The following is a 72,089-nucleotide window of genomic DNA, read 5'->3' as shown; positions in this document are numbered from 1 at the left end:
TTATCCCATTAGTTCCCCCAAACTTAGGTATGTTATGTTAAGCTAAGAAATCTGCTAAGAAAAGCATATTATTTATTATTTTATTTCATTGGGTTTTTAGCCCTAGTTGCACTTTTGTTGCAACCCCAGTTATCCCATTAGTTCCCCCAAACTTAGGTCTGTTATGTTAAGCTAAGAAGTCTGCTAAGAAGCATAATTATTTATTATTATTTTATTTGATTGGGTTTTTAGCCCTAGTTGCACTTTTGTTTCAACCCCAGTTATCCCATTAGTTTCCCCAAACTTAGGTCTGTTATGTTAAGCTAAGAAATCTGCTAAGAAGCATATATTATTTATTATTATTTTATTTCATTATATTCATTTTTAGCCCTAGTTGCACTTTTGTTGCACTTTTCTGTGTTTATTTCATGTTTTTAACAGTGCATGAAAGATTGCGTATTACTGCAAATTTTCTTTTTTTAAATAAATCATGGTGGTTAAAAAATTTGGGTCACGACTTAATGACTAAGAAAAATGTTGGGTCCCGAGGCTGGACCAGTTGAGAACCACTGCACTACACGACTAAGGTACCCATGTACATGTCAAAATACTTCCCAAAGGTCAGTGAATACCACGACCACAACACCAGAGGGAGCTCTACAAATCATGTTAAACCCAGATTTGGCTCAAACAAGGGACTAAACACGTTTCGCAATTATGCCACATCAATGTGGAACGCCCTACCCACAGCTGTAAAGGAATGTGAATCACTACACCACTTTTAAAACCACTCTCAAGGAGCACCTACGGGAGACTGCAATTCGAAACTGGCCCCTGTAAATGTCCTAACCCAACCCCCTCCAATGTACAGTAAATGTCCTAACCCAGTAATACACGAGACCCTCTTCTTGGACCAAGTAAGGTTTCGTCGATAATCCAAGGTTGAAGGTTGAAGGTTTTTATTTAGACACAAAACATATACAGATTTTACTCCATTTACACTTTTGTCAAGGATAGGAACGAAAAAGGCGCAGTGACTTATTTACATCGTTGTCCTTGGATGTCAAGAATGCTAGAAACAGACACATACAACTCATTACAAAATTAGTCACAATTAATATATTTGCATAGTGATAATGGTACAACCCTAAATTTATACAAACAAAGCACATTTGTTGTTACAATGTTCCTCTATGCCGAAAGTCTGTCACCTCCAATGTACAGTTACCCCCACCCCACCTACCCACCCCCCCCCCCCCCCCCACCACCTCCGATGTACAGTCCCCCCCCCCCCCCCCCCACTCTGGAGAAGACAGTAAGCGCATTTCCCACAATGTTGGTGTTCCTTTTACCAGATAAGTGCAATAGGAGTAAAATAAAATATTCCTTGGTGCTTAATTTAAACCATGCTTGATTTGCACATGTGATTTAGAACTTTAGGAGATTGCTAGTTGTGAAATTGGGTTCTGTATATTGTATGTCCAGGGAAATATTTTTGTACTTATGAAGTGACTGAACTGAACTGACCTGAACTATGTGGCATAATGGTTGAGCTTAAGATCCCATTTGATAAGATGTTGTATCAGGGACCCCCATATGATAGACATATAGTATTGTTTGATATGGTTAAGCTCTGAATTCTATAGCCAACACACCAGTGAAGAAAGTGAAACCGATCAGAGTAGTCACTCGTATATTTTCTCATTGGCCTAACTTCTAATGAAATTGTTAAATTAATCTATTCCCAATTTTTCAGGGGAACCCCCTCAAGGGCATCTAGGGTACCCGTACCCCCATATTGAACATTAGGCAGTGTCTCTGATGTCATGGGAACATTTGTGCTGTTACATGGTAGCCTACTGTATGAATCATTGCACTGTGGCTGAAGTTTATCTACAACCAGGGTGCGAATCATGGGGGAGCTGGGCGAGCCATGGCTCCCCTAGATCAGTGGTTCCCAAAGTTCAACGAACATTTCAAACTAAATAACAGATTATGCACATAAAACGCTGAAAACAACCGAAGCAACAATAGTATTTTAATGAGGCTATTATTATTATCATTATTATTTTGCAACAAGTTAGCCCTCTCATAAATAGCACATATAAATTAATAACTAACTTGAACTAACTTAATAGGATTGAAGTGATATATCGGTCGCCTGGCAAAAAAAAAAAAAAAAAAGCCTGACGATGTGCATTGGCTCTCTGACGCCTTATTTTCTGGGTCCCGGCCTGAAAAGTTTGGGAACCCCTGCCCTAGATCAGACATCAGCTCCCCTGAAAACATGATTTGTGAATTTTTGGGGGGTCTCTAAAATACTGACAATAAATGCTATTTTTGCCATGCATTTCTCATTTTTCTGTAATTTTCTGTATCGTCATCATCGTGTATAATAATAAAATTAGGCTATTTTGATGTATGATTAATGATTTGCGCACTAATTCACCGTAATAGACAATAGCATAAACTACTCGTAATATGCATGCAACATGCATGCTATTCTTGCGTTTACCATTCGGAGCGTGGCGGCGCTGCACTGCAGTCTGCAGGCACAAATCAAACTTCACCCGCCGTTTAAAATAAATAAATACAGGTATCCAGGATAATGTCGAAAGTTAAACGAAATATCAAAGAAGTAAGCCTTCTAACCAATTTTGGTTTTACAAAGAATGCGAAGCAGCCTGCTGCGGGGACTACTTCTGTGACATGCAGATTTTGAGAATTGGGCAGATCTTCACCATCAGGATAGGTGGGTGGCGATAATGTTGCATTTCTTTGCCTACTATAATAATGTTAGACTCGATGTGTTTGGTCGTGGACTTATTGTTCGGTATTGGTTCATCCGTGTGTTTATGTGTAAATAGGACTGTTGTGTGTGAATTGTAGTGTTGGATCAGAGGGGCTAATCTGAGCATGTGTATTTAGACACCTGTGTGGTGTGGACTATGTGTGGTTCTGTAATACTCATACCTATAGCCCGTGTCGCGCTCCTTTTCCCAGCGCCGCGCCTCGCGTTTTAGCGCTCTCTGCGGCAGCGTTTTTGGGCAGAGCGCTCCTAGCGCCTAAAGTTGAAACTAGTTCAACTTTTGGAGAGCTCGCTCATCAAGGTAACTCTTTTCGACCGACCAATCAACATCGAGGAAGTGGCTGAGCCGCGGCAGTCGCGAGACTCAGGAAAACGCTCTGAGCTTCCCCCCCCCCCCCTCACTTTTGAGTTACTTATCTCTGGGATAACCAGAGAGCTAATGCTCTCTTTTTTATATAGTGTTAGGGGAAGGGCTATGTTAAGGATGGCTTCAATGTCACCAAGCCATGATTTCAGGCCCACTCAAAGAATCCTGAACACAAAAGTGGTGAACAACTGTTTAATGGTACTACAGTCTTTTCACATTTTTCAACTATTCTCTAACATGTATAATGTCTAAACAAATGTCATCATTTTATTTACCCAGACTTTAACAATTTCAAGTATGAGATCATCATTTCATATAGCACTTTACAATTTCTGTTCCTCACATTCACCCATTCACTCACACACAGACGGCGGACTCGCACATTTACACACAGACGGTGGAGGCGACCATGCAAGGTGTCGACCTGCTCAATTAGGGGTTAAGTGTCTTGCTCAAGGACACTTCGACATGCTGCCCGGGAGGAGCAGGAATCGAACCGGGAACCTTCCAATTACCAGACGGCCGCTCTACCTCCTGAGCCACTGTCGCCATGATTGAATGATAAAACAATGCTCAGTAAATGCAATGAAAATAATTGAAAATAATAGTATCAACAACAAAACCTTGGTGTGTTTACCTTGGAGTTTCCTTGGAATACACCTTTAAGGCCATCAATGGAAAAAAATAAGCAAGTCAAATAGTTGGGAGGTTTGACCTACTGCCCCATAGGTTCATAACGTCACAGACATAGTTTTCAGAAGACAGGCATTCCATTTTCACAAACCCCCAATAATAGGTGGTACTTGACCTCATGGGTGGGTCCCCAGCCTGCATGGGGTCTACTTAACATTCATGTATAATTTATTATCATATATGACAACAACTATGGGGTTGCACAAGGGAGTTGCCTAGGTCCTTTACTCTTTCCCCTTTACATGTTACCACTGGGTGATATCATGAGAGAGAAAAATGTAGGTTTCCACAGCTATGCAGATGATACACAAATGTACATATCTGCTGAACCAAATTATAGTTATTAACTCCATTACCGACTGCATATTGACAATAAACAAACAACAAAACTGAAATTTGAATTATCCCAAAACAAAAAAAGAACGTTCTGTTTCATAGTGGATCCGCTCGGCATCACTCTAGCACTGTCCTCGCACACGTGCACGCGCACTGAATAAAGACCACAATGTACCTTTAATCCCAATATTTGTCTGACCACACCCCTATCAGCTCACCTACATAAGCAGGTGTGTGGTCACCTGCTCTCCTCCTTCCTTTCTCGCTTTCACCACAAGGAAGTGCCTCGGTAGATCCCCACTTGACGTGAATGTGATAGTAGGAGAAGAGTTGGAAAACAAGAGATACGTTGACATCATATCTTTATTTTCTCTCACTATATTCAAGAAAATACGGCGATATTGTCTTCGTACTGGAGTGTCTGGAAGATGATGATCATTCTAAAAATCCTCCACCGGTTTTCGTATTGGGAGTTCGCGCCGCTACATGCCTTCCAACTGCAGTCCTTGCTGTGTGCTGGTTGCGGTAAAGGCACAGCTGGACTGTAGGACGCGCCGCTGTTGTGAGAAGCGGTGGGTTCCAGGTTTGGTGAGTAATGTTTTGCTTGCGAGCTCCGCTTGTCTGTTAGTGCTATGGGGGCTAGCTGACAATGTTTATGAAAACCGGCCCCAGACTAGGGTCCTTTGTTCAGCCTCTTAGGCGACGGCGGAAGACCTTGGTCTGAAGCCCATTATAGTTAACTAGTGGGCCACGACCAATAATACTGGTGATCCCTGTGTTTTCTGGACGAGTGGATGTTTCTCTGTCACCGTGAGGCCCCTTCTTTCATATACAAATGAGAGTATTCCCTCACGAGGAAATATGGGCATGGATGTTCGTTAGCGGAAGATCTGTGTTCAAGTCAGCTACAGCCCAGTTGGGTGTTGTGCTGGCTCCGTCGGGTGTTGGTAAAATCACCGTTGTACAACTGTGTTAGCATCTTGTTTCTCTTTTCTCTTAAAAAGTGAGGAGGGTTTCAGAACGGCGGCCTGTCGGAGTGTGACTTGTTATATCGTTGTGTACGAGTTCAGGTGGTGGCTGCTTAGCTTGCGTGCTAGTTGTGACCTACTGTGTTAGCCAGTCAGCTGTTAGCTGCGGCGCTAGCTCGCTGTGTTTACCAAGCCTGTTGTGTCACTAGGCTAGGTAAACGTTAGCTTGCTGCTTTCGGCCGAGAGCGGCCGTTAGCTTAATGCTACACTGTTGAACGTGCTGTGACGTTGTTTTTAACACTCTTGACTACGACGTCATCTTTGACAGAGGATGTTCGTCGAACCTGCCCTGAGCCAGGCCGGCGAGGGCTGCGTCAACAAGGAGCACCGTAGCGGCGGGTTGGAGCAGCTGCCCGTGCCGTCAAACACAGGACGGCTGTGTTTACTTCGGTGCCATGTTAGAGACTGCAGTTTCGCTTGATCTGCGCTCAAGGTAGGCAAGGTCCTGACCAGGCCTTGAACACTTCTTCTTGCTTTCCCTTCTAAATGTTTTGTAAATAACGATGTTTTCCAAAACGAGTGTTGCTGCACTACATTTAGGATACGACGCGAGTTATGTGTGAACTGTTTTGTCACTGGTATTTAGCTTCTCCATGCAAATCGGGTTGTTTGTTACAGATGTGAAAATTATCTGGTTTGTTGTGTTGAGAAACATCATGTGTGTTTATGTACTGTGTACTCACAACTAAGGGGGTTAAACTAACCTATAAAGCTATGCTTAGTGACATATGAGTAAAGAATGGTTCTTTTCTCAGCCTGTAATGACAATGAACAGTGTGTTCACACATTAACAGGTTTACCTGTTTAACTGGCCGTATTAAGGGTAAAGTAGGAGGGTTGTGTTTCCCCCCGGTTCCCTGGGGACTTCTTCATCCTCCTCTCAGACATGTTGTTACACTATATTGTGTCACTGTGTGGTAGGGATACGATGTAACCCTTAGCTTGATTGCTGAGGTTGTGCTAAAACTGCTTGAGGAACTTTATTTTCCTAAAAGAAAAGATTGTTTGGTCGCTTTTCATGTGTGCTTAGCAAGGCCTGTGGCCGATACTAATAGAGAATTATGTATTCTCTCATTATGAAAAACGGCGTTCCTCTGTAGAGTGTTTTTGCCATTTTTTGTAGGTGATGATGGGTTGTGTGTGTCGTGTGACCTGCAACTGGGTTGGGCTGGCCACAGAAGCACATGTGTAAGTTTGGTACCGGGGCTCTTGGAGGGCCCTCTCTATTCTGTGTTTTTTCCTTAGTAAAAATCAGATAGCAGGTTAGCACATGCGCTGTGTGAAGCTGTTAGACGCTTCATGGAGCTGACTATGACTGCGTCATACTCTTTTTGTCATTACATCGTATCATGGGTGTGGGGTCGTAAAGGGGTGAACTGGTAATCTTTCCTCCCCCTTTTTTCTGTTGGTCAGGGGTAAACCCACCTGTCCTTCAAGGTTCCTGTCACGTTGCGGTTCGGCACGTTACAGGGTGGGGGGGGGGAGGGAGTTTCCTGGTCCCACGCCCTGGAATATTGGGCGTGTGCACCGCAGAAATTCCCCCGCCATAGAGTACGTCACTGTGCGCGTCTCTGTTGGTAGGACTTCCGTGTGCTGTTCAGGTCCATATGATGGATCTGTTTCGGGGGGTGGTCAGGGCTCCTCACGAAGCTCCTATTCGGGCCTTCTGTGAGTTGGGACTCTCCTTCCATGTGAGGGAGCCTCCTCAGAGTACAGAGCCTCCTCCTCAGATTGATAAGGTGAGTGGAACCTCAAGAAGGAGTCCTACTCTATTGTGTGTGTATTCGATTCAATTAGATTATTGAGTGTGTATGGGTTCAGTGCCTCCTCCCCGGAGAGCCCTAAAACCAAACTTTTACATGGCTCAAGGTGCAATGTATTCTTTTCAATCTGTACAGCTCGCGTGGGAAGTCTCTCTGGGGATTTCCGTCTCCTCTCTATGGGAGGGTGGTGGAATGTAAAAATGTGATTTTTTTTTACCCCCGGCTGTGTAGACTGGGATACATACTGTTGGTGCTTCCTTCTTTTCTTTTAAAAAGAGTTGGAGTTAGGAAGTATCACACCCCTCTTGTCGTTCCCCTGGGCGCCTTGGGGATTCAATGACAGGTCTAAATAGCCTGTTCATTGATGTGGTTGTGTCCCGACGCACGCATAGTGCTAGCTCAGGGTGTTCTGTAATCAGGCGACTGACTGGCACACCTTGGTTGCTTGGGGTTAAAACGGCGTTTTTATAAAGCAACTGGGATGGAGGTTTTTCCTCTTCCGATGACCTGTTTTGGTTGTCGACGGATTCTCGTTCATATCTGGGGGATGATGACGGAATGGATCTGAACATATGTAGAGGGGTCTCACGCCCTGGGGGTGGGCCACCGGGCGCGGTACCCTGAGGGACTTGGGCTTTTTTCAGGGGAAAAATGCCAGGTCGGTCCGGGTGTCACAGGGTTAAGCGCTATGGAGACCCTGGTTGGGTAAATTTTTTACTCAGCACTGTCGTAATGGCTTACGGCCTTGCCAACCTGTACACGCTCGATCTCGTCAGATCTCGGCCGCTACGCAGGTTGGTCCTGGTTAGTACTTGGTTGGGAGACCGCCTGGGAATACCAAGTACGGTGTGCTTGGGGCTGGTTCTCCATTCTTTTCGCTCCTCTCTCACGCATGGCGAAGAGGGGCCTGTTGGGGTGGTCTTTGACCTCCTCTGGTGACCCTGTGCTTCCCGTATCGCCGGGCCCGGTCCGAAGTAGTGTTTCGTCGACCCGTAGGCCTGGGTTAACGCTTTTTTGGAAACTGAAACACTTGTACTGCGGTATAGCCGGTGTATACCCGCAGGTGTGTTTTGGAGTTTTTTCTTGAGGGGTTATAGGAACAACCACCGCATTGGGTAACACCAAGGTGGTTGATTCCCTGGTGTGTTGGAGCAGTGTCAACTCCCGGGTTCACCGGTTGAGGGTGCCCCTGCACGTTCATGACGTCTGCCAATCGTGTCAGCCTTCTCTGCCTCAACCCCTCTGGGTGGTTTTTTTTTAAATGGAGGCTTGGTCATGCAACAACGCCAGCATGCGCCCCTTCCGCCGGGGCGGCTGTGTTCAGCTGTCCCCTCTGGCGCCTGTCTCGTCCGCAGTCTCCAGGCTCGGGTTAACAACCTGTTGCCTGGTTTTTCCCCGGTGCGCTGCCTGCTTCCGTTGGTTAACCTTTTTTGTGTGCTTACGGCCATGCTGACTGCCTGTTCTACAGAGTCAGTGTGCCAGGCGGTGTACTATTGGGGGGACAGGGCCCGCTCGGCTGAGGGGCCTTTGTCCGAATACGCTGGTGATGTGGGGAGCGGGGCCACTAAGTGCCCACCTGGTGGGGTCTTGATGCTGGCATCATGGACTTCTCTGGGCCCCCGTTCCAGGGGGTCCAGTCCCTTTGGTGGGTCTGGGTCTTCCTTCGCGCTCCGCTGCTACGGCCTTGCCACGGGGTTGGGTTTGCCCTTGACCCCGTGTTTCTGGGGGCAGTAACGAGGTTGTTCCCTCCGTTCGTTCCCGGGTGGCATGCGGGTTGTGCGTGTGTGTAGTCGTGGGGTCAGGCCACGGTCTGCTCACCCTGTGCGTTGAGTTGCTTGGGTGCCTCTTCGCACGGTCGGGTCCGTCGCCCTCCCGGGAAACTTCTAATAGGGGGGGTTCCCTCCATTAGGGGGGGTCGGGGGGGCTCGGCCCTCCCTGTTCTGATGGTTGTGGGGGGCTTTCAGCGGGGTGTATTTGTCGGCCGGTGGCTCCGCTCGGCCTCCCTTTGTGCTAGAGTGATGCCGAGCGGATCCACTATGAAACAGAACGTTAGGTTATGACTATAACCAAGTTCTGTCAATAGTGGTGACGCTCGGCATCCGACGCCGCTGCAGCCCTTGATCTCACCTTGTGGTGAAAGCTTGGGAAGGAGGAGAGCAGGTGACCACACACCTGCTTATGTAGGTGAGCTGATGTGTGGTGTGGTCAGACAAATATTGGGATTAAAGGTACATTGTGGTCTTTATTCAGTGCGCGTGCACGTGTGCGAGGACAGTGCTAGAGTGATGCCGAGCGTCACCACTATTGACAGAACTTGGTTATAGTCATAACCTAACGTTAATTAAGAACCTGGGAGGAAGGGGAGCTCCAGTAGCTCACCACGTACCGCGAGTGCTATTTCAGCGCCGTGGACAACCGCGCTCGCGCGGATCTGGGGCTGAGCGCGTTCGAATCCCGGACGGCAGCCGTGCCTTTCCCAGAGTGTCTTTCCCCCCATCTGAACCCTTTCAGCCTGCTTCTGTCGGTCGAACTTGACCAAGTATGAATGCGAAGAAAAAGCGATAAACGCTAAAAAGAACCAGCTGACTGGTCAAAGTTAAAAAAAAAAAAAAAAAAAAAGGGAACCTGGGAGGACTAATCCCTTGGATAAAATCTGAGGTCACAAGTCTTGGGGTTATGATAGATTCAGAACTGAACTTCAATTCTCATATTAACAAAGTGACCAAAACATCGTTCTTTCATCTCAGAAACATAGCAAAAGTATGATCATTTATCAATCAAAACGATGCTGAGAAGCTAATTCATGCATTCATATCTAGCCGGTTAGACTACTGTAATGCACCTTTCACAGGTCTCCCTAAGAAAACCACAGAGAGGCTTCAGCTCATCCAAAACTCTGCAGCCAGACTGCTAACCAAAGCCAAAAAGAGAGAGCACATTAGTCCAGTCTTAGCTGCTTTACACTGGCTTCCTGTAACATTTAGAATTGACTTCCTTACATACAAAGCCAGAAATGGACAGGGGCCTAGCTAGCTACATCGCATCACACTGTTCCAGTGTTGTACTTTGGACCAAGTCTCTGACGTTTTGAAGCTTCTACCTTCAATTCATAACACGTGGCTTACACATAAAGTTTATTCATAGACCTGTTCAATGGAATTGCATTGCTAGGGAACAGCTTGGGCCAAAGTCTATTTCCTGTCAGTTACTTTGGGCCCATCTAGTGTAATTTTCAGTGAGATTCACTCACAATAACTACATTTTAATTAAAGGGTTGGAGCAAATCTTGAGATCCTCTGGACATTTGAGAGTTTTAGAGCTATAGCATGAGCTGTAGCTGCCTCAGAAATAATACTATGATTAAAATGTTGCCGGAATCAGTGTTTAAAGGGGATCTATTGTGAAAATAGCCCTTTCCTGTGTTTTGCATTATCTTTACAGAATAAGGGGTTGTCCCAACACTGAGAAAATGTTGCATTGTACCTTTCTGCAGTTCAGTTGTTTGTGAAGAACCCTCCCTCTTGAAATGAGCCATCCACCTGCTCCCTTGACCCCTTACCCACAGTCCTGGTCAAAGCTGGCCTGCCTGCCGTGTGCCCTACCATAGTGGGAATAATTAATTCCTCCCTGGAATCGGGCAGGGTACCCCCCCAGCTTCAAGACAGCATCAGTCACGCCCATCCTGAAGAAGCCTGGTCTGGACCCAGATGACCTTGGGAATTACCGGCCGATCTCCAACCTTCCTTTCCTGAGCAAGATCCTGGAAAGAGCAGTGGCCGCCCAACTGCACCAACACCTGTCCAACCGTGAGCTCTATGAACCCTTTCAATCTGGCTTCAGGAAACACCACAGCACCGAGACTGCCCTCACCAAGGTCACCAACGACCTCCTCATTGCCTCCGACTCCGGTCACATCAGCCTCCTCATCCTCCTGGATCTATCTGTGGCCTTTGACACGGTCTCCCATTCCATTCTCCTCAACCGCCTCTCTGACCACCTGGGTGTTACTGGGACCGCTCTCACCTGGTTCGAGTCCTACCTCACTGACCGAAAACAGTTCATCTCCATCCAGACCAGGCTGCAGAAACAAATTAGTGGGGGGGGGGGCATGAAATGTTCTCGGGGGGCACAATGGTTTTTCAACACAGGTTCCCTTTTATACGTTTCAGCTGGGACAACGGCACTGTGGCTTGCTTGGCGCTGCCCACGGTGCTGAACTAAACAGCAGAGAGGCAATTGAAAAATCTAATTTCTCTCTATCTTAAGAACATTCACTTATACAAAAACAGACTGAACGGATATATATAACAGACCTGCTGGGGCTGAGAGCAGGGGACACAAACAGGCTGGATAAGATGGTCATGAAGGCCAGTAGCGTGGTTGGGGTGGAGCTGGACTCTAGCGAGGGTGGCGGAGAGGAGGAACCTTGCTAAGCTCCAGGCCATCAGGGAAAACCCCTCCCACCCACTATACACAGACTTGGCTGACAGGAGGAGCATGTTATAGGCTCACACTACCTAAATGCAGCACTGAACGGCACAGGAAGTCCTTCATTCCGACAGCCATCAGACTATACAATGCATCACTGTGCCTCACTGCATCACTGAGCACAGAGTGACAGTTACCATCTTCCTGGACTCTTACTTTTTAAACAGCACTGTGCAATATTACACCTACTGTAGACTTCAGTATATTTTTACTGTATTTATTTACTGTATCTTTTATTCTATTTTTATTCTATTTCATTTTATTCTATTCTTAGGCCATTTGTTTTGTTATTCTTATTCGTGACTTGTTCTGTCTAAATGTTTAATGTTGAGTGATTTGCAGTGTCAAATTTCCCTCAGGATAATACATTTCTATTCTATTCTATATCTTTTAAAAGTCTCCATTTATTCAACACTTCTGAATTCACTGACAAACTGAACTGAACTGACAAAAATAAGGTGCATAAAAAAGCAAACAAAATTCCTCCACAGGCTACTCACCATCATTAGTAGAGCGGCAAGCGGCGTTTGGGGACAGAGTGAAATCTTCTTAAAACACTGCCCCTCTCCACTCATTCCTGAACTTTTTTGTTAAGTCCTTCTCAAATGCCAACTGAATTAAATTGGCCTTGCGTCGATGAAGCATACTAAGGCGATGTTCTGTAAAGACGTTCTTGAGGGTAGAAAACAAATTCTCACAGAGTGCCGTGCTAGCTTCAGTAGTGTTGTTGTTGACATCAGTGCCTGTTGAGATCAGAGGTTCTGTGTAGGATTGTTAGTAACTGTCTAACTGTACATATGGCTGTTTACACTAGTAACTGTTTACCTGCATATATAACTGTCTCCACCAGTGACTGTTTAGTTGCATATAATCTGTTCCCACTAGAGGGCGCTCTAGGCGGAACCACCCAGGTACACCACCTTGTGGCGAGTATAAAAGCAAATGTATCCTCCCACTTCGTTCTCTCCCCCTATGTCTCTCAGTGAGAGAAGACCTGTATCTTACTGCTGCTCTTTCCATGTGAATAAAAGAAACCATGCCAGTTCAGGCTCAAGATAGAAACCATGCCTCTTGACCACATTATTGTTGCCCTATAGCCGAATTCTGTTAACAGTGCCCACTAGGGCTGTCCCCGACTAAGGATTTGGATAGTCGACTTTGATTGACAAAAAAAAACAGGGTGGGCACAGCTGACTCAGTGGGCGGGCCCGGCCCCCTATTGCCGGCCCATGGCGCCGGGTCTGTCTCCATCTGCAACTCCACCTCCACCCCTGCCCCAGTCAACCAAGGTGTGCCGCAGGGCTCCGTTCTTGGTCCACTCCTCTTCACTATCTACATGCTCCCCCTTGGTCACATCATCCGGAAACATGGTCTCAATTTCCACTCCTACGCTGATGACACTCAGCTCTACATCAGCACCTCACCCTCCACTCCTCTCCCCCCACAGCACCTCGTCAACTGCCTCCTTGACACCAAGGCCTGGATGTCATCAAATTTCCTGAAGCTAAATAGCAAGAAAACTGAGCTCATGGTTGTGGCCAAGCAGTCACTGCTCCGGAAGGTTGGAGACCTCCTCCTTGAAGTGGACGGCTGCCTAATCCACCCTTCCCCAGAAGTTCGCAACCTGGGCGTCATACTGGACTCCACCCTCTCCTTTCATTCCCACATCAAAACAATAACCAAATCAGCCTTTTTCCATCTCAGGAACATTTCCCCGACTCCGGCCATCTCTCCCCGACTCCGTAGCAGAGACTCTCATCCATGCTTTCGTCACCTCCCGTCTGGACTATGCAAACTCCAAGTCCAAGTCCTGGCACCACATCACCCCCACCCTCATCCACCTCCACTGGCTTCCAGTCAAGTCCTGCATCAATTTCAAGATCCTCCTCATCACCTACAAAGCCCTTCACTCCCTTGGCCCCCAGTACCTAACGGACCTCCTCCATCCCTACATTCCGCCCCGGAGGCTGCGGTCCTCTGACTCCGGTCTCCTCTCTATCCCCACCACCAACATGCGGACTGTTGGTCCCAGAGCCTTCTCTGTGGCCGCACCCACCCTCTGGAACTCACTCCCTCCAAACATCCATAGAGCTACATCCCTGCACTCTTTCAAATCCCAACTCAAAACCCACCTTTTCACCAAATTTGTAAATGACTGCCTGATTTCCCCTTTTTCTTTCATTTTCTTTCCTTTTGATTAATATTTTGTTGTTACGTTGTTCCCTGTCCCCCTCCCTTAGCTGTTAAGCGCCTTGGGTCTCCTTAAAGGCGCTATATACATTTAAGATATTATTATTATTATTATTATTATTATTATTATTATTATTATTATTATTATTATTATTATTATTCAGTAAAATGTTTGTATTTGTACAATAAAAGCAGCTGGCTTGTTACTGGCACAGAAACAGCCCATTGAGAACAGGACTGAAACAGCTGCTACAATGCATAATCTGAGTGGTTTTTCAACAAAGAGTTTAAAGATATGTTTAGGGTTTTAACAAAGTTTCAACAAAATTACTTGTTGAAAATTACAAAAAATATGTCCCCTTTAACACATTGGTCGCCAAGAACGAGTTACGCCGTTTTGAACGGCAAGAACAACTTACACCGTTTTTGGGATCAATATTTAATTTTCTCGCCATGGCATTCATAATTCATCCAATACCGCCGCCTGGTGGATGGTCGGGCGAGTTACACTCTCCAAAACCGGAAGTGCCGATCGGTGCGTCGAGGAAATCCATCCGGCAGTGATATCTTGTTACGTGGATACAAACAAACACTATAGTGCATTTGGATCGCTTTCTAAACTTAATAATCAATATGATTTCGGCATTTATTGCGACATACAAACCGGAAATGGATCTAGGAGATCGGCGTCAAATAATTGGGATCTTTTTCCTCCAGTCTCATCAGCGAACGGTAAGAGGACAGTAACGTTATTTTCAGCCTGATTGTTTATTAATTTCACTGCAAACCATCTGATCAATATATCAACCCATACTAAATAAAGCCGTTACTGACGATTAAGGAATTATAAACGACCCCCTCCCCCCTTTCCTTCACGCATGATCAAGCATAATGTATACCGATCATATACATTTGAATTTTTTAATATAGCGTGTATAGGAAAGAAACACCAATCGATAATCTATCATATGCGTCAGGGCCTATAACTCTCGTTTTTGGAATTACAGCAGAAAAGCTTAAAAACATACTTATATTCTAGACGGTATTAACACAACAATGTATGAATGAAAAAATATAACGTTCCCACATCCTGAATGATAGATAATCGATGTTGAATGGGCCATAGTAATGTCAATATAGCAATACAATTAAAAAAGTTACAGCCCTGCAAAGAAGGTAAACATCTCCATAGGCTTACAGTGGTGGCAGACTGGGTATATTGATGGGTATAACCCATGGCGCCCAATGTGTTAATCTAATGTAATTTAGAACCTTAATAAGAGCTCAGATATGTGATGCGGTCGAAATCCAGATTGTAAATTTTCCAATCTGGTCAAAGTTAAAGGGGCACTTCACTGAAAAAAATTCAGATTTATTTTTCACATAATCTCACACACATCCAAAAGCTCAAGTTTTGCACACATTCATTTAGTTTGAGTTATTGAGAGTAAATTAGTTTGAATATGGCCACCAGTGATGACACCCTTGTTTGAGTATTACTGAAGTTCTTGAGAGAAATTGTAATCTGTATCTAATAATAGTGACACAATCAAATAAGTCAAATTCAAATAAGTAAGGCTTTATTCATCCATGCAATCAATCGCTGTCGGACTGCACGTCTGTTGTCCGGGCAAGATGAGAAGTGGAATGTTTCTTCACTGGCTCTTACAATGTATACAATCGACGCGAAAAGGTCATAAGTGGAGCTACGATGAAATTTGCTCGTAACCTTTGTCGTAAGTCCATTGGTGCATGAGGTCCACTGTCCCCGATGACATCACTGGTGGCCATATTCAAGATACATTCTTAAGTCCATGGGACAATACTTTTTTAACTTTAAAAAGTTAAGTTTAATGGGGTTTAGTGAAGAACAAGCACGTGGTTCCCTCCCCAAAACATTGCTGAACTCAATTTCAGAATGTCCCCGGCGGCCCACTCGTCATCACTGCGTCTGTGTGTTAGCAGTCTGGCTGAGGCTCCAGCACCAGATCAATCATACAGTATGCCTCGTCCTCTTGGGGTAGAATGTACAGGTTCGCAGAGCTCTGAGACGAGGACAGGACACATGGGTCACAGATACATTGTCACAAATACAGACATTCAAAATGTAGAATAGAAACTGGTGTCTACCAGTGTAACAATGGGAGAGAGCATTTACTCGCAATTTACCTGTTAAAAGGAACACGCTAACATTCTGGGAAATGCACTTAGTGTCTTCTCCAGAGTCAGACAAGAAGATGTCTGTGTGTTCAGTAGAAAGCTATCCCGCTGCAAGATAGCCTAGCTTAGCAAAAATGTATGGAAGCGGATATGGATCCGCTAGCCTACTAGCTTAAAACTCCGGGAGAGGTGTTTTTGGCCAACAGCTAGGCTAGTGGTCCGTATCCGCTTCCATTCATTTGTGAGGAAATTGGTATCAATCTTCTTGTCTGACTCTGAAGAAGAAGGTACGTGCATTACCCATAATGTTGGTGTGTTCCTTTAACCCCTTAAACCTCTGCCTGCACTCAAATCTACATCCTACCAAGAAACAATGCCTTATCGCTGGCGTAGCTACCTGAACTATTATATGCCCCTGATGAAGTCTTCATGTAATAGTCTTTATGCACTATAAAATTTTTAAATTGTTTAACTGTTAACACTTTGAGCGCCACGCCTGGTTTCCTTTTTACCGGCTGAATGCCACCATCAGCGCCAATGTTAACGTTAATATCGCCTAATCTATGTTTTCAATTATTATTATTATTATTATTATTATTTAAATGATGTGTCTAATCTGCCCATCGCATTATCAAAGTCTATTTTCCAGTCAGTGCTGTCAAGGCAGATTGTTTTTTTATCGCGTCGTTTCCGTTTCAGAGCAGTTAGAAAAGCCCCCGTTTTGATATAAAAAAACAGCTCATTCTGGAGCATTCTATGAAAATTGTCTTTTAGTGGAATATTCCACAACGTTGATATTCGTCGGCCTTTTTATGAATCGTTTTCAAATAAACGCTAGATGATCAATATTATACGTGCACGCAAGCACATTACGGCCGCGCACGGATAATCGCCTCGTTGATTTCCTCTCTGACTTTTACAGTGAAACCGAAAGAAGACATTTCACAAAACAGCCTATATCTTCATCAAACTTACTCTGATTATCCTAACACTGATAACATAGAGTCCTTACCTGACATCAGATGGTATCCAACTGGTATATTCCAATTCCTGATCACCATTCGAAAAAATCGATACGTGTATGGATCCAACGCGATACTGTAGAACTCCATGATCAGCGGGGATCTGAGGTTCCAGAATGAACTGTGGTAACCCCGGCTGGATCAGTGGACTGGAAAATGTGGAGTACCGGATTTTTTCCCCCATTCATTTTCATTGAGTCCATTCCAAAATCACTTATGTCATCTGGGAGACGACAGGGGGCGCTTTTTTCCACAGTGATCGCCGGCGCCGCTCGGCTATACTCGGGTAGGCTCGGGTGATGCAATAATTTTTCAGATCGCAAAAAAAAAAAAAAAAAAAATCCAAGAAATCTCGTGAGTGGCATTCAACGTCACTATTTTTTTTTTTAAACTTTGACCAGTCACCTGGTTCTTTTAGCGTTTATCGCTTTTTCTTCGCATTCATACTTGGTCAAGTTCGACCGACAGATGCAGGCTGAAAGGGTTCAGATGGGGGGGAAAGACACTCTGGGAAAGGCACGGCTGCCGTCCGGGATTCGAACGCGCTCAGCCCCAGATCCGCGCGAGCGCGGTTGTCCACAGCGCTGAAATAGCACTCGCGGTACGTGGTGAGCTACTGGAGCTCCCCCTTCAACGTCACTATTAACACTTTGGCTGCCTAAGGTTAAATTCATGATATACCATAGATTGCCAGCGCTATTTGTCTATGGAGAAAGTCCCCTTCTTTGCAGGGCTATAACTTTTTAAATTCTATTGCTACATTGCCATTATTAGGGCCCATTCAAAGTCCTATATGTATTGTTCATTGTGTAGCAACGTTAAACTTTTTCATTCACATATTCATAGTAAAGTATGGTCTAATGTATAAGTATGTTTTCATCTCTTTCTGCAGCTTTCTCCAGAACGTGATATATAGCCCCAAATGCATTATATTGATGATGAAATACAGTTTGATGGCAATCAGCGCGATATAAAAAATTCCAACTAGACGTACTTCTAGAAGTTACTACACGTCATCTGATGTTGACCGGATGGGCGAGGGGGCGTTTATAATTCCGTGGGCAGCGTTATACCAATCATCTAATGTGGGTCAAATGTTGATAATAGCAGTTAGTATCGAAGACGGTAACGTTACACGCTGAAACTCACCCCAGTCTCCGTGCGCCGTTGGGCGATCATCGTAGAGTAGAAATCTTATCATTATGGGATATATTTTTACCCGGTCCATCTCCAGCTTGTATAATGGTATATACGTCCAAATCATGTTGTTTATCGAGTTATTGCCAATCGATCACCATGTAGCGTGACGAGCCAGAGTCCCATGACCTATAGCGAGCGCCCGGAAGTACTACGGACGTCTAGGACAACCTCTATGCCACATCCTGTTTGGCGATTGCGCCGATCGGCCACCAGATGGCGCTCCTGAACCGCCAGAGAGCTCAGTGGGTCCTGCTGGTGGATCTCAGGCCAGCGGAGGGGACATATGAATCCGATCGCAGATTTTTGAAATATTGATATAAGGACGACGTAACGCGTCCTCCGGCAACTTTAGCATGGCCAGCAAAGACGTCTAAAGACGGTTCCCGGCAGTCAAAGTGTTAAAAACCCGAGATATCTCGTGAGTGGCACTCAAAGTGTTAATAAAAGTAACCAAAAATAAATTACCATTTCTCATCAGTTATGATATAATATATAATAAATAATATTATAATTAATATTTTATTATAATAATTTATAATCAATGAATAAATAACATTATATAGCATTTACTAACAAATCAATAAACAAACAATAAATTTATTTGAAAGTCAACAATAAATAAACAACTAACTGACCATTTATTGATGATGGTTATAAAGTGTTACCCAATGGAAAAACATAATAAATAATATATATATATACCGTAATTTTCGGACTATAAGCCGCGCCTTTTCCCCCCATTTTTCGACCCTGCGGCTTATATAACGGTGCGGCTTATATGTATCTCGACGTGACCAAACCCGAAAATGTAAAAATCGAAATATTGCTTTTTTGACTGCATTGAAATGTTATTTATCTGTTCCCTTATTTGCTAAACTTAATACAACTTGTAAATGAGTTAATTCTTGTTATTTGTCCGACAGTATTGTGTCCCAATGCTAATTACATATGGTAATTAAACATTAAAACACCTGCGGCTTATAGTCCAGTGCGGCTTATATATGTACACATCATTCAATTTAGCTACTGCGGCTTATATTCAGGTGCGGCTTATAGTGCGTATTCTTTTTTCTTTAAACGTAATGATGAACGGTTCTCACAATCTCATTGTTGTTGTTGAACATGTCTCGCAGGAAGTCCCGAGGTTCCGGAACCTTTGGTAAGATCTTATCCTTGTACCTGAATGGAAGGCAATAAGGGAAATACTAAAATCAAGAAGAGGCAAACCAGAAAGGACTACAGGAGTAACACTTGGGACTCTAACCCCTGGTTGAAAAGCCCCAATTAATTTACTATGCATGATATTTTCAAAAAAATTTAATAAAAATCTAAAATCAACATTCGATAAGCTTGAAACATTCTTGACATTGATAATTTTTTAAAACCCTATAGTTTCTTAGCAAATATCTTACTTGGGACGACAATCTTGCAATGCGGCGTCTATATAGGTGCCGTTCTTTATATATATATATTTTTATTACATTTCATTTTTGATAATAATACACTTTATTTGTATAGCAAGTAGGTGCTGTTTTTATTGAGCTCAGAGAACATTATATATATATATTTTTTTTGTATCCACTTTTTCTCCCATTTTCTATTTTTCTCCCATCCCAATTTCGTATCGTCCAATTCAACCCTCCCCTGTCTCGAACGCTGTTTCTTGCCTCCCACAAGCCGGCTGCAATGTGGACTAAGTCATACATAGCACAAGTCCCCTCCGATACTCGAGGTAACAGCAGTCGCATCTTTTCACCTGCGCGGCTCGATCTATCAGCGTCAGGGGTCTGCGATTTGGAGGGACGCCGCCCCCATCGCTTCCTGATTCTACTGCGCAGGCGCACCAACCGACCTGTAGGAGTCGCTGTCCACAACGCCTGTAGCTGTTCCGCAACCGTTCCTACTTCCGGGGTAGGCCTGATTGGCCCCGACAGGCACGTGACCCGCCGCGGCCACGCCCCGCGGCAGCCCCAGGAGCAAGCGCGCTACTGCTGGAGTTCGCTTCGCCTTTCACATCGCTGCCGTTGGCGAAAGCAGGATGAGAGGCGAGAGCGTAGATTTCGCTGTGTATCATTTAATCATTCAACATTTGAAAGGCATACATTGTTGTCATACAGAAGTACAGAATACTTTTATCCAAAATGCTTCTTACTGTTACACTGTTAGAGACTGTGCAGTGCACGGCTTTAGTCTCACTCGAGTGAGGAAGACCGGCTGGTTCTCCAACATACAGCGGTGTGCTCTTCAGAATGTACCGGGAGAAACGTTTACTGTACCCCGCAGACATAAGCGTCTCACAGGGCTGAGCTGTGCACGGCTTTAGTCTCACTCGAGTGAGGAAGACCGCTGGTTCTCCAACATACAGCGGTGTGCTCTTCAGAATGTACCGGGAGAAACGTTTACTGTACCCCGCAGACATAATAAGCATATAAGCAGTGCTTACTAACGTTATTAGTTACGTTATTTCTGACCGAATTAGTCATTCATTTGTCTGCTTTCGCCAACAGCAGCGATGTGAAAGGCGAAGCGAACTCCAGCAGTAGCGCGCTTGCTCCTGGGGCTGCCGCGGGGCGTGGCCGCGGCGGGTCACGTGCCTGTCGGGGCCAATCAGGCCTACCCCGGAAGTAGGAACGGTTGCGGAACAGCTACAGGCGTCCACAACGCCCGATCCCCACCCATCAGTCTCCCACCCCCTAATACTGCCAATGTGTATTAGTACGGACGACCAGCTAAACTGAAAGCAATGTGGAGCGCTGGGCTCGAACAGGCGAACCCAGCGTCTCCAGTATACGTGGTGAGCGCCTTGCCCACTGCACCACGTAGCCGCCTCAGAACATTATATTTCTTAACACTTTGATTGCCATGGGTTAAATTCATGATATACCATAGATTGCCAGCTCTATTTGTCTATGGAGAAGTACCCCTTCTTTGCATGGCTATAACTTTTTAAATTCTATTGCTACATTGCCATTGTTCATTGTGTAGCAACGTTAAACTTTTTCATTCACATATTCATAGTAAAGTATGGTCTAATGTATAAGTATGTTTTCATCTCTTTCTGCAGCTTTCTCCAGAACGTGATCTATAGCCCCAAATGCATTATATTGATGATGAAATACAGTTTGATGGCAATCGGGGCGATATAAAAAAATTCAATTGGACGTACTTCTAGAATGATCTACGTATGATCTGATGATGACCGGATGGGCGGGGGATCGTTTATAATTCCGTGGGCAGCGTTATATCATTCATCTAGTGTGGGTCATATGTTCATCATAACAGTTTATATGGAACACGTTCAAAAATAACGCTGAATCTTACCGTATCATCCTCGCGCCGTTGGACGATCAGCGTGGTGTAGACCGTTTTCGATTATGGGATGTTTATCCTGATGAACCATTTCCAGCTTGTATAATACTATATACGTCCAAATAACGTTGTTTATTGAGTTAGGGCGAGCGATTGATCATCCAGTGTGTTGAGATGGAGTCCGGCTACCGGACGCGAGTGCCCGGAGCTCATATGGATGAGCACTTCCTGTTTAGGGCGCCCCTCCCTCTTGGCCGATCTGCCGATCGGCCACCAGATGGCGCTCTCGAACCGTTAGACAGTTGGTGGGAGCCCACCAGCACATCTCAGGGCTCCGGAAAGAAAATATGATTTCGATCACAGATTTTTGAAATATTGATATCAAAGACGAGTTACGGCGTCCTCGGCACCTTTAGCATGGCTCTGAATGACGTGAAAAAGCGTTTTCCGGCAATCAAAGTGTTAAGGAGCAGACAGACATGACCGCCCGCTCTTTGACAAACAAAAGTAGCTGAAAGATGGAGCATGAAAGATGGAACACAGCCTATGCCTTGACTCTTAGGGTGAAATTAAGAACATAGTATATGATCCAAAAGTAAAGCGCAACCTTTCCCCTAAGCAGTATATTCCTCTAAGCCACATTTGTTATTAAACATAAAGTATTTTGCAACAGGGGCACGTGGCCACTGCTGCGGTCTCTATAGCAGGGTTCCCGCTATATAGAGTTCTTATTAAGTCTTACATTTAATATTCAAAATGTTAGGCCTTTTAAAAGTCTTAAAAAGGTCTTAAATATGATGTTGATAGATCTGATAGATTTTGATAGAAGTAATAGGTTTTTAAGACCTATGTTGCTATAAACTCTCTGTATTTCGTTTAAATGTCCAGACTGCAAAGTAAGCAGTAGGGTAATATCAGTTCACCCCCGACAATTCATATGGAATTACTTCTTTGATAGTAATTTTTCTTTATATTCCTTTATTTTTGCCATTATGCCCTTTCTGAGCTGAGAAAGGTATTTCTTGCCAAGTAGTTTACACATGCAAAGAATTTGATTTGGTCGTTTTTGGTGCGACATTAATGGACAGACAATTACGGTAGAATAAAATAAAGGTAGAATAAAATAAAATGGAATATAAACTAAATTAAAAGAGAAGCACAATAGACTTATAAAATGTACAATTGTGCACAATGTGGTCAAGTATATACACTCTAATTAGAATAAAAAATATTTAGCAGGGCTGTGCAATTGAGCAGTAATGTGCAAAAGGTATGAACAGTGAAGTATGAACAAGTGAACAATAGTGCGGTACATACTTTCGGAAACAAACGAACGACAGGACTGCGAAGATGGCAAGCACCAGTGGCAGGACCACAGCGGCAGCGATCATAAATGCATGCAGGTTCCTTGGATCACCTGTACATAACAGCAACATCATAATCAACCATCATCATCATCATAATGAGAAGGAGTTTAACCAAACTATTTAATTGAATGGTGTTTCACTGTAATAAAAGGAAACTATACGCTGAGGCGCTAACGACTGAAAGAATGTAGGAGTTTATGCCATCGTACCGTACAGTATCTCTTCGCTCGCGGTCATCCCTCCAAGATAGTTGGATCTGATGGTGATGTTGTACAGACAATGGGGGAGAAAGGGCACAGACACTGAAGACGTTGGTGGCTTTGCTGTCCTGCTCGCCTGTGTGGATATAAAACAACTTGTTGTAGTATCTTCGTCTGCCTGAAGGATGGAAAAATTCCCAGAATTCTCCATTCCCCGAACCAGACTGCGGACCTTTGGGGACAGAGCTTTCAGTGTGGCAGCTCCCACCCTCTGGAACTCCCTCCCCGCAGAACTCCGCAACGCCCCAACTCTGGACTCATTTAAAAAGCTCCTCAAAACCCACCTCTTCAACTTGGCCTTCAACCCCTAATTTCTCACTTTGTATGTTGTGTCTGTCCACTATGTTTGTTACTTTTGTTATTCTTTCCCCCTATGTAAAGCGACCTCGAGTCTTCTGAAAGGCGTTATATAAAACTAAGTTATTGTTATTATTATTATTAAAAATACTTCCAACGTTTGGTCAAATGCTCCGTTCAGATGTGCCCATCCGGGGCGGCCGGGTAGCGCAGCGGACTAAGCGTCTGCCTACCACCGCGGAGACAGTGGGTTCGAATCCAACTGCCAGCGGTACCTCCGGCTTGTCGGTCGTCCGTGCTGACACAATTGGCAGTGTCAGTGGGTGGGAAGTCGGTGTGGGTGGGTCCTGGTCGCGTGAATACTTTCGGCAACCAACATGCCCTTCCGCGTTGCTCTGATTGGCCAGCGCTCTCCTGCGTGAATACCAGCGCTCTACACTCGTTTACCCCCTACGCCGTGCATGCGCATGAGGCTCCCCCCAGGTGCTCGTTTACAGAGCGTACAAATACGCTTGTGTTATGATACAGGAGCTAAATAGGAAGTACTTGAGGTTGTTGTTAAATACGTGTGTTTTAATAAACAGTATAACTGTAAAAGTAATGTTGAATTGTCGTGTCGTGTCACTAAACTAGACAGGTTTGAAAATACGAGCGTCTTGCGAGAGCGGCAGGGTTTGGCGTGTAATGACTAGCGATGAATATTATGAGTTTTAAATATGTTGCAACCGTCGGATTGTTGTTAAAAACGGAGGGATACTAGCTAAGGTGTGGGGGAGTTGGCGTATATAAGTTGATTGCTTTAAAAACTGAGAGAAATGTCGTATTTACGTGGTTTAAAACGGGGTGATGGGCGAAAGTCTTTGGTTTTAGCTTAACGTATGGGGTGGAGTTCAATTCGCGAGCGGGTAAGATCTAAGGTTATGTGGAATTTACAAATATAGATGTGAAGAAAGATTTTGAAAAGATGTTTTAATTTTCTGTTAAATTAGATAAGTTGCCGGTGAGGTAACGTTAGAGTGACGCGGCGAGGAAAGATTACGTATGTCCGCTTCCGGTTTGCGCGATGAGCTCTGGGTATCGTAGTGTTAGTGTTTAACGTTATGCGGTGTTTATGTTTCAATATTGTGTGTTTGTGAATGTTAAATGTGGGGAATGTTTGTGCTGCTGTGTGCGGATGTGTGCGTCTGTGCTGCGGGATGTTTGTGGAGGTGTGGAGCGTTTGTGGAACGTATTAAAACCTGCCGCCGCTGCGGCAAAACCTATTAAAACCTGCTATTAAAACCTGCACAGCTTGCGGCTGTGTGGCGAAAATCTGCTTGGCGCATGAGTGCCGTCAAAAAGAAAATGCGCATGCGCACGTTACCGGCATAGGGGGAAAACGAGCGTAGAGGGCTGGCCGATCGCTGGCCAATCAGAGCAACGCGGAAGGACATGTTGGTTGCCGAAAGTATTCACGCGTCCTGGTCGTTGTAAACAGCGACTCCTACAGTTCGGTCGGGGCACCTGCACAGCGAGGGAAGGATCTGGAGAGAGGTGTTGGGATTGGGAATTGGCATAACGACTAACAGTGGGATGGGAGAAAAATCGGAAAAAGGAGGGGGGGGGGGGGGGGGATAATAAAAAATTAAAATAAAAGATGTGCCCATCCGGTTCCCTGGAGCATTTTCTCTATGGTCGTAACCTAACCTTTTACTACAAAACATAGAACTTAAAAGTTCTGCAGTATCAAAACAGTTTGTATATTTAATAATACCATTGTGACTAATTGGTCTTAAAGGTGCTATAGAAATGTTTACGAAAGGTACAGAATAAAAGTATTGCTTTCCCCCAAAAAAAACACTGATTAATGAATTTATAATAAAAAAAAATTTGCATGTCCAAAGAAAATGTTGTCTGCATGTATCCCCTCCCTACTTCCCATTACCCATGACATGCTGGTGCTCTAGTGCGATATCTAGTGGCTGAAAGTTATTTATAGCACCTTTAAGCCTGATTTAGCCACTTCTAATCGCAGTTTCCTGGTTTCGACAAGTACTGTATATGAAAGAATTCTACATATAGGGGAGAACGGGGATGGTTGTCACACAGGTAGGTTGTCACATTCATTATATCTCGCTACCAAAAGGCGCTTTCTCCCATATTTTGGTATGGAAATGTGCAGAATTGGGATCAGATCTCACCTACATAGTCTTCTTTGGCGTAAGACAGCTGAACTTTAGGTGAGAGGACTTTTTGTGTTTTTCATGTGGAATTGTAAATATTCAGCTCCTCAGTATTTTTCTTCTAGGCTTTTACACAATTGGTTTATAATGAAACAATTGTTACCCTTAAAAAGTGTGAAGGTAAAGCTATAGTTTAGATTGTTGTTGGCTAACTAACACATTTTTAGATGGTTGTTAACCTTGATACTAGCAAGACATTCCAGTTGGGGTTGGTCGTCACATTTTCTTTGGGGTTGGTTGTCACATGTGACAAGCACATGACAGTGCTTTAATAAGCACAACATGGACTGTTTCTTCACCAACTTGGAGGTGATGGATAAGCTGAGGATAGACAGAGCAGAGCCCAATGCACCCCAGCCCACCTACCAAGCCTAGTACATCCCAGCCTAGCCTACCTACCAAGCCTAGTACATCCCAGCCTAGACCCTCTGCCAAGCTTAGTACATCCCAGCCTAGACCACCTGCCAAGCCTAGTACATCCCAGCCTAGACCACCTGCCAAGCCTAGTACATCCCAGTGTACTCCACCCCAGCTGGAAAAGGCAGCCAGCTAGAAGAAGAAACAGAAAAGAAAGAGAGAGAGAGAGGAGGAGTCTTCATCAAATGAAGATGATTGTTTTTGTTTGGTTTGTATGGAAACGTTCTCCAACAGCCGTTCAGGAGAGGTATGGGAGAAGTGTTGGATGTGCAACCAGTGGGCACACAAGCTCTGCTTAGTTGGAGTGCCCAGACCCTACATTTGCCATCACTGTAACTCAGATAGTGAATGAGTGTAGCCTAGTTGTGTTGGCTATTATTGTTAGGCCTATTTATTTTGTTCTTATTTTGTTATATAGGATGGCCTAAAGATGTCTTTCCTGTTTATGTTAAGATGCATTAAGTTATGTACCGGTATTTGTCAACTTGTCAATGCAATTCAACTTTCAAATTCAGTTCTTCCGTCTTGCCTTCTTTTTAAGATGTTTCCCATTAAAACACATGGTGACAACCAACCCCATAGTGTGCGACAACCATCCCTGTGATGGGGTTGGTTGTCACAATGTGTCAGAGTGTCTTTGATAGGTAATTTCCTCTTTGTTACAATATGTTGGAAAATGAGAGGGATACACATTTCAAGCCAACATCGTAAGCTTCAATTTAATGTAGGAATGACTATTGAAAGATGTTTTGATGATGAGCAATTCACACTAGAGTAAAAAAAATAAAGTGTGACAACCATCCCTGTTCTCCCCTAAACAAGGTTGAAACCAGTAGCAGTATAGCCGCTTGGTGTAAAGTCACTCCTACTAGATTAAATACAGCTTCGCTGTGTGAATTGGATCCTTTTCAGGTGATGGGACTGGATGACCTCTGTGGTCGCATGGTAAATCACGCAAATTGCCCAACCTTGTGTCCATCCGTCCATTCCTCCTTTTAAGGACAACATGATGTGTCTTTTAAATTATGTCTGCACCCGTTAGTCTGTCATTGTTTGTTGAGATGCTACTGTGTTTGATCGGAACGTGGGTGTGGTGTGCAAATCGCTGCAGACTCGAGAAAATCTCCTAGATATTTATTAATGTGTTCATGAGAGACCTCCTAACATAGCCTAACAACTACTAGTATGGACTTTTAACTTAAAGGGGCACGCCAACATTATAGGAAATGTGCTTACCGTCTTCTCCAGAGTCAGACAAGAAGATAGATACCAATGCCTTCAGTAGAAAGCTATCCAGCTGCAAGCTAAAAATGTATAGAAGCGGATATGGACCAGCTAGCCTAGCATAAAACAAAGAGCTGTGGTCCGTATTCACTTCCATTTATTTGTGCTAAGCTAGGCTAGCTTGCAGACAGATATGCAGAATGCAGAGAGGAAATTGAGATCCATCTTCTTGTCTGATTCTGGAGAAGACGGTAAGCACATTTCCTATAATGTTGGCGTGCCCCTTTCATTTTAAGGGAAATTCAGAGAAAGCATTATAATTCAGAAAAGATTCTCATAGTTTTACCACTAGGACCAACTTTTAGTGTTAGGAGGCTTTGTGAAATCATTTTCATTTTGGAATTTCTTTTGGAATTAATGTTATCCTCCAACTGCAGCAAAATGTCCTTACATAATGTGTAGTGATAGTAAGGTTGGTGTCACCTTTTTTTCATTACACACGGTGTAATCTATTATGAATTTCCAGTCTGTAATGCAGTTAGCTAGGTCAGGCACAGTCCAGTTGATGCTCAGGTCTTGGTCTCCTTCTTGCGCTACTGTCAAATTCAGTGGAGGGGGCATAACTGTGGACAGAAAGACGGATAGACAGAAACACAGATGTATAGATATCCCTTACAACACAAACCACTGTAGAAGTCAATACAATAACAGTTGTTAAAGAGACACGGTCAGACTGACATTCCTAATAGTTCACAAGTTCTGCAGCTGTTAGTTCTCCAGCTGCAGTCCATGCCCCGCTTGTGGAGTCTGACCACTGGCAGGGGTGGTGAGTAGAGTGTCGGGGGCCATACTTGTTAGTGGCCACAGAGCTTGAGTTATCTAATGTATTTTGCTATACATTTAGTTGGCAGCTCTTTTCTGTTTTTCCTTGTATCATTATGACTAATGTGTGTTTCTCTCGTTACTGATTTGGTTTGTTTCGAGATAGTGGTGTTTGTTTGTTGCTTTGGCTCACCCTAATAGATCCTAATAAATAGGATGTAATATATATCCTTTTTGTTTACAAACCTGGTCATTCTTTCTGTCAACCAATGTTTATGTTACAGCCCTTTTACCCTCAGACCTCAGGGGTCGTAACACTGAACATGCTCCTCATCTTGGCTAGCTCATAGGGGGTGGGAGGGGTTTTCCACGGTAGCGGCCAGTTTCCTACTCATCCTCCTCTCTGCCACCACCTCTAGTTTGACCAGCGCCCCTCCCCCACACACACACACACACACCACACACACGCACGCACGCACGCACGCACGCACGCACGCACGCACGCACGCACGCACGCACGCACGCACGCACTCCAGATAGTCGGAGCACTCTTGTAGATATGGCACTTCACGGGGGCTTTTGGCAGATATGGCATTTTCACGTACTTTCCTGAGGCGGAGCGGGAGAGAGAGGGAGATTAGTTGAGCACAATGCGGGAGAGAGAAAGAAAGAGTGTTGAATTAAGTAAGAAAGGAAGAAAGCAGGTATTTCAGAGCCAGAACAAACAGGCTCAGAGAGGGTTTCTTCCCCAGAGCCGTCACCACCCTGAACTCTAACATGCACTAACAATTCACACCCGTCCCCCTCCTCCCACACTGTGCAACATCCTACCCCTACCCTTCGAGTGCAATATCCACAAGTGCAATACTCACCCACTACCGTCTCACACTGTGATTGTTATTTTGTATATTGTACAGTATTCTAACATTGTTTTATTGAGTATTTTATGTTTCTCTTTTATTACTCGTGTGATTTTATATTTGCTTCCACTACTGCACCTTACGTTTGAGTCCCTAAGCTCGTTGTATGCAAATATAATGACAATATATTCTATTCTTCTATTCTATTCTATGTCCTGTGGCCGCCTGTGAAATATGGCACAAAAATGCACCAGCTGGAGCACATACTCGTGACACCACATGATAGGGACATTCTTAAAGGAAAACTCCAACATTTTGGGAAATTAGCTTATTTAACATCTTCCCTGGAGTTAGACAGGAAGATACATACCTTTTTTGTCTCTGTGCGTGCATTTAGCTTTGGGAACAGTTGCTCCGTTAGCGTAGCTTAGCTTCATCACTGGAAGTGGGGGGGTGCAATAGCCTGACGTTCCCTTACACAGTTACACTTACAGTGTCCTACAGTCACCAAATACACTCCAAATACAACTCCAAAACGTTCATGTAAACATGTTGTGACCTGTGTATTTACCACGTGAAGAAATAAAAAATAATTGAATTAGACAATTACGTTTTCTAAGCAAATATACTCTGAACTATTTTTTGCCTAAGCACTCGTCTCTGCGCGCAGCCAGTTATTTCTACGTGAAGCCGTGTTTGTGGACATTCTCATTCATTCAAAGGATCCGAACCGATTGAAGTTTATGGATACCATGACTTAAAATCCTCTTACCTTGACGATTAAAAGCCTCCCCAATTTAGAAAACAGTAATCCAATGGCTGGTATTGATAATATAATACTAACTACTGCACGTAGCTAACCGGAGCTAACACAGAACCGGACGGTCACTAAAGCAAATATAATGACTTCCTTTCTGGGGGTTTTCAAAATAAATAATAATAATAATAATAATTCATTTAATTTATATAGCGCTTCTCAGTAACCCGAAGTCGCTGACAGTAGTCGTGAGCAAGAGTACAAACAAAGAAACTAAAGCAAAGAAACAAAAACAAAGAAACAAAAACAAAAGGAACATGAGACCATGGGGGGAACAGGGGAGACAGCATGAAAACACAAAAAAGACTGGAGACAGACATCAATCAGGTTGGAGGGGGGGGGGGGTTTAAGGGTGGGGGGGGTTGAAGGCAAGGGAGAACAGGTGGGTTTTGAGGCGAGCTTTGAAGGTGGAGAGTGTAGGGGAGTCTCTAATGGACTGGGGGAGGGAGTTCCAGAGTCGGGGTGCAGTACGAGAGAAGGCCCGATCTCCGAAGTTTTTAAGCTTGGATGTCGGGACAGTGAGGGAGGCAGTGGAGGAGGACCGGAGGGAACGGGTGGGGCGGTAGGGAAGAAGGAGATCAGTCAGGTAAGGGGGGGCCAGGCTGTGGAGGGCTTTGAAGGTGAGGAGTAGTGTTTTAAAGTTTATGCTGTGTTTGATCGGGAGCCAGTGGAGGGAGTGGAGGACAGGAGTGATGTGTTCGCGGGACCGGGTGTTAGTGAGGAGGCGGGCGGCTGAATTTTGGACCATTTGCAGAGAGCGACGTCTATAGTAGTAGTAGTAGTAGTCGTTTATTTTTTTCAGTCATCATCACACACAGTACAATATACATCATCATTTATCAATATTTGATTATTTACAGTGACTGAAAAAGGTACAGACTGAAGCATAGTGCTTATATGTGCCTGTCCTATATTCTTACCAAAAAAAAACGTCACTCTTTTATTTAGAAAACCCCCAGAAAGGAAGTCATTATATTTGCTTTAGTGACCGTCCGGTTCTGTGTTAGCTCCGGTTAGCTACGTGCAGTAGTTAGTATTATATTATCAATACCAGCCATTGGATTACTGTTTTCTAAATTGGGGAGGCTTTTAATCGTCAAGGTAAGAGGATTTTAAGTCATGGTATCCATAAACTTCAATCGGTTCGGATCCTTTGAATGAATGAGAATGTCCACAAACACGGCTTCACGTAGAAATCACTGACTGCGCGCAGAGACGAGTGCTTAGGCAAAAAATAGTTCAGAGTATATTTGCTTATATATTATATATTTTTTATTTCTCCACGTGGTAAATACACAGGTCACAACATGTTTACATGAACGTTTTGGAGTTGTATTTGGTGACTGTAGGACACTGTAAGGGAACGTCAGGCTATTGCACCGCCCCACTTCCAGTGATGAAGCTAAGCTACGCTAACGGAGCAACTGTTCCCAAAGCTAAATGCACGCACAGAGACAAAAAAGGTATGTATCTTCTTGTCTAACTCCAGGGAAGATGTTAAATAAGCTAATTTCCCAAAATGTTGGAGTTTTCCTTTAAGCACTTAGAGAATCTAGCAATTTCAGACCATTGTAAGAGGTCATGTCATGTACTGGGAGGGGCTAAAATGATCACATCTAAAAGCAACACAATACCGGCATTTGATGGAGGAGGCAATAGAAACGTGGAAACAGGCCCAGCGGACAATGAAACGGGTCCAGCAGATAGTGAAACATGAACGAGGGGATCTACCAACTATCCCCACATAGAATGCTGTTCTGAGAAAAGCTGTCAGATAACAACGGACGTCATTGTCTCAACACTTCCGGCGAGACAGCCATGTGACCAGGCTGACCACACATGTCACAATAGCACCTGTGATGTTTCTGAAAAAAAGATTTGAGATTACAGCCGAAACGTCAAAGTAGAAAAAGTCTTATTAGATGAATTTATCATAAAACACAGGATACGTGTGCCCTAATGATAAGGATAAGCGCAATTAATAAACCCACTCCCATTGCCAAAAGAAAGTCTAATTGGACTTAGACACTACAAGTGTATTTCGTGGCTCATAGCAGCCCCCAAACAGCAACTTCAACAGACCCGCTGCCCTTTGATGTGAGCTCCAGGTATTGACAATGCTTATCCTTCATACCCTACCACATGAGCCCTAATGGCCACCACAACCCAACATGTACATAAATGGTAAATGGCTGCATTTATATAGCACTTTTATCCAAGTCGCTTTACAATTTGTTCCTCGCATCTTACCCATTCACTCACTCATTCACACACCGACGGAGGAGGCAACCATGCAAGGTGCCAACCTGCTCATCGGGAGCAGTTAGGGGTTAAGTGTCTTGCTCAAGGACACTTCGGCACGCTGCCCGGGAGCAGCGGGAACCAGGAACCTCCGGATTACGAGACGACTGCCCTACGACTGTGTCGCCCCCATAGATAGGCAGCGAGAGCACAAATTAATTTCCAATAATGTCGACGTAGCCCCTATAAAACAGCATTGAGTCGTACGATAGCGGTGACAGCTGTCTCCAACAATGACACGTCCCTCCAACAGTCCCTCGTGTAGCGTTCATAGCCTACCGTTTATCCCTGTGAAGGTGTTTCTCACGGGACTGCCGTTCAGCGTCCCATTGAAGAGGAAGTAAACGTTGTGGTTGCTATTGATGCCCTGCAGAGGACAACCAGTCCGCCTGCCGTCTGCCGTGTCCAGATAGTCGGAGCACTCTTGTAGATATGGCACTTCACGGGGGCTTTTGGCAGATATGGCATTTTCACGTACTTTCCTGAGGCGGAGCGGGAGAGAGAGGGAGATTAGTTGAGCACAATGCGGGAGAGAGAAAGAAAGAGTGTTGAATTAAGTAAGAAAGGAAGAAAGCAGGTATTTCATTCATCTGAAGAAGGAAATTAAAAGTACTATAGATTACATTTTTCTTAACTTTTTTGTAGATTAGTTTTCTTTTTAAATAATATATCCACAAAGCTTGAGAAAGGTGTGGAATAAAAGTATTGCTTTCCCCCCAAAAAGAATATTGATTAAATAAATGTATCATTTAAAAACTTTTGTCAGGTCCAAAATGTATGTTGTTGTAACTTGTTTATGTATCCCCTGCCTACTTCCCATTTCCCCACATGGAATGCACCTGATTGGATAAATGACATGCTGGTGCTCTAGTGTGGCATCTAGTGGCTGAATGTTATCTACCTTTAAGGATTTCATTGTTCGACAAAGAAAGAGAGCAGAGTATTGGATGCGACTCTGATGAAAATGACCATTTTAAAAAGGGAAATCCCCAAACAGAATTTACATTGTGCCATTCCACTGAAGCTACGTCAATATCTTTTTTTTTTTTATCCACTTTTTCTCCCATTTTTCTATATTTTCTCCCATCCCAATTTCGTATCATCCAATTCAACCCTCCCCCGTCACGAACGCTGTTTCTTGCCTCCCACAAGCCGGCTGCAATGTGGACTAAGTCATACATAGCACAAGTCCCCTCCGGTACTTGAGGTAACAGCAGTCGCATCTTTTCACCTGCGCAGCTCGATCTCTCAGTGGCGAGGAGTAACGCGTGGGAGGCTCACGCTGCCCCCGACACTTCCTGATTCTACTGCGCAGGCGCACCAACCGACCTGTAGGAGTCGCTGTCCACAACGCCCGATCCCCACCCATCAGTTTCCCACCCCCTAATACGGCCAATGTGTATTAGTGCGGACGACCAGCTAAACTGAAAGCAATGTGGAGCGCTGGGCTCGAACAGGCGAGCCCAGCGTCTCCGCATTCGTGGCGAGCGCCTTGCCCACTACGCCACGTAGCCGCCCCAGCTATGTCAATATCTATAAACATAGACAACTGTCTCCCTAGGCTGGGAATCAGATAATCAACACTTGGATTTGTGATGTCATCAAGTGACAGTGAATCTGTGAAAATTATTTTTCAAATATATTTGATTTATATGTAAAGCTTTCAGCTCTGAATCAGAAAATGTACCCATATATCCCAGTAGACTCACCATGTGTACTATACACAGTGTCCTAGGAGTTGTTCCACTATTCACTGTCTATGGAGCAACTCCAGGATGTGTGTCTTGATGACATCCTCACTCAAGGCTCATCTCATTGAGCGTACAGCTTCTTTCATATTCACAAATTGAAACTGAACTGTACAACATTACATAGTAATAACAAGAATTATCTTTTACAGTGGATACAGTTTACGAGGAAGTATGAGGATGAACGAGCACAACAACTGTCACGCAAACTCCCAGTAGTATATAGGGGTGGGACGATACATCGATCCAGATCGATATATCGATCTATTATCAATTATAAAATAGGATCGATGCAACGTAAAAAGATCGATTCATATTGCGATACTCTTATTTTGAAAATCCCCTGTTGAGCATATCCGCCCGGCCGGAACAACAACATTAGCTCAGCGCAGCTCAGCGTGTGTAGACGTTAGACAGCATTGCTTCAGAGTCCGCCTATTTTGAGACCCGAAATAAGTGCCTGTTGTTTTTTCCCCCACAAGGAGTCAAATGCATCTAACATGCTTTCCATCCTCGCCATTCCTTTATGCCCACGTCGCGTTAAATGCAGAAATTAACGTTGCGTTAGCGTAAGCTAACTAAGCTAAGAGAACAGCAGAGGTCCACTAGGGACTGGGAAGGAGGGGGGGTTACTGCATTCTCGAGATAGCCCCACTAACAGGATCTGGCCGGTACTGCACCTTCTGACTCCCAATATGCCTTTTCCAGACAAAATACAGCGCTGTGACAGTGAATAGGATATATTAATATCAGGAAAAAAAGAAAAACGAACCAAAAACAGTGAACAGGAGGTCTATTTGTATTAAAAACAATAGATTGTTTTTAATTTAAATGTCTGGAAGAGATCAAAAATAAAAATGTCAAATGATATTTCCATTGCCTTTTTTTGTTGTTGATTTAAATGTTACTGATTGTGTTAAATGGGCATATAATATCGTCTCATATCGATCGCAGGCAGCTGAATCGAATCGTATCGTGGCAGACTTTGTGATATCGGAAAATATCGTATCGTGATGAAACTGGTGATTCCCACCCCTAGTAGTATAAGAACATTTACTTTGAGCATGCATGTGAAGACTCTTGACGAATTGAAAATGGAGGACCCTTATGTAAACAAGCCGAAAGTTTTTTTCTGGTCTTCATCCCCTTAGCAGTCGTTTGTATTGAGCTGTACCGTATTGTATACATTATACCCATTCTGCAATATGTTAATAAAGTTTTTAATCAATCAAACTCTTCATTATAATATTTGACCTAAAGTCGGACTCTTGAACCCCCCCCCCCCCCCCCCACCTCAACAAACTCTCACTTGTAGAAAAAGCTGAGGTCTGGAGCGTGACTGGCGAGGCTCCAGGAACAGCTAGTAGCAGTGCAGGAGGTCATGGAACACTGGAAATTCTCCACAAGGTCTAAGAACAGCATGAGGATTAAACATAGTTAGTGTAGGTAGGAGGATTAAACATAGTTAGTGTAGGTAGGAGGATTAAACAGTTAGTGTAGGTAGGAGGATTAAACATAGTTAGTGTAGGTAGGATGATTAAACATAGTTAGTGTAGGTAGGAGGATTAAACATAGTTAGTGTAGGTAGGAGGATTAAACATAGTTAGTGTAGGTAGGAGGATTAAACATAGTTAGTGTAGGTAGGAGGATTAAACATAGTTAGTGTAGGTAGGAGGATTAAACATAGTTAGTGTAGGTAGGAGGATTAAACATAGTTCGTGTAGGTAGGACGATTAAACAGTTAGTGTAGGTAGGAGGATTAAACATAGTTAGTGTAGGTAGGAGGATTAAACATAGTTAGTGTAGGTAGGAGGATTAAACATAGTTAGTGTAGGTAGGAGGATTAAACATAGTTAGTGTAGGTAGGAGGATTAAACATAGTTAGTGTAGGTAGGAGGATTAAACATAGTTAGTGTAGGAGGATTAAACAGTTAGTGTAGGTAGGAGGATTAAACATAGTTAGTGTAGGTAGGAGGATTAAACAGTTAGTGTAGGTAGGAGGATTAAACAGTTAGTGTAGGTAGGAGGATTAAACATAGTTAGTGTAGGTAGGAGGATTAAACAGTTAGTGTAGGTAGGAGGATTAAACATAGTTAGTGTAGGTAGGAGGATTAAACAGTTAGTGTAGGTAGGAGGATTAAACATAGTTAGTGTAGGTAGGAGGATTAAACATAGTTAGTGTAGGTAGGAGGATTAAACATAGTTAGTGTAGGTAGGAGGATTAAACAGTTAGTGTAGGTAGGAGGATTAAACATAGTTAGTGTAGGTAGGAGGATTAAACATAGTTAGTGTAGGAGGATTAAACATAGTTAGTGTAGGTAGGAGGATTAAACATAGTTAGTGTAGGTAGGAGGATTAAACATAGTTAGTGTAGGTAGGAGGATTAAACATAGTTAGTGTAGGTAGGAGGATTAAACATAGTTAGTGTAGGTAGAAGGATTAAACATAGTTAGTGTAGGTAGGAGGATTAAACATAGTTAGTGTAGGTAGGAGGATTAAACATAGTTAGTGTAGGTAGGAGGATTAAACATAGTTAGTGTAGGTAGGAGGATTAAACATAGTTAGTGTAGGTAGGAGGATTAAACATAGTTAGTGTAGGTAGGAGGATTAAACAGTTAGTGTAGGTAGGAGGATTAAACATAGTTAGTGTAGGTAGGAGGATTAAACAGTTAGTGTAGGTAGGAGGATTAAACATAGTTAGTGTAGGTAGGAGGATTACACATAGTTAGTGTAGGTAGGAGGATTAAACATAGTTAGTGTAGGTAGGAGGATTAAACATAGTTAGTGTAGGTAGGAGGATTAAACAGTTAGTGTAGGTAGGAGGATTAAACATAGTTAGTGTAGGTAGGAGGATTAAACATTTAGTGTAGGTAGGAGGATTAAACATACAGTAGTTAGTGTAGGTAGGAGGATTAAACATAGTTAGTGTAGGTAGGAGGATTAAACATAGTTAGTGTAGGTAGGAGGATTAAACATAGTTAGTGTAGGTAGGAGGATTAAACATAGTTAGTGTAGGTAGGAGGATTAAACATAGTTAGTGTAGGTAGGAGGATTAAACATAGTTCGTGTAGGAGGATTAAACATAGTTAGTGTAGGTAGGAGGATTAAACATAGTTAGTGTAGGTAGGAGGATTAAACATAGTTAGTGTAGGTAGGAGGATTAAACATAGTTAGTGTAGGTAGGAGGATTAAACATAGTTAGTGTAGGTAGGAGGATTAAACATAGTTAGTGTAGGTAGGAGGATTAAACATGGTTAGTGTAGGTAGGAGGATTAAACATAGTTAGTGTAGGTAGGAGGATTAAACATAGTTAGTGTAGGTAGGAGGATTAAACATAGTTAGTGTAGGTAGGAGGATTAAACATAGTTATTACATGGCGTTTTCACATTCGCCGAAATGCTTGCTTGTGATTGGTCAATAGCCCCCCGACAGCGGTCATTATTTTTCAATAATGACCGCTGTGGGACAATAATGACCGCTGTGCGCAGCTGTTCGCAATCAAGCCCACTGACACACACTGTTTCAGTGCAATTAGACACTGCCGGTGTTCTGCTGCCGGCGATGACAGGGGGCGGAGCGACGAGCGGAGCCAGAACGCAGCCAGAACCAGTGTTGCGAGTCGATGTAAAATGAATTAGGTATATTGTTAGTAAGTTAGCCATGTAATAAGCGGGATAATGTATAGCTATACTCTATCATTGTCGCAAAATAATTGACCTTCACTGACGTTTAAAACACCTCGCCGAAGCGGCTCGGTATTTTAAACTCCGTGTCGGTCAATTATTTTGCGACAATGACCTCGTAGCTATACATTATCCCTTACTTAGTGTAGGTAGGAGGATTAAACATAGTTAGTGTTAGTGTTGCTTGCTCTGCTCTGTGTGTTTCACAGGATTGGTGGGTGGAGCTGGCAGAGCAGAGCTGGGGGAGGGTCATCAGGCTAATTGGGGCACACCTGGGCCGGTGGAGGAGGGTCATCAGGCTAATTGGGGCACACCTGGGCCGGTGGGGGAGGGTCATCAGGCTAATTGGGGCACACCTGGGCCGGTGGAGGAGGGTCATCAGGCTAATTGGGGCACACCTGGGCCGGTGGGGGAGGGTCATCAGGCTAATTGGGGCACACCTGGGCCGGTGGAGGAGGGTCATCAGGCTAATTGGGGCACACCTGGGCCGGTGGGGGAGGGTCATCAGGCTAATTGGGGCACACCTGGGTCGGTGTGTCCCAGTCGCTTCTATACTTTAGGCAAGTGGCTTGTCCTTCCGAGTTCCCGTTTTGCGCTCTGATTGGCCACGCACGTTTCTGGTCATGTGACATGTGTGCCAATCGTGGGACAGCAAATTTTTGGACGGTTAAGCTTAGGCACGCTTTCGAAGTTGGTTACGGTTAGAGTTTGTCTTAGAGCGTGACGGCAAGTTCTTTCAACGGTTAAGCTTAGGCACTCTTTCGAAGTTGGTTAAGGTTAGAGTTTGTCTTAGAGCATGGCGATAGAACGCCAGGTAGTTTGCAGGCTGTTCGACGCGGAAATGGGCAAAGACACAGCTCGTCACGCTATTGGGCGCACATGTCACATGACCAGAAACGTGCGTGGCCAATCAGAGCGCAAAGCGGGAACGCGGAAGGACAAGCCACTTGCCTAAAGCATAGACGTGTCCCAGTCGGATATAGAGGGAGGCTTCCTCTAGTCTCTGTTTGGACACTTACTTTGGTTTTAGACTTACAACATTCATGCTGCACATACACTCTCATCCACACACACTGATACTCATTCATATTGGCTGATAATTAGTATAATTTAATAAATTCTTTTGTTATTTCTTAAATTGTGCCTGTGTCTCCCCTTTCTTGTTGCGAGCTTGAGCCAGCTCGTAACAGTAGGTAGGAGGATTAAACAGTTAGTGTAGGTAGGAGGATTAAACATAGTTAGTGTAGGTAGGAGGATTAAACATAGTTAGTGTAGGTAGGAGGATTAAACATAGTTAGTGTAGGTAGGAGGATTAAACATAGTTAGTGTAGGTAGGAGGATTAAACATAGTTAGTGTAGGTAGGAGGATTAAACATAGTTAGTGTAGGAGGATTAAACATAGTTAGTGTAGGTAGGAGGATTAATCCAGCCTGCATGAACCACAGACAAAGCTAGGATCAATCTGTTAACCCTTTCACTACCACACCACCAAAGGGTTAACCCTTTCACTGCGACAATACAGAAGGTTAACTCTTTCACTGCCACACGACAAAGGGTTAACACTTTCACAACCACACTACAGAAGGTTAACCCTTTCACTACCACACTACATGACAGGAGGTACCTGGGTAGGTGATGTTGTGGAACACTGGTTCAGTCCTGGGACAGTCAGGCGACTCTGCAGATGTATTTTGCTCACAGTCTGTGCAGTCAGTCTGCAGAGAGAAACTCAAAGACGCTCCATCCATGATGACTAGGTTTTGGTCGAAGTTATATGACATACGTTTTGGGTCATGTGAATGAAATCCACCATCACAATCGGCCACCTAATAATTCATAAACAAAAAATATTCAAAGGTTATGTCCCAAATAGAAAAGTTTCATGATAAAAGAAATTATCAATATTTAAAAAAAGAAAAATCTCATTCTCAAAAATTCTACTATTTTACAAGGGCCTTAGAGGTTTTTTTATTCGTTTTTTGGCATTTTATTGCTTTATTTGGGATAGGCCCGGCAGAGAGGAAAGTTGGGAGAAGATATGGGGGAAGACATGCAGCATAGGTCTCCGGGTCCGGGAGTCGAACCCGGGACGGCTGCGTTACACTGCAGCGCAGTTACGTGATGTGCCACCCTGGCGCCCCAAGGTTTGTTACTTTTTACTGTAGTTTGTCACCAAGGTGTGTGGCAGCCTGTCTTAGCAGCTTCTGCTATACAACACATGTGCTAGTGTTGACCGTTTACATCCCACTGAGTGCAGTGGCCGCGCAAGCGAGTGACATCATCCACTCCACGGTCACAGGACTTCAGACAAAACACCCGGACGCATTCATCCTCCTCATCAATGGGGATTTCAACCAAACTCAACAAGACCCTGACAAACTTCACCCAGTATGTGACCTGCAAGGCCAGGGGAAAAAAAGACATTGGACCTGATGTATGCTAATGGAAAAGAGGCATACAGCTCCACTCCCCTCCCCACCTTGGCTAATCAGACCACAATCTGGTGACGCGTGTATCAGCGTACAGGCCTATTATCCAGAGACAGCCACCCACCACCAGGTCTGTTCCACAGGGGTCTGGGGACCTCCAGGAAGCGCTAAGCTTCAGCACCGCAGCAGGTGGCAGCTATAGAGACAGGAGGGGAGGCTACATGCTAATAACACCAGAGAGGACAGCTATAGAGACAGACAGGAGGGGAGGCTACATGCTAATGACACCAGAGAGGACAGCTATAGAGACAGGAGGGGAGGCTACATGCTAATGACACCAGAGAGGACAGCTATAGAGACAGGAGGGGAGGCTACATGCTAATAACACCAGAGAGGACAGCTATAGAGACAGGAGGGGAGGCTACATGCTAATAACACCAGAGAGGACAGCTATAGAGACAGGAGGGGAGGCTACATGCTAATGACACCAGAGAGGACAGCTATAGAGACTGGAGGGGAGGCTACATGCTAATAACACCAGAGAGGACAGCTATAGAGACAGGAGGGGAGGCTACATGCTAATAACACCAGAGAGGACAGCTATAGAGACAGACAGGAGGGGAGGCTACATGCTAATGACACCAGAGAGGACAGCTATAGAGACAGACAGGAGGGGAGGCTACATGCTAATGACACCAGAGAGGACAGCTATAGAGACTGGAGGGGAGGCTACATGCTAATAACACCAGAGAGGACAGCTATAGAGACAGGAGGGGAGGCTACATGCTAATAACACCAGAGAGGACAGCTATAGAGACTGGAGGGGAGGCTACATGCTAATAACACCAGAGAGGACAGCTATAGAGACAGACTGGAGGGGAGGCTACATGCTAATAACACCAGAGAGGACAGCTATAGAGACTGGAGGGGAGGCTACATGCTAATGACACCAGAGAGGACAGCTATAGAGACAGGAGGGGAGGCTACATGCTAATGACACCAGAGAGGACAGCTATAGAGACAGACAGGAGGGGAGGCTACATGCTAATGACACCAGAGAGGACAGCTATAGAGACTGGAGGGGAGGCTACATGCTAATGACACCAGAGAGGACAGCTATAGAGACAGACAGGAGGGGAGGCTACATGCTAATGACACCAGAGAGGACAGCTATAGAGACAGACTGGAGGGGAGGCTACATGCTAATAACACCAGAGAGGACAGCTATAGAGACTGGAGGGGAGGCTACATGCTAATAACACCAGAGAGGACAGCTATAGAGACAGGAGGGGAGGCTACATGCTAATGACACCAGAGAGGACAGCTATAGAGACTGGAGGGGAGGCTACATGCTAATAACACCAGAGAGGACAGCTATAGAGACAGGAGGGGAGGCTACATGCTAATAACACCAGAGAGGACAGCTATAGAGACAGGAGGGGAGGCTACATGCTAATGACACCAGAGAGGACAGCTATAGAGACAGACTGGAGGGGAGGCTACATGCTAATAACACCAGAGAGGACAGCTATAGAGACAGGAGGGGAGGCTACATGCTAATAACACCAGAGAGGACAGCTATAGAGACAGACAGGAGGGGAGGCTACATGCTAATAACACCAGAGAGGACAGCTATAGAGACAGACAGGAGGGGAGGCTACATGCTAATAACACCAGAGAGGACAGCTTTAGAGACAGACTGGAGGGGAGGCTACATGCTAATAACACCAGAGAGGACAGCTATAGAGACAGGAGGGGAGGCTACATGCTAATAACACCAGAGAGGACAGCTATAGAGACAGGAGGGGAGGCTACATGCTAATAACACCAGAGAGGACAGCTATAGAGACTGGAGGGGAGGCTACATGCTAATAACACCAGAGAGGACAGCTATAGAGACAGACAGGAGGGGAGGCTACATGCTAATAACACCAGAGAGGACAGCTATAGAGACAGACTGGAGGGGAGGCTACATGCTAATGACACCAGAGAGGACAGCTATAGAGACTGGAGGGGAGGCTACATGCTAATGACACCAGAGAGGACAGCTATAGAGACTGGAGGGGAGGCTACATGCTAATGACACCAGAGAGGACAGCTATAGAGACTGGAGGGGAGGCTACATGCTAATAACACCAGAGAGGACAGCTATAGAGACAGGAGGGGAGGCTACATGCTAATGACACCAGAGAGGACAGCTATAGAGACAGGAGGGGAGGCTACATGCTAATGACACCAGAGAGGACAGCTATAGAGACAGACTGGAGGGGAGGCTACATGCTAATGACACCAGAGAGGACAGCTATAGAGACAGACTGGAGGGGAGGCTACATGCTAATAACACCAGAGAGGACAGCTATAGAGACAGGAGGGGAGGCTACATGCTAATGACACCAGAGAGGACAGCTATAGAGACAGACAGGAGGGGAGGCTACATGCTAATAACACCAGAGAGGACAGCTATAGAGACAGACTGGAGGGGAGGCTACATGCTAATAACACCAGAGAGGACAGCTATAGAGACGGACTGGAGGGGAGGCTACATGCTAATGACACCAGAGAGGACAGCTATAGAGACAGGAGGGGAGGCTACATGCTAATGACACCAGAGAGGACAGCTATAGAGACTGGAGGGGAGGCTACATGCTAATAACACCAGAGAGGACAGCTATAGAGACAGGAGGGGAGGCTACATGCTAATGACACCAGAGAGGACAGCTATAGAGACAGACTGGAGGGGAGGCTACATGCTAATAACACCAGAGAGGACAGCTATAGAGACTGGAGGGGAGGCTACATGCTAATGACACCAGAGAGGACAGCTATAGAGACAGACTGGAGGGGAGGCTACATGCTAATAACACCAGATAGGACAGCTATAGAGACAGGAGGGGAGGCTACATGCTAATAACACCAGAGAGGACAGCTATAGAGACAGGAGGGGAGGCTACATGCTAATAACACCAGAGAGGACAGCTATAGAGACTGACAGGAGGGGAGGCTACATGCTAATAACACCAGAGAGGACAGCTATAGAGACAGGAGGGGAGGCTACATGCTAATAACACCAGAGAGGACAGCTATAGAGACTGGAGGGGAGGCTACATGCTAATAACACCAGAGAGGACAGCTATAGAGACAGGAGGGGAGGCTACATGCTAATAACACCAGAGAGGACAGCTATAGAGACTGGAGGGGAGGCTACATGCTAATGACACCAGAGAGGACAGCTATAGAGACTGGAGGGGAGGCTACATGCTAATAACACCAGAGAGGACAGCTATAGAGACAGGAGGGGAGGCTACATGCTAATAACACCAGAGAGGACAGCTATAGAGACAGACTGGAGGGGAGGCTACATGCTAATAACACCAGAGAGGACAGCTATAGAGACAGGAGGGGAGGCTACATGCTAATAACACCAGAGAGGACAGCTATAGAGACAGACAGGAGGGGAGGCTACATGCTAATGACACCAGAGAGGACAGCTATAGAGACAGGAGGGGAGGCTACATGCTAATGACACCAGAGAGGACAGCTATAGAGACAGGAGGGGAGGCTACATGCTAATGACACCAGAGAGGACAGCTATAGAGACAGACAGGAGGGGAGGCTACATGCTAATGACACCAGAGAGGACAGCTATAGAGACTGGAGGGGAGGCTACATGCTAATAACACCAGAGAGGACAGCTATAGAGACAGGAGGGGAGGCTACATGCTAATAACACCAGAGAGGACAGCTATAGAGACAGGAGGGGAGGCTACATGCTAATAACACCAGAGAGGACAGCTATAGAGACTGGAGGGGAGGCTACATGCTAATGACACCAGAGAGGACAGCTATAGAGACTGGAGGGGAGGCTACATGCTAATAACACCAGAGAGGACAGCTATAGAGACAGGAGGGGATGCTACATGCTAATAACACCAGAGAGGACAGCTATAGAGACAGGAGGGGAGGCTACATGCTAATAACACCAGAGAGGACAGCTATAGAGACAGACTGGAGGGGAGGCTACATGCTAATAACACCAGAGAGGACAGCTATAGAGACAGGAGGGGAGGCTACATGCTAATAACACCAGAGAGGACAGCTATAGAGACAGACAGGAGGGGAGGCTACATGCTAATGACACCAGAGAGGACAGCTATAGAGACAGGAGGGGAGGCTACATGCTAATGACACCAGAGAGGACAGCTATAGAGACAGGAGGGGAGGCTACATGCTAATAACACCAGAGAGGACAGCTATAGAGACAGGAGGGGAGGCTACATGCTAATAACACCAGAGAGGACAGCTATAGAGACAGGAGGGGAGGCTACATGCTAATGACACCAGAGAGGACAGCTATAGAGACAGACAGGAGGGGAGGCTACATGCTAATAACACCAGAGAGGACAGCTATAGAGACAGGAGGGGAGGCTACATGCTAATGACACCAGAGAGGACAGCTATAGAGACAGGAGGGGAGGCTACATGCTAATGACACCAGAGAGGACAGCTATAGAGACAGACAGGAGGGGAGGCTACATGCTAATAACACCAGAGAGGACAGCTATAGAGACAGACTGGAGGGGAGGCTACATGCTAATGACACCAGAGAGGACAGCTATAGAGACAGACAGGAGGGGAGGCTACATGCTAATAACACCAGAGAGGACAGCTATAGAGACAGACAGGAGGGGAGGCTACATGCTAATAACACCAGAGAGGACAGCTATAGAGACAGGAGGGGAGGCTACATGCTAATAACACCAGAGAGGACAGCTATAGAGACAGGAGGGGAGGCTACATGCTAATAACACCAGAGAGGACAGCTATAGAGACAGGAGGGGAGGCTACATGCTAATAACACCAGAGAGGACAGCTATAGAGACAGACAGGAGGGGAGGCTACATGCTAATAACACCAGAGAGGACAGCTATAGAGACAGGAGGGGAGGCTACATGCTAATAACACCAGAGAGGACAGCTATAGAGACAGGAGGGGAGGCTACATGCTAATAACACCAGAGAGGACAGCTATAGAGACTGGAGGGGAGGCTACATGCTAATGACACCAGAGAGGACAGCTATAGAGACAGACAGGAGGGGAGGCTACATGCTAATAACACCAGAGAGGACAGCTATAGAGACAGGAGGGGAGGCTACATGCTAATGACACCAGAGAGGACAGCTATAGAGACAGGAGGGGAGGCTACATGCTAATGACACCAGAGAGGACAGCTATAGAGACTGGAGGGGAGGCTACATGCTAATGACACCAGAGAGGACAGCTATAGAGACAGACAGGAGGGGAGGCTACATGCTAATGACACCAGAGAGGACAGCTATAGAGACTGGAGGGGAGGCTATATGCTAATGACACCAGAGAGGACAGCTATAGAGACAGGAGGGGAGGCTACATGCTAATGACACCAGAGAGGACAGCTATAGAGACAGGCTGGAGGGGAGGCTACATGCTAATGACACCAGAGAGGACAGCTATAGAGACAGGCTGGAGGGGAGGCTACATGCTAATGACACCAGAGAGGACAGGAGGATTACAGGGTGTAAGCAGCAAGGCATGGCTGCGGAGGCCCCTCCCTCCCCATCCCCCAAGCACCCCACCTCCACAGCAGCAGTCTGTCCCCCACCACCCAGAAACACCAACCCACTACCCCTGGAGACAGCAGCATGGCCCCCTCCCCCACCCTTGACCATCACTAACAGCCAGGGATGCAGCTCTCCAAGATCTTTACTAGTTACGCTGCTGGCCAGTAGTAGTCATACACTCAGTAGTACTAATTTGTATATTTTGTACCCAGTTTAACCACCTGTACATTGTATATTGCCGTTGCACTTTACTGCTACATTTGCACTCTTGGTTGGATGCCAAACTTCTTTTCGTTGTACTGTACTTGTGCTCTATAATGACAATACATTTGAATCTAATCTAATCTAATTGAATCGAATCAGTGTAAACCAAGCCAGAGGAACAGACTACAACACCTAGGGTGCTCAAGGCATGCACCGAGCAGCTGGCAGCACAGTTTCAGCACCTCTTCAACCTCTCCCTGAAGCTGGAGAGGGTGCCCCAGCTCTGGAGGACCTCCAGCATTGTCCCGGTGCCCAAGAAGGGATGCCCTAGCGCCCTCAACGATTACAGCCCAGTCGCTCTGACGTCACACATCATGAAGAGAGGCTGACCCTCAAGCCCCTGGTGAGTGACTCCCTCGACCCATACCAGGCCTGCCATCACCTACATGCTCCACAGAGCCTACATGCACCTGGAGAGGCAGTCAGTGACTGTAGGGAGTGCTGGTGAGAAACATCGGTGCCCCGCCCCAAGGAACTATGCCGTCACCCTTCCCGTTCACCCTCTATACCTCCGACTTCTGCCAAGACTCGAGTGGGTGCCATCTACAGAAGTTCTTAGATGACTCCTCCATTGTATCCAAGTTATATCACAGACGACAACGAGGACGAGAGCCTTGGTGGAGAGCTTTGTAGGGTGGAGCGACAGCAACCACCTCCAACTCAACACCTGAACAACAAATTAGACTGATCGGACAACACAGAGGCCCTCTGCAGGAAGGGACAGAGAAGGCCGTTCTTCCTGAGGAGACTCTTTTTACCAGTCTGTAGTAGCCACTAGCCAGCATCTGAGCATCCTCTTTTTTTTGCCATTGTATGCCCGACACTCCACTAACCACCTCTGCCCCTAACCCTTTCCCTACCACACAACAAAGGGTTAACCCTTTCACTACCACACTACGGAACAGGTAAAACCAGCACTGGGCCTTTTCTAATACTTATGACTGCAGTCTATGAACTCAAGCCTGGACTCCAAGAGTGGAAGAGACCACGCTCACGCTGCCCCCGATACTTCCTGTTTCCGCCGCACCGGTGTCACCCAACCGACCTGTAGGAGTCGCTGTCCACAACGTCCAATCCCCACCCACCGGCTTTCCCACCCTCTAACACTGCCTTGTGTTAGTATGACGGCCGGCCAAGCCGGTAGCAACGCCGAGAGCTGGGCTCGAACCCAGCATCTCCTGCGTTAGTGGCGAGCGCCTTGCCCACTGCGCCACTCAGCCGCAATGATTTGGAAACTTAAAGGTGCTATAGAAAACATATTTATGTAAAAGAATACATCCACAGAGCTTTTAGAAAGATGCCGAATAAAAGTATTGCTTTTCCCAGCAAAAAAATATTGATTCATGAATTTATCATTTAAAATAATGTTGCGGGTCCAAAATGAATGTTGTTTACATGTATCCACTCCCTCCCTCCCATTTTCCCCACGTGGAATGCACCTGATTGGATAAATGACATGCCAGTGCTCTAGTGCGACATCTAGTGGCTGAATGTTATCTATAGCACCTTTAATACAGGTGGCACTTTAATCACACTGGCCATTTATTATAAAACATTTTTATATATGTTTTTGTAGATTTTTATTGCGTTTTTTTTTCTACCGGGCAGTCCGGTAGAGAGAGAAGGAGAGGAGGAAATGGGAGACAGAGCAGGGGAAGACATTCGGCAAAGAACGCCGGGTCCGGGAATCGAACCTGGGTCGGCCGTGCCGCGACGCAGCGCATTACGTGGTTCGCCACTTGGGCGCCCCCACACTGGCCATTTCTGTTGTATTTTTGCTGTAATTGACTGTTGTACAGAGGGTTAAAGTGATTGTTACAATACAACACAGGCTTCAGGAACCAGTCCCAGAACCAATAAGGGTAATGTACCTCTTTCCTGGTCCCACATAGAGACCATTCAAATTCGCAGTCTTTCGGAAAGTTCTCTGGTGCAACCCAAGACAGGTTAACGTGAAAGTCATCAATCCAAGAAAGGGACAAGTTCTGTGGTGAAAACGTTGAGTCTAGGGTGAGGAGAGAGACAAGATGAAAAAGAAAGTCACACATGATCTAGTAATAACACTGAGGTAGTGGGTAGGGCTGTGGTATCGCCACCAATTTCCCCAACAGCAAATATCCTGGAAACATCCTGAATCCTCAATGACACTTTTTTGACAATGCCCCTGCTCCCTACTGGCCTGCCAACCTTTTTTTTTTTTTTATCCACTTTTTCTCCCATTTTCTATTTTTCTCCCATCCCAATTTTCATATTGTCCAATTCAACCCTCCCCTGTCTTCGAACGTTGTTTCTTGCCTCCCACAAGCCGGCTGCAATGTGGACTAAGTCATACATAGCACGAGTCCCCTCCGATACTCGAGGTAGCAGCCGTCGCATCTTTTCACCTGCGCGGCTCGATCTTTCAGCGTCGGGGGTCTGGGCTTTGGAGGGGCCCCGCCCCCGTCGCTTCTTGATTCTACTGCGCAGGCGCACCAACCGACCTGTAGGAGTCGCTGTCCACAACGCCCGATCCCCACCCTTCAGTTTCCCTCCCCGTAATACGGCCAATGTGTATTACTGTGGACGACCAGCTAAACTGAAAGCAATGTGGAGCGCTGGGCTCGAACAGGAGGCAACCTGTTCGAGCCCAGTCTCCAGCATTCGTTGCGAGTGCCTTGCCCACTGCGCCACGTAGCCGCCCTGGCCTGCCAACTTTCTTTGTACAACTTTTTGAAATGGTGGTCACTAGATACTAGGCTAGCCGCAGTGTACATTACTAAGTTAAAGTAATAATAGAATAATAGAAATTAAAAAACATTTAGTACATTATTCGCATATCAGTGCCCATATTCAAATACATTTGTAATTTCTGAAATACTGTGACGTTATGGCTCCATCACTGATCACTGGGCAGCACACACACACAAACATGCGCGCACACACACACACTACCCTTCTGTTCTTCAAGTACTTCATAAATGTGTTTGAATACAAATTTGAATACACAAATGTGGCTGGGGGAACTGATTCACTCAGCATCAATGGACTATAGGTAAATAAAAACAATACACAAAAAAAGAAAAACATTAAAAAGAAAATAATTTTTTTTACATATTTTTTAATACATTTCTATTATAATCGATTCTAACAATATCAAATCGATGCAGTTGAATCGTCACATTAGAATCGATGCATTTTGATTAATCGATGCATCGTTACACCCCTATAAACTACAATTTGGACCTGCCAAAATGTTTTAAATGATAAATTCATTAATCAATATTTTTTGGGGGGGGGAAAGCAATACTTTTATTCCGTACCTTTTAAATGATTGTTATCTATAGCACCTTTAAAAAAAAGGGTGACCATATTGTTTTATTCATCATTTTCAAATTGATAACAATGCTAGGCTATGACTAGCTATGATATGTCCCCTCAAGTTTTGCTTGTACAGAAGTATCACCCCAAATTATGAGGTCTAACACTGACCACCTCCATCACAGCCGTCTTCCAAGTTACTATAAAGAGACAGAGGGCTGGGCGATAAAACGATAACGATAACTATCGCGATAAATTATTTCCTCGAAATAAACATGAAACGTGGTCGCAAAGTTTCGATATATCGATTTTCCAAGCTTGGATATGAGCACACGCACTAACAACCAATCAGTGAAGGAGATGGCCGAGAGCGAAGGAGACCCGGAAGGAGACCCAGAAGTAGGACTCACTCAACAACAAGGCTTGCTAGGCTAATTAGCTTGCACAGCGCTGTTTTATATATTTACGTGCCGAGTATGTGTGTGGCGTGAATTCTGAGGCCACGTTTATAGTAGTGTGGGGTATACAGTGGACGTCGTTTCAATGTATTGTGGCGGAAGAGAGTATTTTAGTGTCATATTTAGCACATTGTCATGGAATACACCGCTTAGAAATAACAGGCTGGCTAGGATAACTAGCTTGCACGGCGCTGTTTTATATATTTACGTGCCGAGTATGTGTGTGGCGTGAATTCTGAGGCCACGTTTATAGTAGTGTGGGGTATACAGTGGACGTCGTTTCAATATATTGTGGCGAAAGAGAGTATTTTAGTGTCATATTTATTACATTGTCATGAGATACTCCGCTTGTCGGCTAACTGCTAACGTGCGCGGACTGATGACGACATCAACTCAACTCGAGACATTCGCAGCAGCATAAGAAGTTAATTAAACTTGACAGACATTATATCGACGATAATTATCGATATCGAATTATATGAAAATTATTTTATAATTTTATCGCGATAACGTTTTTGGTCATATCGCCCAGCCCTAGGTCCATTTAACCCTCTGGAGGGGAAACAAGCTGTACAGTAATATGCAACCAAGGGGAGATGCCTAACAAAATGCCTGTAGCAGTGTTGTAGTACTCGAGTCTGAGTTCTGGATTGATTCTCAGGACTCGTGACTCATCTTGGACTTGAGCACTGATGACTCGGAAGGTGCAGACTCTGACTTGTTAATTGATGACATATTAGCATGACATCTCATTTAGTCGTGTCAATACTGAACGACTGCGCACTTGTCAAGAGCCAATCGTGCAGTCGTTCAGTATTGACATTACTGAATGAGATGTCATGTTAATATGTCATGTTCTACAGTAGGACTTACTACTATAATACCTAATAAAACAAGTCATTAGAATAATAGAAGCTGGGCGGCTGGGTGGCGCAGTGGCCAAGGCGCTCGCCACCAACGCAGGAGATACTGGTATCGAACCCAGCTCTCGGCGTTGCTTCCGGCTTGGCCGGACGTCGTACTAACACAATTGGCAGTGTTAGAGGGTGGGAAAGCCGGTGGTGGGTCCTGGTCGTTGTAAACAGCGACACCTACAGTTCGGTCGGGGCGCCTGCTCAGCGAGGAAAGGATCTAAGTGTGTGATCCTTCCACCTACACTCAGTGAGAGTCCGCGCTGCCAGGTGAAAAGAAGTGGTTGATTGGCTACACATGTGTCGGAGGAAGCATGTGATAGTCTCCACTCTCCCAGACCGACTGTAGGGGGTAAGTGCGCAGCGACCAGGAAGGGGATTGGGAATTGGCATAACGACTAACATTGGGATGGGAGAAAAACGGAGGAAAAAGGAGGGGGAAAAAGATAAAAAAATAATAATAATAGAAGCTTACTTTACTGGAACGATTAATTTAGCATGTACAATGTGTGTGTGTGTGTGTGTGTGTGTGTGTGTGTGTGTGTGTGTGTGTGTGTGTGTGTGTGTGTGTGCGTGCGTGTGCGCTGAGGCTGCCTCACTAAGCCGTTTCTCTATGCATTTATTTAGTTCTAGCTATAGGAATAAATCAAACCAACAATAAATAATATCATAGAGAGGAAGACAGTATATGGCATATTAATACAGTATATACCACAATACAGTAGCTATATCCGCAGCGATCGGTTTAGTTCTTATTTATTTAGTTTGTAGTGTGTGTGTGTGTGTAATGCTCATGATGCCTCATCAAGTCAAGACTATAAATGCAAAACGTAATTGTTAATGATACAAATATTGTCGTATTTATTATCATTATAATTATTTAATTCCACAGATGTCTGTAGTATCGGCAATCCCCAATGATTTGTCCCAGAGAAAGGTGTTGAAAACATGGGCGCACACCGGTCTGTCCAACTCACGACTGCCTTTTCAAGTTTGTAAATCCTACATAAATCCGACAACAAATTTACAATACAAAGCCATTCAAGAATGCCGAATAAGTACGTTAATCGTGTTACGAAGGAATTCCATGAGGACCAATGAGGGTAAGTTAGGCAAACAATTTGGGTAGTTTTTACATTAAATCGAGAAAATATTTCATTTACGATATTGCTATTGAAAAAGTCTGTTTCGCAACGATTTATGTTGAGTTTTCAGTGAGGACATCACCTCCCTTTAATTTCCCCACCCGTCTTCCCTCTTCCTTTTTTTTTATCCACTTTTTCTCCCATTTTTTTTTCTATATTTTCTCCCATCCCAATTTCGTATCATCCAATTCAACCCTCCCCTGTTACGGACGCTGTTTCTTGCCTCCCACAAGCCGGCTGCAATGTGGACTAAGTCATACATAGCACAAGTCCCCTCCGGTACTTGAGGTAACAGCAGTCGCATCTTTTCACCTGCGCAGCTCGATCTCTCAGTGGCGAGGAGTAACGCGTGGGAGGCTCACGCTGCCCCCGACACTTCCTGATTCTACTGCGCAGGCGCACTAACCGACCTGTAGGAGTCGCTGTCCACAGCGCCCGATCCCCACCCTTCAGTTTCCCTCCCCGTAATACGGCCAATGTGTATTACTGTGGACGACCAGCTAAACTGAAAGCAAATGTGGAGCGCTGGGCTCGAACTGACGAGCCCAGCGTCTCCAGCATTTCGTGGCGAGTGCCTTGCCCACTACGCCACGTAGCCGCCCCCGTCTTCCCTCTTCCTATACATTTGTTTCTTGTTTATAAACATACTGTGTTCGAGCCAATCAGCAATAACCGCTGAATCACATGACTAAGTTGAACCCTACCTGCATGAGCTTCTGCACTAAAAAACTGCCCTGACTAAAAGCACAACAGGGCTCTATGGAGAAACCATGGCACTCCCCTGACTAAAAGCACAACAGGGCTCTATGGAGAAACCATGGCACTCCCCTGACTAAAAGTATAATGGAGCTCTATGGAGAAACCATGGCACTCCCCTGACTAAAAGTATAATGGAGCTCTATGGAGAAACCATGGCACTCCCCTGACTAAAAGTATAATGGAGCTCTATGGAGAAACCATGGCACTCCCCTGACTAAAAGTATAATGGAGCTCTATGGAGAAACCATGGCACTCCCCTGACTAAAAGTATAATGGAGCTCTATGGAGAAACCATGGCACTCCCCTGACAAAAAGTATAATGGAGCTCTATGGAGAAAACATGACACTCCCCTGACTAAAAGTATAATGGAGCTCTATGGAGAAACCATGGCACTCCCCTGACAAAAAGTATAATGGAGCTCTATGGAGAAACCATGGCACTTCCCTGACTAAAAGTATAACGGAGCTCTATGGAGAAACCATGGCACTCCCCTGACTAAAAGTATAACGGAGCTCTATGGAGAAACCATGGCACTTCCCTGACTAAAAGTATAATGGAGCTCTATGGAGAAACCATGGCACTCCCCTGAATAAAAGTATAATGGAGCTCTATGGAGAAACCATGGCACTCCCCTGACTAAAAGTATAATGGAGCTCTATGGAGAAACCATGGCACTCCCCTGACTAAAAGTATAATGGAGCTCTATGGAGAAACCATGGCACTCCCCTGACTAAAAGTATAATGGAGCTCTATGGAGAAACCATGGCACTCCCCTGACAAGAAGTATAATGGAGCTCTATGGAGAAAACATGACACTCCCCTGACTAAAAGTATAATGGAGCTCTATGGAGAAACCATGGCACTCCCCTGACAAAAAGTATAATGGAGCTCTATGGAGAAACCATGGCACTTCCCTGACTAAAAGTATAACGGAGCTCTATGGAGAAACCATGGCACTCCCCTGACTAAAAGTATAACGGAGCTCTATGGAGAAACCATGGCACTCCCCTGACTAAAAGTATAACGGAGCTCTATGGAGAAACCATGGCACTTCCCTGACTAAAAGTATAATGGAGCTCTATGGAGAAACCATGGCACTCCCCTGAATAAAAGTATAATGGAGCTCTATGGAGAAACCATGGCACTCCCCTGACTAAAAGTACAATGGAGGTCTATGGAGAAACCATGACACTCCCCTGACTAAAAGTATAACGGAACTCTATGGAGAAACCGTGGCACTCCCCTGACAAAAAATATAATGGAGCTATATGGAGAAACCATGACACTCCCCTAACTAAAAGTTGTTTCAAACGAAAACGTCTGGATGTAATTTTGCCAATGTTCTTCCAACATCTCATTTACCGCTTTTCGCAAACTCCCCAACTCTAATAATAATGATACAGTCGATTGTGCTATGAATCCTCTGCATCCTACTTCCACCGGACAAACCATAGCTTTCCATCCTCGCTGTTCCAGTTTCTGCTGCCAAGTCTGCATATCTAAGCTTTTTGCTTTCATATGCCTCCTCCACTGAATCCTCCCAAGGCATGGTCAATTCTATAAAATAAACTAATCGCTGAGTTTAAATAAGCAAACAGACACTACTACTCGGTCAGGCCTCAAGTTAGTGCTATCGTAGAACAACGGGTTTTCCTACCAAATCTACCTGCATCTCCCAATCAATAGCTCAATTTAGGTGGCCTACCTCATGCCTGCCTAAAAACCTACCTCCTCTACATTTGATCTCCCTCACAGACAAATTGAATGGCTGCACCCTCCACCTGATTACATCCTGAATTCACCTGTACTCTTCTACTTTCAATTCCCTCCGCTAAGCTTTTCAAAATCTGGTTATGTCGCTAAGTATACCGGCCTTGGATTTACACTAGTCTAGTTGGATTTGGGAGCAAATTACTGTATCTTTTTGCCCTGATAGCAACAACTCTGTTCTCACCTTCACCCCTGTTAGACTAGTTACTGGTAGCTGGAGAATGCCTTTCCCATACAATGCCACACTACTAGTACACCAAGGAACTCCTAGCCATTTCCTAATGTACAAATTAACCAATCTCTCGAGCCTTTCTACCTTTGATATTGGCACTTGGCACAAGTTACTCCCAGACGGGGTGCAAAGGTTTTTTTCAATACATGAAAGAAAATATGATTTGAGAGATATTTGTAAATTTACTGTTCAAAAAGCTAAGAAAGCGATTAAAAGGAGGTGTATTTCTATTATTGGGATTAATTTGTGGAACAATGCTGATATACAGTTAAGAATGAGTAATTCGCTTTTGGTTTTTAAGAAAATGGTTTGTAAAGCTATTTTTGAAAACTACAAGGGTGAATAATACTGTTTTTTTTAGCTATTTTCTTTTAGAATACTGTTTGAGTCTTAATTTTTGTTAAGAATATAGGACAGGCATATATAAGCATTATGCTTCAGTCTGTACCTTTTCAGTCACTGCAAAAAAATCAAATATTGTTAAATGATGGTGTATATTGTATTGTGTGAGATGATGACTGAATAAACTACTACTACTACTACTACTACTACTACTTCATATATTGAAAATGGCTCAATATATCAACTTAATAAGGGAATAAACCAAACTACAAAGTTAACACCATCATTTCAATTTGCCTGGAAGCCCTGACCTCTCTATCCTCTTAAATTAACGTCACTCTCTACAGTATATTGACATTCATCACAATTCTGTGGCGGGACTCACTCAGTCTCAGTGAATACAAACATGAAAGACAGCTGTGATAGAGGGGGTCAGTGGAGGGACAGTGAGGTGTTTACCGTTTACCTCATAAGTATTTGGGGTGATACTTCTGTATAAGCAACACTTGAGAGGACTTTTCATAACCGGTCTGTTTGAAATAAATGGCTCTCGTTCACCTCCTCCTCACCCCCATTATTATCTGCTCACGAATTAGCAGGCCAGGCCTCCCTCCACTGCAACTTATAAATTAAACCATAAACTATGACTTCAGTGTCCTCCCTGTTCACGTCTATCTTTGTTATTGTTCATTTGCAAATGCGGTTCAGTTCAGTAGCGTGATGACCAGTTCACACTGGAATGTGATATATAGGCCACATTTAACATTTATGTGAACAGCCAAAGAAAATAAATCTGATCTGAGCATTAAATCAGAATTGAGCATTAAGGATTACAGTTTGAATGTAGTCTTAAGTGGTCCGAAACAGAATAGAAAATATCAGATTCTTGTTGCTCTAGTCTACACAACAACGCGGCTTGCAGGTCGATCGCGGTGGCTTTGGAAAGCCGTGTCCATCCAAATATCAAAACATTATCTCCAAAGCCACTGTTGGGGCTAGTCGGTATTATCCTCCATGGTAAATTATTTATACAATTACCGTAACCTTAACCACAGCGGAGACACAGATCACCATTTCTGATGGGTCACACTTCATAAAAGTCAGTCAAAGCTTACCAAAAGCTTCAACAGTGATCTCCAAGCCCACGTGGTTAAACTCAAACAACAACGAAACAGGCTAAGAAACGATAACGAAACGTAAATACCTTGATCAAATCACCACAAAAAAACATCATCAATGATAAAACTGAGGAAAACAAAAACAAACCCTGAGAGCTTTGAAAATTACTCAACAACCAACTAGGTTGCAGTAAGAAACTGAAAACCAGATTTACAAACATCAACATTAACTCATTGACTGCCACACTCTTTTCCCATCTTTACTCAATGGCGCCAGTGTTATTGACCATTTTCGCAATGTTTGCGGACCCATCGTGTGTTCTGTATTATAGCTATGGAGACAATAGTATGGCTCATTTGACAGGCATTGTTTATAGTCCAAGAGTGACTAACCAGTTAATTTCTACATACTGTAGCTTGTGCGCTATCATCAAGGGGGGGGGGGGGGGGGGGGGGTCGTTTTAACTAGAAACTGCGATCGTTACAGAAGCATGTTTTACGTTAAAAAAATACCAGCAGGTTACCTAAGATAGACCTTACCTCAGTCAGAAAGTACTCCAAAATGAAAAAATCCCAGTCGATCGCAATTACTCGTATATATTGGGCATGGCTACCATACGGGAAAGAATAGCTCTGAGGCACCAAATCTTCCACCGATTGCTATGTTGTGATCCACTCCTAGGCGGAAACAGCCGGAGGTAAGTCAGTACTGGAAGACAAATGATATCCCCAGTTCAAAAGGTAGGCAATACTGCCACCTGGCGAGATTCGATCGTCATTGCAATTCCAACGTAGGCAGATGCACCAGGGAGACCTAGGGAGCTCCGGCTGAGTGTTTAGAACGGGGATCAAAGGAGAAATATCAAAGGATCAAAACCTGAGTATACTCGGGTTTGGCGCTCAACCACTGGCGGCAAAACCCGACTATACTCGGGTTTGGCGCAGAAAGTGTTAAGACAGAAAACACTCATCACAGACAAGCTGGATGTGGCCAATTACTTAGTTACATATTATTTACAAACATAGCCACAACACTGGTTAATAAACTACCCTCCCACTCTGGGCATTTTGGAGTAGAACACATCCTAGCCTACTACAAAAACCTAGGGGTTCGCAAAGATGACTTCAAACTCGAAATGGTAACAACGGATGAGGTGTTAAATAAACTGAGCGCCCTCCAACCTAACAAGGCCACTGGCCATGACAATATCCCCTCCAAATTCCTCAGAGACTCAGCAGCCACCATCACCCCAGTCATCACCCACATAATAAACCTCTCCATAAAACACGGACACATCCCCAAAGATTTCAAAATTGCGAGTGTGACCCCCCTGCACAAAAAAGGCAGCAAATTAGACACAGGCAACTACCACTCTGTTTCTATTCTTACCTCTATCTCGAAAGTTATGGAATTTCTTTTTACGAACAGGTTGAAAAGTACCTTGGTTTTGATAGTTCATCAGTGAGCTGGATGCAATCCTACCTGGAGGGGAGATAACAGATGGTGGAGGTGAACGGTACACTGTCCTCCCCCCTCCCAGTGAGCTGTGGTGTTCTACAAGGAAGCATACTACAGCCTTTACTGTTTCTAATTTATGCAAATGACATGTCATCAGCTTGTGACTGCAACTTGTTCCTGTTCGCAGACGACTCAGCCCTTGCTGGTCTCTGACAGGGACGCGTCTATATTAAAGGCAGCCCAAGAGTGCTTCCGCATTGGCGTTTTGCGCTCCGATTGGCTGAGCGTGCGCATGCGCATGAGCCGCGACGCGCAACTCTAGCCAGGAATCCAATCCAATCCAATAAAAAATCGCACACAGTAACTAGTAACTACATGCATCATTGTTTACAGCGAACGGTGGGGCTGGGCTGGGGCGCGCGGTGCTCCGGTGGCGGCGGCGGTTGACCGATGGCGATGCCGAGGACGAGCGCGCGTCCGTGGGGTAGACGGCCGGTGAGACGTCCTCGGCATCGGTCAACCGCCGCCACCGGAGCACCACGCGCCCCAGCCCAGCCCCACCAGCAAGCTGCAGCCTGCTACAGTTAGAAGCTAATGTTAGCCAGCAAGCTGCAGCCTGCTACAGTTAGAAGCTAACGTTAGCCAGCAAGCTGCAGCCTGCTACAGTTAGAAGCTAATGTTGAGGAACAAATTATATAGACAGGTAATGTTTTGAACAACTAACGTTACGTTTAGAAGCTTGCTGGCTAATGTTAGCTTCTAACTGTAGCAGGCTGCAGCTTGCTGGCTAACGTTAGCTTCTAACTGTAGCAGGCTGCAGTTAGTTTACAAAACATGACCTGTCTATATAACGTTGAGGAACAAATTATATAGACAGGTAATGTTTTGAACAACTAACGTTACGTTTAGAATGGAAAAGATCGTTAGCTCAAAGCTATCCCGGCCAGTTTTCATCAACTTCCTGTCATTTATAAATATGATTTTATAGTGAAAATCATTACCAAAACGTCCGGAAAAACCTCACGGGAGCATTATAGACTGTCATACAAATGTACAAATGCTATAAGGTGGCAAGAAATGCACTATAAACAATACTTTGCGGCGTCGTTTCTTGCGCTAGCTTCTGTTAGCCAACATTATTAGCCTTAATTAGCGTGAGCAAGTAAACTAACAGTGAACGTTTTTACATGAAATGCAGCCCAAAAACCCTGCTGACAAACGTTTGCTTATTAAATACATTCTATACTATAATAATACAAACGTTTCATTGCCTCTCTGTGACGACAAAGTTGTTTAAATAACGGGAGAAAAGTAGCTAAAACCAATGTATTTGGATGGGACAGGAAGTACCATTCGCAACCGGAAGTCAGCCGGAAGTGCCTACTTTCAGGTTGTGCAAGTGGAGAATGCCAACTAACGTCAACAGTGCAATACTCCAATTCAGCCATTTGGGTGGGGGGCGCTGCTGAGCAGTCCCCAGACCGCCGGACCTGAGAGCGCCGCTGGCTCTGCGGCTCTGCAGTTGCATACTATTGAACACATGCCGTCTAAGTGAAAGCTACAGACTACAGTCCATGTGCCGTTTTCTTCAGAAACGCTACATTATCTAATAATAATAACAACAACAACAACAACAACAACAACAACAACAACAACATAAGAAATACCCCGTTATTTCCTTATCCTTACCGATCTGCGACCGAGCGGATGAAACAATGCAGCCTAAAACAAATAATTCCCATGTTTGCCACATCCTAAATACTAAACAGACCAAATCTAGGGTGAACTTTCCCCGCACGGTTGTCTAAGTAGAGTCTCTAGACAGAATGTCAAATGGTCTTATACAAAGAATAACGAGCTAAAACGAATAGAATAGTCCTCATGCTCCTCCGTGTAGGCGAGTGGTTTTCCAGTTTACTCTCCAAAAGGGGAAGCGATTGGGCAACAGGGTCCGTGTGCGTGTTGGAACTTGGACTGGATGGGCGGAGTTGGTTCATAGTCTGGTCAGTTTGGGGCAAATATGGGGTCAAGGCTGCAAATCATGATTAACATTTGAGCCAATGTTTTTCTGTTCATTTAGGGTCCAATAAAGAAAAAAAAGCAAGGAGCCCAAAAAATTAGGTAGGCGAAGTCTCTGAAACGGCCACGCCCACTTTTTAGACCTGACATTTTGTATCTCGGCTCCTGGAGGTCGCAGAGAGTTGATTTTGGGCTCAAAAGTTGCGGAAACACCACATTTATATTAGTGTTATGAACAAACATATGCCCTAAAACCTTAACTTTTTGAGATATTCACGAAAAACTTTTTTTTTTTTTATCTCTGAATTGATCAGCGCCCAAGCCACTTCAGCCAAATCTGCTCATGAAGGCCATGCAGTTAGTTTGGGCCAAAGTTCTAAATCTACTCATGGGGCATACTAGTGTTTAGGTTGAGGCTTTGTTATAAGATGACGACCCCAACAACCACCCAAGAACCAAAGCAAACCACTTGAAGTCCAAAAAAACTTTATTTTTGTATCCACTTTTTCTCCTCTTTTTCTATTTTCCATCCCAATTCCACTGTGCCAATTCTTCCCTCCCCTGTCTTGAACGTTGCTCGCATATGCCCCCCACTGGCCGGTTGTAGGGCAAACCACATGAAGTCCAAAAAAACTTTATTTTTGTATCCACTTTTTCTCCTCTTTTTCTATTTTCCATCCCAATTCCACTGTGCCAATTCTTCCCTCCCCTGTCTTGAACGTTGCTCGCATATGCCCCCCACTGGCCGGTTGTAGGGAGGATAGAAGCCTTGCATCACGTGTCCCCTCCGATACACGAGGAGGCAGCCTGTCACATCTTTTCACCTTCCAGCGCGGACTCTCATTGGGGAGGAGTAACGCGTGGTAGGCTCATGCTGCCCCAGATACTTCCTGATTCTACTGCGCAGGCGCACCAACCGACCTGTAGGAGTCGCTGTCCACAACGCCCGATCCCCACCCATCAGTTTCCCACCCCCCTAATACGGCCAATGTGTATTAGTACGTACGACCAGCTAAACTGAAAGCAAATGTGGAGCGCTGGGCTCGAACAGGCAAGCCCAGCGTCTCCAGATTTCGTGGCGAGCGCCTTGCCCACTACGCCATGTAGCTGAGACAATGTGTCTCCAGCGGAAACTGTGCTCCACTTGACAAAGAGTTTCTCCCCATCGGTAGTCCATCCCCATTCAACAACCGGTGGACAAATTCCCTGACCAGCCGCAGGGAACGGTAGTGCGTACGTCACCTGCCGTCTGACCTTGTGGAAGTCTAATACATAGTAGAACAAGTAATTTTGTCCTCAATCTGGGAGAAAAACGTGTCCTCAAACTCAGGGTTGGGGCCCTTTGACACATGTGCTGTGATATGCAAGTGTGCCTCGTGCATGAATGTCAGATGACATTATGTTTCTAGCAAAACCATGTAGGTCAGATAGTCCACATAGGTTAAATCGCATCAAATCAGTTAGTGGGCTGTTTATTTTGCCAAGCCACCACTGGTAGACATACAGGGGCACCTTCAACTATTCATGTGCCAGGGTGTGATTGTAGTCATCAAGATCTAGTCTTATCATCACCTTTAATGATCTCAATACCCTGTGGTTTTGAGAATAAGTTGATTGATTGCATTTATTTGACAATCAAAATTACATACAATACCGGTACACAACATGTACAGCCATCACATATAATCTAAAATCGTCGAGGATTAAAACACAATAAAACCTTACGGTTTATTTCCATTGTGGTCCTCACAATGGACAATGGATAAGATGACTAGTATGCACCATGCACAAATAAGACATATAAATACAATACAAAAAATGCAATAACACAAACAAACACAAAGTCGCACACCCCCATATATGATCATCCTGCGTGACTAAGCCATTTCTTCATATCTTTTTAAAAATGTCTTTCTGAGACAATAATCTTTATGGACACTGGCAGTTTGTTCCACTCACAGGCTGCAGAGTACCGAAAGGTATTTCCCCCCATTCAGCTCCTGAAATTGCAATGTTTGATGTTAGTTAAACTGCCCCTGGTTGCATAGGAGTGGGTGTCCCTAAAGCACATAAAATAATTTGATAGATATGAGAGGACCCTATTGTACATTATTTTATGGGTAAGGCCCAACTTAATTTGAATAACCCGTTTTTCCACTGGGAGCCAGTTAAGTTGTTTAAATAAGGCTACATCCAGGTGAGTGCGGGTAGGAAGCTTCATCACTACTCTAATAATTTTGTTTTGGGCAGTCTGATTTTCTTTTTCTTTTTTTCTGGGGTGCACTACTGTACCAGAAGGGAGCAGCGTAGTCAAAATGACTCTGCCTAGGGATACCATGTTTGAATGCTGTAAGTGTCGGTGTGGCATCACTTTGACCTTTCTTAGCATTATCAACTGTATTCAATTCGTTGTGATAGCGTCTTGTATCAGTGTGTGTACACATATCTGGTGGATTGATTGATTGATTGAAAACTTTATTAACAGATTGCAGAATGGGTACAGTACAGCTCAATACACAATTGTTAAGGGGATGCAGACCAGAGAAAGACTTTCGTCTTGTTTACATCAGGGTCCCCCATTTTCAATTCATCATAACATAGATGACATACACGACATACAGATAGACAGTACTGCTACATCAATACATTTATGACATACCAGATTTGCAAATACAGTACCGTTTGTGATACAAAAAGAGTCCAGAAAAGAGAGTATATGCATTTGATGTAGAAACTGTACATTGGAGGAGGTTGGGTAGGTGGGGTGGGGTTGGGTGGGGGGGGGGGACTGTACATTGGAGGTGGTTGGGTGGGTGGGTGGGGGTTGGGTAGGAGGGGTGGGTGGGGGACACTGTACAACTGTACAAGCAAAACTGTACATTGGAATATTGACAAAACCATACTTGGTAATTTACTGTACATTGGAGGGGGTTGGGTTAGGACATTTACAGGGGCCAGTTTCAAATTGCAGTCTCCCGTAGGTGTTCTTTGAGAGTGGTTTTGAAAGTGGGTAGTGATTCACATTCCTTTTTTTTTTATCCACTTTTTCTCCCACTTTTCTATATTTTCTCCAATCCCAATTTCGTATCATCCAATTCAACCCTCCCCTGTCACGAACGCTGTTTCTTGCCTCCCACAAGCCGGCTGCAATGTGGACTAAGTCATACATAGCACAAGTCCCCTCCGGTACTTGAGGTAACAGCAGTCGCATCTTTTCACCTGCGCAGCTCGATCTCTCAGTGGCGAGGAGTAACGCGTGGGAGGCTCACGCTGCCCCCGACACTTCCTGATTCTACTGCGCAGGCGCACCAACTGACCTGTAGGAGTCGCTGTCCACAACGCCCGATCCCCACCCATCAGTTTCCCACCCCCTAATACGGCCAATGTGTATTAGTACGGACGACCAGCTAAACTGAAAGCAATGTGGAGCGCTGGGATCGAACAGGCGATCCCAGCGTCTCCGCATTCGTGGCGAGCGCCTTGCCCACTACGCCACATAGCCGCCCTTGTGATTCACATTCCTTTACAGCTTTGGGTAGGGCGTTCCACATTGATGTGGCATAATTGCTAAACGTGTTTAGTCCCTTGTTTGAGCCGAATCTGGGTTTAACATGATTTGTGGAGCTCCCTCTGGTGTTGTGATCGTGGTATTCACTGACCTTTGGGAAGTATTTTGACATGTACATGGGTACCTTGGTCGTGTAGTGTATCTTGTAGACCAGGCCCATTGCAAGTTGCTGTACTCTGTCGTCTACTCTAAGCCATCCTAGGTTGTCAAAGTGGGCAGGGGTGAGGTGGGTTCTAGGAGTCAGGTCAAGCAGTAGTCTGACCAGTTTGTTTTGAGATGTTTGTAATTTTGTGGAGGGTTAGTAGCAAGCAATTCATCATTGCAGTGTGCATTAGAGGCTGACACGGGAGTGGATTTTGACTCCCGCAGAAATAATCCCATCCCAATTCCAAGTGAGAGTTAAAAAAAAAAATACCCGGAAGACTAATGAAAATAAAATACATTTAATTTTAAACAACTTTATTCTTTCGTTGCGGCCCGGGACCAAATGATCCACGGCCAGGTACTGGTCCACGACCCGATGGTTGGGGACCTATAGCCTTCTCTCTATACTCTATACATTATGCACAAGCTTAACAGGAATACACTTGTAGATTATTCTATGCGCCAGCCAGCTTTTAGAGAAATACACTTTCAATTGTGATGGAGAAGATCATCTCCAGATTCAGATACAATTGAACTCAAACGGTTCCAAAGATATTAATGTTTCTCTGCATATTTTCACACCGCCAACAAAGTACTGTGCCCGGAATGGATTTTGGTGCGTCTCCTCTCCTCTCACTTCTGTGTGTCTCCACTCCGACGACACCTGAGACAGAAAGTACTTAGCCAGTAGCCACTCCCCTCAGACGCAACTATCGTTTTTTCACACAACGAGGAAAATAATACTGTCGGACAATCTAACTTCTTCATATCTTTATGAAGAAGACATAAACGTAACTACAAAACAATAAACAAAACGTGTTTCACGGAAAGAGCAGCTGGACCACTGGTGCTCTGGTTGTGTGTGATGCTCGTTCCAGCACCACGCCTGGAGTGAGGTGTGCACCTGCCTCACTGCACCGGCCGGAACAAACAGTTCACCTCACGTTCCACCCGCAGGTAGCCCTATCTCACGGAACCTGGCTCATTGAGGCCCCTCCTCCTTTCTCATTGACACCACCCGCCACATACACCCCCTCCAAATGTATCGGCATCCCGAATATATACAGATCAAATCTACCACTTGGGAAAACCTTAAACTCAGTCCAGAGAACCCTGTATGTTATTATACTGATACAGATTTAGGGAGTCGAAACGGATTACAGTGTTTGCCTGCAGTACTCCTATTAGACTTCCTGAGGCCCTCCACCACCACTGGGAACTCTGTCTCTAAGTCCCCATCCCTTCCTTCCAACACATCATCCTCTGGACAAAGCTCGGATTCTGACATTGACCCCTCACTACACGACTCTAACGGCAGTCCTTCTGTCAGTGTAAAATCTGTGTCCTCCACCCCATTGTCTCCTATATCCCCCTGCTCCTCCTGCTCTTCCCATGAATGGTGGCCTGTATCTGGCCTCAACCCACCTATTAGCATACCTCTCAACTCAGTCCGGTGGACTTGCCGCACCGGACCATCCTGAACTGCAGGGGTGATGGAGTAGACTACACCATGTTCTGCGGGGCACTGTACCATCCGGTAAGGGGTCGGTTCCCAGACATCCTGAATCTTGTTCCGACCCTTCACCCCATGGTTATGGACATATACAAGGTCTCCCTCACCTATAAATGGATCTCTCACTTGCTCTTCCTGTTTCCTATCCCTGTAGTCCCTCCTTATAGCCATCCGCTGTCATACGTGGCTATACGCTCCCTCCAGTGACTCTTGGTGCTCCTTTACCCTCCCCTAACAAAAAATCCACAGGGCCAAACATTAAAAAGTAGGGAGTCATGCCAGTTGACGGTCGTATTATAGGCATAGGTTAGCTGAGGAAGGTGCCGTGGCCAATATCTCTTCTGGTCTGGGAGCAGTGTGCGCAACGAATCGTGTAATGTGCGATTATAGGATGGTAAGGGGTAGTACGATACTTGCAAATCTTATAGACCTTGCATAACCATAGCCTGACCAAACCACTCTCAAAGTTTCTCCCCTGATCTGAATGGATACGTTCAGGGTGCCCAAATAAATGAAACCACTGCTTAATCAGAACATCAGCTACTGTACTGGCCCGCTGATCTTTAGTGGGAATGGCCTGGGTGTACTTGGAAAACACATCTGTTAAGACCAGCACATTTTCTCTTCCATTTGAAGCTGGTTCCAACATGGTGAAATCTATAGTCAGGATTCCATGTGGCCTAGAAGTCTGTAGACTGCCCATAACTGGCCCAATCTCTCCCTCTCCTTTGAATCAGGTGGCCTGGCTTTTCTCCAACAGGCCAACAGTGGTCCAATAACTGGATCTTGTTCTTGCAACACGGCTAGGCTCTCTTTGGAACAACCTGGAAGCACAGAAATGTCAGACTGGATGCCAAAGAGCCTTTCCTCCCAAACATCTTCCTCCTCCGAGGCCTCAGCCATACTGTGCTCCCTGTACCGGCGAGACAAGGCATCCGCATTCCCATTCCTAGTCCCAGGATGATATTTTAAGGTAAGGTTAAATGGAGCCAGCTCGCCTGCCCGTCGTTGCTCTACTGCACCAAGTTTTGCTGTGTCTAGGTGGGTGAGAGTGGGTTGTTAATATACAGTGCAGGAACCCCCTCTGAATTTCTCTGACACTGCCCACTTAAGATCAAGAAACTCTAGTTTCATAGAGCTATAGTTCTGCATGTTTTTTTCTGTAGGTTTAAGTGCCCTACTAGCATAAGCGACAGGCCTGAGCTTCCATCCATGTTCCTGGCAAAGTACTGCCCCCAACCCCGCATGACTAGCATCAATCTGTAATACAAATGGCCTATGAAAATCTGCATAGGCCAACACTGGTGCAGAGATCAGCGCTGTTTTTATCTGGCCAAAATTATCTTCACACTCTGGTGTCCAGACTGGGGCCAGTGGCTTCCTGGGGGTCTTACCCTTTTTTATACCTGGGGATAGTTGCGCTGTTGCATGATTTAAAGGAGCAGCCATCTTTGCAAACCCAGCCGATAGTAACTAGCAAACCCCAGGAAAGATTTGAGCTCGGCCAGATTGGTGGGGGTCCGCTACTCCTTCACAATCACTACCTTGTCCAGGTCTATTGCAACTCCCTCAGCCGAAACTACATGGCCCAGATATTTCACTTGCCTCTGAAAGAAATGGCATTTAGAACCCTTTACCTTGAGCCCCTGCTTCTGTAGCCGAGAGAAAACTTCATCCATCTCTATGTGCTGCTGAACAGAGGAAGAGAACACAATCTCCTCCTCTGTCCAGTCTTAGCTGCTCTACACTGGCTTCCTGTAACATTTAGAATTTACTTCAAAGCTCTAAATGGACAGGGACCTAGCTACATCGCCAACACTAATAAATTACAGGCCAGCAAGAACACTGCAATCATCAGCTGCTGGACTACTAGAGGCTCCCAGAAACAGTCAAAAGAGGATCGGTGATGCAGCCTTTATCAACTACGCCCAAAAACTATGGAACAAACTGCCCAAAAACATCAGGGAAGCCAACTCGCTAGACATCTTCAAAAGGCATTTCTTTGCTCAGGCATTTAAATGAAACAGCAGGGACATCCTGACACAAATTGTACTTTACCTGCTTGTCTTACCCTGTGACGTGTATTCTGTGGCTAGTACTTTATCTACACGTGTGGTCGACCACTGGTCTTGGTGCAGTGTAGGAATGCAGATAGACTGAGGCCCACACAGATGAAGTAGAGTTGTATAAAAAGAAGGCAGAGTTTTATTGAATCGGCCTCACAGCGGTCGTCTCAATTCACTCTCCACGAAAAGTATACACTCTAGTTTCTGGAGGAGTCTAAGTACACCAATGACAGGGTATACCTGGCTCCACCTAAGTTAAAAAGTACAGCTTTACAAAAGATTTTGCATAGTCAAAAATAGTTCTTTCTCCAAATAGCAGTATAGCAAAGGTGTTTGAACGCCTTTATCGACGAGCTGGTCCTGGATGGCGTGTCTTCTCTCAGCTTTCTCAACGTCCGTCCTGTGCATGCCACCGGGACCGTCCTTTAAACAAAGTCTCCAGCCTCCTTGCTGATGTCACTCTCGATGACATAAGCACGGGCACAGCCAATCAGAGCTGTCTGCGGCCATCTTTGAAATGCGAGAGACAGGAGTTCCCTCCTCTCTGCGTCAATATCTCTTCTTGAACACATTTCCTTATTTGATCAAAAAGGACCTCTCATTCTATCAAATCGGATATTATATTTAAACATTTAGATCTATTACTATGAGACTAACACAACAGTGAAATCCCTGAAAGAGTTGGGTTATCAGAAAAGCATTTTGAACCACACCTGCCTACTTGTATACACTTCCTATCAAATTCACGTGTCGGTTCTATGCTAATTTGATCTCACTGCCTCCTATGCACTGTAATTTTAAGAGCGCTGCTCTGTTGTAATTCAAAACTGATTAAGAGCGATGCACTGCTCGGTTATATTTTTATTGAACTATTTTATCACACTTTTTACTTTTCACTGATGCACTGCTCTGTTGTATGTTAAAAACCCAGTTGTATGTCTGTTCTATTTGATTATCTTTAGCCTATTTTTAAACTGAATCAAACCACTTTTTTTTTTTTACTCTGTCCTATTTTTTATTATTTGTATTACTGAATGAAACTGTAAATAGAGAGGCCTATTGGGATGCTAGATCCTAATGTGAAACACTGTGATTTACCTTACCTTGCTACCTCTATCTTTTTTAATCTTTTTATGCTCGCTTATGCCTGTATTTTTCACTGTTGTGAAGCACTTTGAACTGCAACTTCTGTATGAAAAGTGCTATACAAATAAAGTTATTATTATTATTCTCATCAAGGTATAGTAAAACAGATTGATAACGGCAGTCTCCGAATATGCGCTCCATAAGGCGTTGAAAAGTGCTAGGAGCATTGCACAATCCAAATGATCGACACTGTCAATCACTCAATTCTGATTGACAAGCTAAAAGCAATTGGTTTTGATAGTCTATCAGTGAGCTGGATGCAATCCTACCTGGAGGGGAGAGAACAGATGGTGGAGGTAAACGGTACCCTATCCCCCCACCTCCCAGTGAGCTATGGTGTTCCACAAGGAAGCATACTAGGACCGCTACTGTTCCTAATTTATGCAAATGACATGTCGTCAGCTTGTGACTGCAACTTGTTCCTGTTCACGGACGACTCAGCCCTGCTGGTCTCTGACAAGAACAAGTTACAGGTTGAAAAAAGCCTCAGCTCGGAACTAGGCAAAATCTGCACTTGGCTCGCTGACAACAAACATCATTACACCTGGGTAAAACAGAGTCCATTCTCTTCGGTTCAAATAACAAACTCAGCAAGGCCGACGGCTTCTCAGTTACAGTGGGTGACAATATTGTCACAAGGAAAGATGAAATTACATACCTAGGTTCCATCCTAGAGGCAAATCTTTCCTGTGACAAAATGGCATCCAATGTAATAAAAAAAGTCAACCAACAAACTAGATTCTTGTACCGGATCTCCTCTCTGGTAAACAAGAATACCCTGAAGACTCTGGCAGGAGCACTCATTCAAGGGTACTACGATTATACTTGCACCTCATGGTACCAAAGCACCTCAAAGGTGCTAAAAACTCAATTACAAACATCACAAAACAAACTGGTCAGACTACTGCTTGACCCCTTACCCCTAGAACCCACCTCACCCCTGCCCACTTTGACAACCTAGGATGGCTTAGAGTAGACGACAGAGTACAGCAACTTGCAATTGGCCTGGTCTACAAGATACACTACACGACTAAGGTACCCATGTACATGTCAAAAATACTTCCAAAAGGCCAGTGAATACCACGACCACAACACCAGAGGGAGCTCCACAAATCATGTTAAACCCAGATTCGGCTCAAACAAGGGACTAAACACGTTTTGCAATTATGCCACATCAATGTGGAACGCCCTACCCACAGCTGTAAAGGAATGTGAATCACTACCCACTTTTAAAACCACTCTCAAGGAGCACCTACGGGAGACTGCAATTCGAAACTGGCCCCTGTAAATGTCCTAACCCAACCCCCTCCAATGTACAGTAAATGTCCTAACCCAGTAATACACAAGACCCTCTTCTTGGACCAAGTAAGGTTTCCACTGTCTTTCTTTTGTACCATGACAATGGGTGACGCATAAGGGCTACTACTTTCTCTGATGATTTGGCTGTCCAGCAGTTATTTTATGTGGGCCCTCACCATGTCATATTGAGAAGGGATGATGTGACGGTACAGCTGACGTACAGGAACATCATCTAGCAGGGGGATCTCATGCTGAATCAGATTGGTACAGCCCAAATCGGCTTCACTCTTTGCAAACAGAATGTTATATTTATTAATCAAAGCTGCCGCTTGTTGTTGCTCAGATGCATCTAATCCCTCAAAAGGAGGTAAAACCCAGTCAGCCCCCCCCTCTAGCTTCAGCTCCCGGAAGGGACACAGATGCTGTGCACTCATTGTTAATCACATCCCTGCGAAACTGTTCTGTTCTGATAATACAGTTACCATGCTCACCGTAGCAATGATCCTGCGTGGGGTTAGCCAAACATCAGAGTAGCTCACATTAGTGACTGGTACATATGCTATCCCTGCTTCAGATGTCACTAAGGCAGGTGACACTAACAGCCCTTCTGGAAGTACCCCCTCACCTGGCCGTAATGGCTCCACCAAAAATTCCATGTGCTGCTGTGAATGGATCTTAAGACATGTTACAGGGACCATTATTAATGTACCGGCAGCTACACAAAATGGCCGCTATGGTCTCCTCCACTTGGCAGTGTCTAAGGGCTTGTCTCCATTCCGGGGCCTCTGTTACTCTAGGATCTAGGACTCTACTCAGCTGAGTTGTGCCCTTCCTGATGACTTGTCGTACAGAACTTGTAAGTCGCTTTGGATAAAAGCGTCAGCTAAATGACTAAATGTAAATGTAAATGTGTCCTCAAAAAGACTGGAGCCAGACTGCACAAACAACTCATGGTAAAACCCTTTGATCACATTCATACCCAGTACCCCCGGGGTTAACCTTTTTTATGCTGCATTTGAGGGTCATCTGCATCTCTCACTACCAGGACACCCCTGCCTGTGATACATTTTCCCAAAATCGTGATGTCCAACTCCAAATAACCTAGGTATGGCAGCTCTAGACCATTTCCTGCCCGAAGATCTAACCATGCACACTCACGTAACATACGGTTATTCTATAACCATAGTTATATGAGTATAGCGAGCGCTCTGCTCTCTTGGAACTATCCCTTTATCCAATCTAATAATGAATAATCTTTCTCCACATGCACACACCCATCCGCCTGGCCACACCCACATCCGCTCCTCTACATAAGCGGGGTCATGGCCACACCATCAGCTCCTTCCCAAGTCTTTCACCACCGAAGGCGAAGACCACGGGGTCCTCAGTGAGTCAGAGCAGAGCGCTCGTTATATACTCATAACTATGGTTATAGAATAACCGTATGTTATATTATTGTATAGCTTACGCTCTGCTCTCTTGGAACACAGGAGCTGAGCAGAGCGGAAGCTCGACAGATGTACCTGTTGAGGCCCCCCACAACCATCAGAACCGGGGAGGACCCGAGCCCCCGGACCCCCCTAGAGGGGGACGGGAGGGAATTGGATCCGACTGTGCGAAGAGGGTTTAGCACCTCAAACAGGGTGAGCAGATCGTGGGACTTACCTTCACACAGAAGGACCCGCGACCACTCAGGCGCGCATCCCACATGCCACCAGGGAACGGACGGGAAGCTAAACACCCCCGTCACAGCCCCCAACATCACAGGGTCAAAGGTCAAGAAACCAACCCCGTGGCAATCGGGACCCCACCAGACGGTCACTGATGACACCACCCCCCACATCGCCAGCATATCGGACAGGGCCTAAATCAAGAGTAGGCCCTTCCCCCCTTTGGCACGCCGCCCTGAAGCACTCTAGCTTACTGCACCTGGTATTCCCAGGGGGTCCCCCATCCAAGAACTAACCAGGGCCGAACCTGCTTAGTTTCCGAGATCTGACGAGATCTGGCGTGTCCATGTTGGCATGGCCGTAAGCCCCAAGAGGCTACCCCCCCACAATACTGTGGGGCCAGACGGCGTGCCGGGGAGACAACCCCCAAGGGGGTTGATCCCTCAATCCAGGCAACAGGCCAGAACTCAACCTGTGCCTGGAGCACTGCGGACTAGACAGGCGCCTAAAGGGTCTACTGTAAGAACAGTGCCCGGCGGAAGGGGTGTTCGGTATGCTGTGCACCATGTCATGACCTCAACAAACCAGACCCCTCCAGCGGGGTCGAGGTTCAAAGGAGAGGCCGACACAATAGGCAGACGTCATGAAAGATGCGGGGGCACACTCTCGGGCAGACGGGGTCAAGCCCGGCCTCAACCCGAGAGTCGACTCTGCTACCAACACACCGGAGAACCAACCACCTCCCTATGTTTAGTTTAACAGGAGGCAATTGTTCCCTTAACCCACCAAGAAAACCTAGAAACATAACTGCGCGTATACACAGGCTATACAAGAAGTACAAGTGTTTCAGTTTTCAAAGGGTTAACCCAGGCCAACAGGTCGACGAGAACGAGTCCGGACCTGGGCCTGGCGGACCGGGACCTACACAGGGATGCCTAGAGGGGTTGACAGCAAACACCTCGACAGCCCCCTCCCATCCCTGCCCAGCAGGGGGAGGGAGGAGTGAAACAAATGGAGAAGGACAGCCCCCTAACACAGCGCAAGGTACAACACAGTATGGACCAAGCACGTCACTGTTATGGGCAAGTCGTAGTGGCATACATATGACACACACATCCACAACATCAATCCCTGCGAAGCCCGGACCGACCGGCATTTCCCCCCCGGAAAAGCACAAAGTCCTTCGGGGTACCAGAACAGCAGATCTGCGCCCCGGCGAACAACGGGTTAACTGACCTGGTCCGGCGCGACCAGAACCAGTCCCGCTTCCTAGTCGCGCCGCCATCCCCAGTTCTAAGAGGGGGGTAGGTACGCGTGTCGATCTAAAACATCACAGAGGGCGCCACCAAGATGGACATAGCGTGAATGCGCTGCTCCTGGCGGCCCACCTCATGGGCGTGAGACCCCTCCGCCAATGTAATGATCTACTCCGTCATCTCCCCCCGGAGATGCATGTGAGTCATCGAGTCTAATCTAGTGCACTGGCGCTCGGTAGAGATAAAAAATCTCCTTCCTAGTCG

General features: G+C 45.2%; 1 protein-coding gene across 1 annotated transcript; it reads right to left on the bottom strand.

The window, feature by feature from the left end:
- Positions 1 to 15,004: 15,004 nt before the first annotated feature.
- On the bottom strand, positions 15,005 to 59,050 carry il13ra1 (interleukin 13 receptor, alpha 1). The gene is made up of 10 exons (XM_084313307.1): positions 58,834 to 59,050; positions 47,524 to 47,657; positions 38,987 to 39,188; positions 34,989 to 35,088; positions 32,211 to 32,413; positions 27,615 to 27,754; positions 22,921 to 23,047; positions 22,662 to 22,761; positions 19,136 to 19,214; positions 15,005 to 15,698 (listed from the first exon to the last, which is right to left on the bottom strand). Exons 1-10 carry the CDS (start codon positions 58,895 to 58,897, stop codon positions 15,612 to 15,614), a joined length of 1,236 nt encoding a protein of 411 aa, XP_084169433.1. The 5' UTR covers positions 58,898 to 59,050; the 3' UTR covers positions 15,005 to 15,611.
- Between the last annotated feature and the right edge of the window lie 13,039 nt (positions 59,051 to 72,089).

The sequence above is a fragment of the Notolepis coatsorum genome (assembly GCF_963971535.1).
Source record: "Notolepis coatsorum genome assembly, chromosome: 1".
Classification (NCBI taxonomy): domain Eukaryota; kingdom Metazoa; phylum Chordata; class Actinopteri; order Aulopiformes; family Paralepididae; genus Notolepis; species Notolepis coatsorum.
Note: the sequence above shows the minus strand (reverse complement) of the source record. Positions and strands in the feature narration are given on the sequence as shown.

Excerpts from the sequence above, each read along its gene's own strand:
- il13ra1 (XM_084313307.1), bottom strand. The coding sequence starts at position 58,897 with ATGTGGCAAACATGGGAATTATTTGTTTTAGGCTGCATTGTTTCATCC. Across the intron at positions 23,048-27,614 it reads CCGTGTGTAATGAAAAAAAG|GCGAGCAGGACAGCAAAGCC; the intron begins GTGACACCAACC and ends ATATCCACACAG. Across the intron at positions 22,762-22,920 it reads GAGCGAAGAGATACTGTACG|GTGATCCAAGGAACCTGCAT; the intron begins GTACGATGGCAT and ends TGTTATGTACAG.